The 72,089-nt window shown below is 41.0% G+C and overlaps 1 protein-coding gene across 3 annotated transcripts; it reads right to left on the bottom strand.

Annotated features, from left to right (window-relative positions):
* Positions 1–72: 72 nt before the first annotated feature.
* LOC148013594 (uncharacterized) lies at positions 73–2,095 on the bottom strand. Of its 3 annotated transcripts, none has more exons than XM_087668188.1 (4): positions 1,829–2,095; positions 1,589–1,716; positions 1,137–1,341; positions 73–716 (listed from the first exon to the last, which is right to left on the bottom strand). In XM_087668188.1, the coding sequence occupies exons 1-4, from the start codon at positions 1,944–1,946 to the stop codon at positions 118–120; spliced, it is 1,050 nt and encodes a 349-aa protein (XP_087524314.1). In that variant the 5' UTR covers positions 1,947–2,095; the 3' UTR covers positions 73–117. The 3 variants fall into 3 exon arrangements, with proteins under 3 accessions (XP_087524314.1, XP_087524315.1, XP_087524316.1); XM_087668190.1 differs by having other exon boundaries at positions 641–716; positions 1,137–1,196; XM_087668189.1 differs by lacking the exon at positions 1,589–1,716 and having other exon boundaries at positions 1,137–1,196.
* Positions 2,096–72,089: the final 69,994 nt, after the last annotated feature.

The raw sequence follows: 72,089 nt of genomic DNA, 5'->3' as shown, positions 1-72,089 counted from the left end.
CAACATTAAAGCATATATTCCTTCAACTATAGCTATGGTAGAAGAGGCCATAGATGAGTTTCCAATCATTAAAATTGAATTCTTTTCAATTGCAACTCAAAGAATACACTCCCTCAATCATAGGCCTGGTGGAAGGAGCCATGGATTAGTTCTCAATCTATGAAAAATACTTGGTGGCCGTGGTCTAAAATATGGTGGTGGTGGCGGCGGCAGTGATGGAGGAGGTGGTGGTGGTGGTGATGGTGGCGGTGGTGGTGGTGGTGGAGGAGGGGGTTGTGGATTTGGTGGCAATATTGGTGGTTGTATTGGTAGCAATAATGATGGTGACGGTGATGGTGATGACAATGGTAGTGTTAATGATGGTGATGTGGATGGTGGGACCAATGGTGAGAATGTTGGTCCTTGTAGAGGTGGTGCTATTGGGGGTATGCTTGGTTCTCCAAATGGATTTTTTGTATAAGATGCAGATGGTCCTTTTGATGGTGGGTAAGAACTAGTTTTTGGAGGGCCCTCAATAACAAGAGAAGGTTTTGCTTTGGGAGATTGCAATGGAGCATTATGTGGTGATGTTGATGGGGATAAATGTGGTGGCAATGGTGATAGGGATGGGGCAACTATTGGTGACAATGCATTAATCTTCATCTCAATTCTTGTGGGTAAAGTTAAAGCTTGAGAGTGTGATTTGAGCACATTACATAAACTTGGAAGATGAATACCTGCAGACATAAGTTGTAGTGTTATGTTTCTACATTTTACATATGTGTGATTATGCATGCATAAATATGTACACGCTTAGATATGTGTCTGAGAAATGGTAGTTCATGCATGTCCTTTGGGGACACAACACGGCCACATAACCCCCCCTTGCCCCCTCGCCCACACACACGCACACACAAGACATGCATGCATACTACAAATGTTAGTTTTGTTAAATACAACTTAAGTTGCATCTTACTTTTTGGGTAAACACGTGATGAGCTTAAGCATCATCTTATCATGTGCAACATTATTACATTTTTTCTAAGATTTTTAATTCATGCATCAATATATGTATCACATTGACTTGTCATTTATTAACACTACTTATTTTTAAAATTCAAATTAGTATCCTAAAACATTGGCTTTATGACAAGTACCTTCTCCTTCAGCTAACTTGGTGTAGATATCCTTGATATTGGGGCATTTGGCTCTACAATCTGACATGCACAAATTTTTAATGAAGTCAGGTTGTAAAAGTTCATCACTTGACAATCCTACGGAGACTCGTTGTAGCCCGCAAGATGTGATGCAATCTTCAGACTCAATCCATGGGGAAGGTTGTTCGGCCATGATTAATGAGGTCTACAAAAGACAATTCATGTAATTTCTACTCATAATCATGACCTTACAAAATGAGAAAGGAGGTGTTAGAAGAGGCTATAATGGCACAATCCCTTGGCAATACTTGCTTAGCCTTGATGCATGTAACTTTATGCATGTAAATTCTAGAATATGTTCTCAACTACATGAAAATTCAAGTGTCTTGTATATATGTATGTAGAGAGAGAGAGAGAGAGAGAGAGAGAGAGAGAGAGAGAGAGAGAGAGACTTGGCATTGATAATGCAAGGATCCATCCTGATGAATATCTTTCTCAAGAATACAGCGAGCCCCGGAAGATGAAACTGCGAATGCACAAGCCTCCATTGGAAGCTCTTCACAATGTATGATAACGTCGCCTGGGATATGAGAGACCATGGCAAACCCGCAACGTCACGAAAATTCAAAAGCCTACTCCATGAATGCTTCGGAGAGAAGCGATTAGAAACAGTAGTACAGAGGAATTAGTACCTGCTTGTTTCTTACTGAGGGCGGAGATCCATGGCTGCCTGTCTTCTGCTGCCGCAAGGATGAAAAGCGCCGCTGCGGCGAGGAGGGAGGAGGCCAAGAGAGAGGAGGGGGGCGCCATCCTCTCTCTCTCTCTCTCTCTCTCTCTCTCTGTGTCTATCTCTGTATAGCGTATGACTACAGTTACACTATAGCATCAGACTGAACCAATACGACCAGACATCTCTCTCTCTCTCTCTCTCGCCGCCCCCCCGCAGAATCAAAGCGTTGTCCGCTGCCACCTCAGAAATTTCTGCGACTGATGATGGTATTGTTAGTGGCCATTGCGATCACTCTCAATTCCCGTTTCCTTAAAAAAAATAAATAAATAAAATAAAATAAAATCCCAACTTTCATAATTTTGCCACTTGGCCTACCCGGGCCCATCTTTACACTACGTTAAATAATCAGAAATTGAATGAATGAATTCATTTGGCCTCCTATGAAGTGTTTTAAAAATAGCATTTTACCACTCTTTACAGCGACGATTCGCATGGTTTCTGAGTCTCTTGCTTTGAAATAAAACTAGGAGCTTCGCACCTAGACTTGCCCCGGCAGGCACGATATTTGCGGGGGGGCGGGTGCTGGACGCGTGGCACCCGCCCCCAGCTGGACGCGTGGCACCCGCCCCCACGTTCTTTTTTTTTTTGTGGGGGAGGTGGGGGGTTGCCACGTGGCACCCACCCCCCACCTCTCCTTAACTAATAGTATAGATTATTATTGGTAAGGAAACATGTGATTTCAAATAACATCTTAGAATGCCCCAATTGCATTAAATATAATGTACACATAAGTTACATGAAGACACTTTCTCCTTTTTGTGATAGATGCATCAAGGATGCCCTTTGGCCCCGCTTCTATTCTCAAAATTTTTTTAATCCTCTTCTCCATAATCTAGATTCAGAGGTTGATACAAAACAGGTCAAAGGACTCCCATTGCCAAATGGAACTTTCTTCGCAAGTTAATTGTTTGCAAATGATCATGTGAATATCATATAAGAAGATGAAGCAAGTATTAAAGCCCTATTTAAGATTTATGATTCATTTGTTGAATGGGTCAAGCTTGAGAGAAAGAGAAGATAGAAATGCTAAGAATATCCTATAATGATGGCCCTAGGATTCTCAAGTCCTCATCGGTTGGGGCAACATCATTAGGTATTTAGATTGCCCTATTGGTTTAGGTATTTCAGAGAGGCAATGCTTCCTTTGGTTGCTTCAAAAGATAGTTTAGAAATTAGCGTATTGGGAGAAGTTGCTACTTGCAACCTTAGGGAAGGCTTGTGGTATTGAAGCATATTCTTTAGTCCTACACTTTGTTTGTAGCTATGGTGTTTGCTTTTTCTCAAATAGTCTGGAACCAAGTGGAAAAGATTTTCAAAAAGTTTCTATGGAAAATGATGGACAATCAAACCTAGCATTTTGTCTCTTGGAAAAAACTTTCAGTTAGGAAGGAGGATGGAGGTTTTGGGATTATGCCTCTTCATGATAGGGCAATAAAATTCAGCCTAAAATGGTTGCAAAAAATTCAAAATCTTCTCAACCTTGGGTGGTGATTCTTTGATATTAGATTGGATCAGCCCCAATTAAGAATGAGGCGTGGCCATGTTTACCTTGGTCTCAAAGACTTTGTTAGTGGAAGAGAAAACTAAGATTAAACAGTGGACAACATAGTTGATCATTGAGGCATGGAGGAAACCACCATCTCTTTTGAAGTGGTCTCTCCACCTGATCATGGAGGCTCCTCACTTGTGATGTCAGTATGGTTCTTTCTTGTTGCTATGTGTGAAGGAAGCTCCCCGTTTTACTTAAGTCTTAAAAAGAAATTCACCCTTTATTGCAAATGGATTGTTTCGTGGGTTAATTTATAGAATTGGATGACCATGGATTGGATTCTTACTGAAGAAATGGCTTCCAAGTTTCAACTTTCAACAAAATAAAAGGATTAATTGATTAGGATGTATTCAAAAATAAAATGCAATTGTCAATCCATGGGAGAAGTGTTGATTTCTCTAGTCCAATTTTAGGATCAATGAAGTCTCCATATCCAAGTGAGATCATTCATAGGTGAGACATTTGAAGAATGTTTTTTTAGAGCTCATAGTTATTGGCTCAAGCAACATCATCAGACCTTGCCCTTGGGAAAATTCAAGACTTTGGTGAAAGAAAATCTTGGAAGACTGCACCATTTCAATGGTTCAATCTAATTTTATGGAGGTATTTAATGAATAAATTCCCCATCCAAGAAAAGATTGGTAGATAAAAACAAGTGAATATGTTCCATTAGGGCCAAAAACACTTCAAAAAAGCACTTTTATTAATCACGAGATTAAGAAAAGGGCCAAAGAGATTTTACCATGTGTGTAAGAATATGGTATTCTTGTCTCCTCCTTTTTGGAGATAGTAGAGTCCACTTCATGATTCTCTCCTCCTTTTTAGCCAAAATCTCCAAAGTCTGACATGTTTTGGTAGTCCCAAAGTCGTTATTTACTTATAAAATATGACAAAGGACATGATAAAGATATTATGAAGTTAATAATGACTTTTTTGAAAATTAAGAGCTTTTTGGCGCCCAATATATTTTCATTAGTCTTCTTAATATTCCTTTTTAGTTCATTTGCCTTTCTTAGTGCGCTTCTTTCTCTGTGAATTCAATCTAAGTATGGCATCCAGAAGCTGCCTTTCTTGTTTAGTAAACTCCTACAACATCTATACCCAAGGAACTGTCAGAAATTGGGAGTCCAAAACCTTTTGCAACATGTTTACATGGCCAATGATATGCACTTGCCTCCAAACAAATGTGTTTACCAGTAGACACATTGTAAGTCTTGAGTTGATAACGTATGTGATATTTTTTTCATTTAAGTAAGTACTAATATCGAATTCTTGGTTGTAGATATATTTCCGTCAACAAGTACTAAATGGCAACCTACAAAAAGCTGAAGTGGAACCTTCCATGTGATTCATAAGGCGTTTTCAGACATTATCTATGCTGATGAGAACATGGGTCTATTAGTGAGAGAAGGGTTTTTCAATATTATGCATAGTATGTGGTTCCCTCTAGAGAAAGTACATATGGACATATCGAGGATTTGCCATTGCCAAGTCTTTTATCTCTAAATTGGGAGATTCTTGATAAAACAATTGGAAAAATAATTGAACGCTCTTTCTCATGTATGAGTTGCTTGTCTCCCACAATTGTAAGTTTTGAGCCATAAATATAAGAACATTGATTACATTTACACGAGCATTTACATAGGATAAAAATATTTTCATTGAATCAAGAGTTGCAAAATTGAAGTGAGAATATACAAGGATGCAAAATAACAATGGAGATTCTTCATAGTTACTGTTTAAATCTATTTGTCTTCTTTTGGCTTTGTAACTTCTTTGTTGCTTTCTACAAAGATATCTAGTCTCCTTACAATAACTTTTTTCTTTGGTTGCTAGAAGAATTTCACTTGGACAGGGTCTCTTCTCTTCCAGCTGACAAGGAGATCGATGAGACTGACTCCATAGGAGAAAGTGTTGGCATTTTTTTCTTTTTGGAGTTCACCTTACTAGTCTTTCCAAATGACTTGCCCTTGCCCTTACCCTTACTCTTAATTGAGGATTTTTGTGCAGGGGAGTTAGGGTCAACCCTTATCCACCACAAGTATGAAGCAGGGTAATCTTGACAATATGAGAAAAATTGTAATAAGTTGAAAAACTCAAAGAGGGGTTCCTTAAATAACAAACAATGTGAAAAATACTTACATTAACCCCATCTATCTTGAGTATCTTTGAATCTATTATCCTGCAAACATTTGAAATCACTCTCCATCCACAAGAATGTACATCACTTTGCAAGGGTACTACGTGTTGGAGAAAGCTATATGGTTTTTGAGGATCAGCAATATCCTCATATGTGGTGTCCAAAAAGTTAGCCACAAGCCTGCCAGCAGCACTGCAAATGGAAACATGTTACTAAAATAGAAAATCAAATAAAATAAACAATAAACCAAAAAACAAGTGGTATTCTATTCAACATACATTTTTGCTTGGCTGTGGATGCCACTAAGAGAGTTTATGAGGATAATTTCTCTAGTGAGTATATCAATATAGATGAGACTCCAATATCCTCTACAAAGTGAAATGTTAGTAAGAAATGAATACAATAAAGAAGTATACATTAACATTACCCTTTGTAAAATTGCATACCTTTCGACATAAGGAAAAAAAAAGATAGTTTGTGATTGAATTAAATATTTTAAAAAATATTTCTATGTTTGAACTAGATCTTGAAAATAATTCCAATAAAAATAATGGATCAACAATAAATATAATTTTAGAGATTTCTTGGTTGAGAGAAGCAATCAATACTCTAAAACCAATAGCAAAAACAAAGGAGTGTTATTTGCAATGAACAACACCATCATTCCATATACTAAAAATTTTGAGAGTCAAAATGCCTTACCTTATGCAACAAAAGAATACAGAATCAAACAATTGAATATCTTTTTTAACAAGCATGGACTTGTCCTCAAGAGATGTATTAAGATAGTCCTCTTTCTCAGAAGTACAAGAAACATTAACAACCATTTGCCCATATATCTCCCTCATTCTCTTCAGATTAATAAGGCCAAGGACAACAATTTTCCTCTTGCAAACTTCATCCTCAGACTCTATAACCTCTTGTGGTTTTTCTTGTTGGACAGTCTTTGTTGGGTATACATGTGTCAGCTCCTTGATCTTTTGCATTTTTGCTCTCCTAGAAAATTTTGGCAGAACATTAAGGATCTCAAAGGCTTTTTTATTAGTAGTGGACAAGGGTCTCAATACATTTTTGAACCTATACCTGATTCTGCTAACCATACTAAAGTCTATGTTCCTCAACCCTATGAGCATGAGAAGCAACAATACAAGCATAATTCATAAAGTCAATAACAAAGTCTTTAGCTCTGCCTCTTGAGGACAAAGAATGGATGCAAGCTGCCATTTCTTTTACATGCCAACTTCAGTGATAATCTATTAGAAATGTCCTTGACAACTCTGATAAAAGTTGTCTTTGGAATAACATGTTGTGTAGCTCTCTATGCTTTCCTTATCTCACTAAAACACTTGAACATAATAAAATCTAGACCTTCTCTTTCTCTTAGGCTTGGAAAGCTCTCCTCCATGAGGAGAAGGGGGTTTAGGTTGCTCTGCTTGTTGAAAAGTGCTCTAGGTGAGGTTGGAAACTTGGCAGTTGTAGGAGAGGACTATCTAGTAAGGTCACAGGGTTAGTTGTCAACAAAATGGAGCTTGCCATGGTGGGAAGGGGGAGAATACACAGTCTTTGCATTTGATTGCTTTGATTGCATGGCAGGAGATTGAGGGAAACCAGGGGTAGGAGGGATCTTAGGAGGGAAAGCTTAAGGAAGCACTAATGGCCTTGGACTCTTCCTCACTATCCTTATTGTCTATATACACCTTCCTTGCAGTTTGCTTTGTCCTTGCCATCACCTACTAGAAAATGACAGGTAGACTAATCAAAAGTTAAAAACAACAGAGGGTGACATACGGTGCGAGAGGAGACATATGTGATATTTCAATAGACCTATTCTTGCCGTATCTATGACTTCACAGTGTTGTATAAGCGATTGCAGATACAACGTGAAAGAAGTGAACTGCGAGATCGCACATGATATAGTCTCATCGTATTTGTGAAGGCACAATGGTGAAAAGAAATTGTAGTATACACAAGGGAAAGTAACGAACTACAAATATGGCGCGAAGGAGCAAAGCATGAGATCGCACATGATGTCATTGCACCATATCTGCGGTACAAGGGTGAAAAGAAACTGCAAAAACATACAAGGGCAAACAACGAACTGCAGATACAGTGCGAAAGGAGCGAACTGTGAGATCGCACATGACATAATCATGCTATATTTGTGACTGCACAAATGCGAAAAAGGAACTACAAATATGCACAAGGATGAATAATGAACTGCAGATGTGGTGCAAAAAGAGCAAACCGTGAGATCATAGATGACCTTTTCACACCATATTGTGCACTGTAGATACGTCGTGAAAGAAGGAAACTGAGATTCTGAAAACAACCTATTTGTACCGTATTGTTCTGATTGCCTTTGGCTTGGATCCTCTTGCACGATATCCTGGAAAGATGAGCAGTAAGCATTGCTGAAGGTTGATCCTAGAAAGCCGAGCGGTATAAGCCTTTTAATCGGGCTAACCGATACGGCGCGATGGTGGAAGAGCATTGGCGTGCCAAAGGTCCCTCGCTCATTGTAAAGAAAGCAAGCAAGCACAAAAGTAAAGCAGATACAGAGCAAAAGATAAGAGAGTCAATCTGGGGACGGATTGTTGTTCGTGTGATACTGTGGATGTAAAAAATGAGTCATGTAAGCCATCATCAATCTTTTACACTTGTGTGGCAAGTGACATGTGGCACTGTATAATTGGCTAGGGTTTTTCATGGGCATCCACGTGGCAAATCCCCCTCATTGTCTATAAATACGTGTTACCAAGCAATTTTAGCTTTTTTAGCAAATTGTGTACTCAAATTGTCTTAGTCCAGCTAAGCTATTTTTGAGCTCCTCGTGTTGTTTTGGGTGCAATCTCATCAGTTGTGTGAATCATAATTTAAAGCAAGGGCTAGTGTTCGGACTTTGTTTTTGCATCGTATTAGCATTCAACGATACAGAAGCGAGAAGACATTTCCCATCTGGTCGGCTCTGTCTGTTATCGCTGTATTATGCATCCTATGATACGAAGCGAGCATGCATTCTCCTTGTGATCGAGTTTATCTTTTTGTACCGTATTGCACATCCTACGATATGAAGAAGCAAGTAGGCATTCTCCTTATGATCGGGTTGTCTTTTCGTGTCTTGTCGTGCATCTTATGATACGAAGCGAGCAAGCATTTGCCGAGTGGTCGGGTTCGTCTTTTCGCGCCATATCATGCATCTTTTGATGTCTGAACCAAAATATTTTGTAGGCTCCCAAGATGTGGTCACCCCAAAGAGAAAAAGAAGAAGATTGTCTTCAGGGTCAAGGGCCTTTGGTTGTCCCGCCTTTTCTCCTGAAATTCCCACTACTTCTTCCCCTTGCTAAGAGCAAGTGTGGGAATGCCTAGGAGGTCTCCAATCAAAGGAAAGTCACCATTGAGGGTTCCTGGATTGTCTCAGATCACAAAGGTTTCTCCCTCAGAAAGGCTCCTAGACTTTCTTCTTCAGAATGGCATGGAGTTATCTTACTATGGAACTGCAAATGATATTTTCAACCATGACTGGAATATTGACCATGTCTTGAATTCTTGCAAAAATCTTTTTGTGGAGGAGTTTGCTGAGTTTGGAATTCTTGCATTTCCTGTGGTTGAAAAGAATGAAAAGGAATATGTTCATATACTTATTGGGAGATCACCTTTAGAGAAGGCTTTGTTCACAAGGAAGTGTACAACTCATTCTCTTGACACGTTTTGTGCACCAGATTTGTTTTGCTCTACTCATTCTAGGAAATGCAGGCTTATGTCAAAAGCAACTGCATTCATTGCATATACTCTTGTTAAATATCCTATCAAATATGATTAACAACAATTTGAGGAACCAAAATGTTCCAGGTTCTACCTTTTGGATGAGGTGGCAAATGACAAGGATGCAAAGGAATGTTTGGACTCCGAGCAAGAAGCATATATTATTGGCAAACTAGATGTTGCCCAATTCAAAGCTGAGACCATAATTGAAGAAAACCATGTAAATGTAGATATTGTATGTGACTCGTCTTCTTTCTATAATGTTCATTCCCTTCCAACTTTCCCTATCAAGGACAATGAATACATACTACTATTAGACATCTAAAGGCTCTTTAATCTCAGGGAGGATTATTGTTTAGCAATCATTGTAGAGGCTTTTGATGCTGCAAATGGAATTATTGATGTAAAAAATGAATTGAAAGAAGAGTTACTTAAACTGGATACTAAAATTACAAATGACAAGTTTATTGATACAGGGGATGCCCTTTCTCTTTGTTTTAACAAGGCAAAGGATGTTGAGGAAGACTATGGGATTACTAATGAGGAGTTCAACCATCTTCAAGACGGACTTGGAATTTCCAATTTTGGAAGAGAGGAGTTAGAGTATGTTAAAGAATTGGAAGATACCAATGAGACACAATCATCAATTAATATATGGAATCCAACTAAGCTAGAGAATGATGAAAATCAATTGGTACTATTATCTCCAATTTTGTAAGGTACATTAATATGTTTGATTTCAACATTCATTTGAAATTAATCTTTTCTACAGTTGGAGATTCAAGATTTTGATGACTTCTTGGGATGGGGGAAAAGGTCAAGAGCTGGTATTAGTTTACTAAAAGATGTTGCACTTGGCCATTACTTAGCAAGGATTGATCCCCATGTTTTCTTGGTATTTCATAACATCTTCTCAAAGGAAGCAACATGGTCTATATTACTATGTATCAAGGCACTTACAAGGCTACTTGGTTTCTCTGGGTTATAATACAATGCAGACAAAGTGATGTTTTTGGAGAAGATAGCAACAGTTAGAATTTTTTGTTATGGTCCTGGTTTCTCTACTTCTAGAGTAGGATACTTTTTGGCCCTCTCATCTTATGCTTTGGCAGCAAATCGAAATGATATAAAATCAATAGTTGGCTACAAGAGAAGAAAATTTTTACATTATAGAGGAAAGATCCCTCGGGGGGAGGAAGATGTAAAGGCTCTTGAGAGCTAGCTTTGTACTTTTTTTTCTTGAAAAATACAATGAATTCTCAAGTTTCATTGTCATCTTCAGTATTCATTCTTTGAAGTTGTTGTCGAAAAAACTAATTGAATAGCTCCTCAAGAGCATTGCTTTTTGTAACTCCTCCTCTATGTCTTGTGCTTCAAAAAAAACTTGTACATGCTTGATAGTGATATTTTTCCATGCCTTGGCCACTATAAGTTGCTAGGGGGCCTTGCTCCTCCACAAAGTAAGGCCCATGGATATGAAGGATATGCTGAAGATTCAAAAGAGTAACAATCATTTTATGCCGTTGGAAATTTTATCAAATAAATCTTGGATTAAATATTCTCTCTTACCAAATAAAATGTGATATCCTTTTCTTCCCATGCCTCCCTTATTGCTTAAACAAGATTTGTGATCGAACATTTGAACTCTTCTGGATATGTGTAGGTTGTCTTTTGTTGCTTGAGGAGCTCTAGAAAGACATCGAGGTGTCTCCAAACCTCCATCCTTAGAAATGCAAGTTGTGGTGTGCTTGCAACGTTTGTCGTTATCCCACATAGCTCTCTCCAATGCTCCCAAGTAATGCTCACTTGTTTTCCTATATCATTTTCTTGGCTTTTGAGCCTCCCATTGAGACATCAGCCAAGACATCTCTTGTTTTCTCTAAAAGTGTTGGATTTTTTCTTAAGTGAACTTGACCTCCATGAAAACCTATTTTGGAGAGTAATGCATCACACTTGTCAATACACTCATCCAAATAAAGACAAGGGCTTAATTGAGTATGCATAGTTGAGATGCAACTTGAGAAGTTTGTCAATTATTCTAATCTTTGCATACAAAGTACATATATGAACATTTGTAAGAGGAATTGAAAGAATGGAATCCCATATATCTTCTTTGTTTTTATATTTACTCAAATCTATAGAGTCTCTAGTTAGGGCTCTTCTTGCAAGGTGCAAGGTGCTCCAATCTTTAGGCCTAACACTTTCCATGCAATAAATACAAGGATATTTTACATTTGCCCCATTACATATTCCAAGCTTACATTTGATAGTTTTTAAGTTAGTGCTCATGTGCCATTCCATATTAAAATTACCAACCCCATTAGCCACCACCGATATTTCTCCTTCACTTTGAGACTTAATAATGTTTGGAATACCTGTATGAGTGAACAACCATTTCAATGTTTAATGATTCTCAATTGGTACTTGAGTTGCACCAACCCACCAAATCTCCATCTCAGACTGGAACTTCTGTACTAGTGCTTAACCCCCACCATTACTGTAGTCCAATACCTTGTTCATGATGGAAATGCTGACTCTTTCCATCTTTTTTCCTTTTTGAATTTGTGCTTCATCTAACTTTAAGGAAAACTTTAAAACACCGTGACATTCCTCTAACGCGAGTCTATACATGTAAACATTGCAATCTATACTCTTCTTAGATCAACCCATATATTGTTAAATGCATTGTATTCAAAACTAGATTTTCTTTTTGTCTTTCTATATGCCATAGATGCTTCAATATGAATGTATTCCCCAAAAACATGTGGAATCTTACAATTCATGGCAGTCCTTGCAACCGATATTGCAAGGGCTCGAGGCAACCCAAATGCAATTATGCTATTACATTTAAGATTTTTAAACCATAATCTAAAGATAGCACAATAATCTTTTTGACTAATACCCACACTATCACATGTCTCTACAATTTAGTTTGGTTTCACTCTCTTATTTAAGTCCTTTACCAAATCTTTGAGAGTTGGGCCTCTCAAATCCATGTTATGAGGTGACCTAAGAATCCTCAAAATATCATTCTTATTCATGGTCTCTTTTAAAAGACTAATTCTCTCCTCACTCTCTTGAATATTGATGCCCGACATATTTCTTTGCAAGATTCAATATTCTTTTCTTTACTCTCTCACACAAGTTAGTTATATTTTATAATGGTCTCTTTCTTTCTCTGAATCCTATTGAAGTTTTCTTTAAGTGTGCTAGCTTATCTTGTAATGACTTATTAGCATTTTCCAGAACATCAATCTGATTTGTAGCTTAAAAATGCTTGTTTGTGCAATTAATAATGATTTTTTCATTTCATTCATTTGAGCCATGTATGTGTAAGATGCAAAGTATAACCTTGTACAATAGCCAAGCATCCCATTATAACCCTCCCCAACATATCTCACATAGTCATGAATATTTAAGAAATTAGGAGGCTTATTTGTGGAAGAATCCTTGGGATAAATATTTCCATCCACCCACAAATCTATATGTTTATTTCCTTGAGTTCTTAATCTGTTAGCCTCCATCTCATATGCTAGTACTCAACGATGTATACTTCTCCAAGATGAATAAATTGGATCTAGTTGGATTGTAAGTTTATACTTGCATGTGCTCGTGTCAGTATTAATTGTAGAGGTATCGCTAAACATTTTAGCAGATCAACGACAAATGAATCTCACCGTGATAAGAAAAATAGCACAAAGAAGAGAATAACGAAAGAGTGGTTGGTGTATGAAAAGAAGATGCAGGAGTAGACAAACATGATTTTGGTGGACATATCTTAAAAATACAAATCCTCCCAATTTTCAAGACAAAAATTGCCAAAAAGGTAACCCCAACATAAATTAAAGATGAGGGGCAATTATAATGGCTAACCTCTTCAATGAATTAAATATTCTCTCATTAATCACATCTAAGCAACCAAATTTGGTAGTTTCATTTTTCCAAAATCTCAACTAATTAGCAACTTAATCATTTTCTTACAAGTGCCTTTTTTGAAGCGTTTTTGACTTTAATGCTCCATTTGTAAGGGTTTTGAAGCATTTTTGACTTTAATGCTCCATTTGTAAGGGTTTTGAAGGGGGTATCTTGCACTTGCTTTAGGCATGCAAGGGTACTCATAAAATCTAGAAAAAGATACAATACTAGTTCTCTAGGGCACAACTACATGATGTGGTGAATTGGAAAATGACCTTGCTTGGAAAAAAGGGTAGGATGTCACCTTTGGTTTTTGAGGTTTGGCAACTAGTTATGGGAGTTGCCATTAGTAAAATTTTGGAAGGGCCAAAAGTTTTTAGTATTTAAGAGTAAGCCATGGATTTACTCTAATCTTGTGGATCACTTTGAGAAATTTGGTAATTGGATTATCTTCTTGTTGAAGCTGAAATACAAGGAACATAATTGGAAGATAATCATCAATAAGCTTCATAGCCATATAAGAGCTTGAACTTCTTCCTTATCTTGTGAATACTTGTAGTGTATGCAATGAAGATGATGGTTCATCATTGAATGCTTGGAGCCATCATTGTGAGAACACATGAATACTAATAATAGAGATTGCAAAATAAGAGTTGGTTGCACCTTGCACTAATGGGGTAGTGGTGTTTCTCATTCCTTCTTCTAGCCCTATGGTTGCACCCATGGCCCATGCATTTGTGCATGTAGCAAAAGACAATATGATTGTGTACGATATGCTAGATTCAAGGACTAGGATTGTTGATGGAGTGAACCTGTGCTAAACTAATCAATCAAAATCATCCTTGCTCCTTAACCCTATCCATGCATTAAAACACCACTTTTTGCAAGCATGTGCGATTGTGTGGTTGTGGGGGTTTCCGTCCCCCCACAACCACCAAGATCAATTAGACCTTAAGATAGCTTATGCAAAATGTTGAGGGTGCCAATATATTGTAGCCCAAGTGGTTTGAGTTTGTGGGTGTATACATGGGTGTGAGTTCAAACCTTTGATATAATCTTGAGGCATCTTGCATCTTTCAAAATTCAAGCCTTTTTTTAAAAGGTTGAGGGTGGGTAAATAGAATCATGTTAAAGTGTGGAACGATCGCATGAAACCATACATTTTTTGGTCATTTGACATACACCTTCATAGCCCACAAACGTGATGTTCCAAATTAGCTACTTATGGTACACACAAATCTCTTATAATGATAGCTTTGACCTTGATTCTAGCACATATTATCCAAACTTGAAATCCGATGCTTAATGCTTAATTTAAAAAAAGGGTACTAATATCATAGCCTGGTGGATGTGGATACTAATATTGGTTCTGCCTAGGGTGACAACCAAGAAGGTAACCCTAGGAAAGCCATGTTAGACAAGATTTATGTGTCTTGATGGTTGTTCTTTCCATATTTGTCTATAACAATGAAGTGCCAAAGTACCTCACTTGTGCAAATAGTTCTTTCTAATAATGATGACATTTATAAGGGCTAGTTGATTCCATGCTAAAACATTCTTTTTTTATATTAAAGAATGTTTTAGATAAAGTGGGAAAAGTCTTATTCCCAACATGGCCATTTTTTCTATGGTTAGGTTATTTCTTATAAGAATACCCTAATAATTTATCCACTTTTTAGATCTTGTAATTTACTTTTGACACTTTGTGAGGTTTTTGGTACATCATGGAAATATTTTGTTATTTATCATTCTAAATGCATGGCATTAGCTTGACCATGGGACCAACCTACTATTGGGCCATGTATCAAGACTGCTATAAGATGCACCTCAACATTGTCCCTTCTCAACACTATACGATGCAAGAGAATATTGATATAAGATGTTCCTCAATGTCGGCCATACCATACTAAAGCATATTGACAATGTGTATTTAGTTTAAGAATCTTTGGTATTCATAAGATCATGCATTATGCTCTTGTAAGATAACACTTAAATTTTTTTCTTCCAACCTTGTCAAGCTAAAGGAGTAACCTCAATGTTCTCTCTTCTCAACACTAGAGGATGCACCTCAATGTTAATACAAGATGCTTAGTGTTGCTCTTCTCAACACTATAAGATGCAATTTATAAATAATTGACCTCAATGTTCTCTCATGTGGAATAAAATATTGATATGAGATGCACCTCAATGTTGGCCATGCTGTACTCAAGCATATTGACAATGTGTATTCAGTTTAAGAATCTTTAGGATTCACAAGATCATGCATTGTGCTTTCGTAAGATAATGGTTAAATTTTGTTCTTCTAGCCTTGTCAAGCTAAAGGAGTGACCTCAATGTTCTCTCTTCTCAACACTAGAGGATGTACCTCAATGTTGATACAAGATGCACCTCAGTGTTCCTCTTCTCAATATTATAAGATGCAATTTGATAATTGATCTCAGTGTTCTCTCTTCTCAACATAAGAGGATGCACCTCAATGTTTTTTTTCTCAACAATGTCGGATGCAATTTAAGATCCAGAGTGTATGTAAGTATTTTTACATCTAAAAGTGGAGAATGTGATTTTAGCCGATGATACTAATCAAATCTTTAGGACCATTAATCTAACAAAAACTTCGATTCAATAACTAAATTCAAGTCAACTATCCTTACTACATTGATGTGCACTATGACTAGTACTTTGACATCAAAGTAGTTTGATGCCATAGCTTAGTTAAACAATCTTTGAGTAGCTTTTGTCATCATTTTTCACTTTGACATTGACAAATTACATTGACATTGTACATAGATTTCCATCATGTTACACACTTAGAAATCGATGATAGTTTTTTCCATTCCACTTCAACATTGACAGAAAATTTCTTTAACATTGTTCTTGGATTTCTGCTAGGTTACACACTTAGAAATCGATGATACTTAGACGCAAATGTACTTTGTCAACATAATTCATATCATTTTTTCACTTCAAAATTGGAATGAAAATTATTTTAACATTGTTAAGTTATATACTTAGAAATCGATATACTTTGAGCTATTTCATGTCAAGCCCCTTAGAATAGGGTACACATTTACACCTAATGAAAGCTTACCAAGTCCCCTTAGAATAGGATACCCTTTGGCATCTTGACTCAACTTCAAGTTCCAATATGGATAATCAAATCGTATGGATTATCAATCATGCTATTATCATTCTTTACATAAAAATTGGCATGAAAATTACTTCAACATTGTACTTAGATTTTTGATGATATAGTTTGACATGTTTCATGTCAAGCCCCCTTAGAATAGGGTACACATTGACACACCTAACAAAAGCTTGGCAAGTTGCCCCCTTAGAATAGGTGCATTTTGAATCTTGACTCAAATTCAAGATTCAACATGGATAATCAAATCATATGGATGATTTAAAATTGATAAAATGTTGTGTTCAATACGATACACGTACCTATCATAAGAGATAGGTAGGGAGCTACAAACTAGATCACAACCATTAATAATGTATTATTATACTAGAAATTTTTTACCATCTCTTGTAAGACTTCTATACATGGTCTTCATTGTGCCAGCTTAGAGGAGTGTTGATGACTTCTTGCTCATGGTAGACTATCTTGTGGCCACAAGATAGTCTATCATGGTACTTCATTATTGAAGAGTTCAACTCATTTACAATTCCTACTCGAATTAACATCTTCATAATCATGCACTTCTTGTAGTCCCTTAAGAAGTCATTGGTATATGTTATCTAAATGGTCACAACACTATGTACATGATTACAATGTGAAGAAAAATCAATAGAAAATCCTTGTTTGTGATTATAATATAGCTTTGCATATCAAAGGATTTCAAAGGCATTGTAAAGCTCTTCTAAGTGTTGAGTAAAAGTGACTTAACATTAGCTTTGCATTGCATAATGTTCATTGAGTAAAAGTGACTTAACATTAGCTTTGCATTGCATAATGCTCTCTAACCACATGAGTAACCATCAATTTATTGAGGAACTTGTAATATGTCTAGTGATAGTTTAGAGTTTTAGTGTCAAACTTTGTTTACTTTTGATGTGGATGCATGTAATGTATTTTATCTTCTAATGACTACATACTTGTATGTCAAGGTAAGATAGTTTCCCATTTATATCCAAGTCATTTAGCATTGTCTTCACATAAGTCTATTACAATGTAAAATACTGGTTATGCATTTTTTGGTTAGCATTTGTTTCGTAAAATCAATGATAATATGTAATAAGCCGGTTAAAAACTTTATACCCTTTAAGTTCAGTATGTGTGTTTGATAGTGAGTTGAGCATATAAACTTGTTTCTCATAGAAATCCACTAAAACAAGACTCAAATGATTGCTACATCATGCACATAAAAATTTTTAATTCAATAACTTTTTTAATTATATAGATTCACTAAAATAGTAGTAATTTAATCGATGCAATCATACACATCAAAATTGTGAATCAACATTTAATAATCTTTAAGCTATATATATTATATTTTAAAGGTAAAATGAAAGTATATGTCATTATAAGGCAAAAACTATTTTATCAAAGTTCTTAATACTATAATGTTAAAAATCTATCAACTCCAAGACATGGTCACAAAGACAAAAACACAAATGGGTCTATAACTAATAGACTATTTTGTTGCTTAAACTTAACTTTGACCTCAAAATCCTATAGCCCATCACAATGTAGAGGTTTGATTTATATAACAAGCATGTGAGATTTAGAAGGTAAAATGTTTATATCATTACCTCAAAGATGCAAACATTATAGGGTCTGAGACATGTGTTCTCAAATTACAATATATGTACATTGACCTCCTGCAACTCTACTTTGGTAAGTCCATCTATGTCACATATCTCTATTGTTATGGTACCAGAAAGTTGATCTAGAGTCCCTATAATACTTTTTAATAGCAATATAAAGAAAAAGACTTTTGTTTAGTGGCTAAATCATAACTTCAAACTTTGGGCCCCTAGAAAACAAGCATATCAAATTTAGTGTTGTATTTATGCACATTAAAATATCAATCTTGAAATATCAACCCTCTCTCTTTGAGATCTTTTTAAAATAGAGCTTCAACCCTTGGGCTAGAGAGTTTTCAACCTAACCTTGTGGGGATGAGATCTCTCACTCTCTCTTCGATCAGCCATGTGTTCAAGCTTATGTCAACCCTCTCTCATTGAGATATCATTGAGGTAGAGCTTGGCCATATACTCAAATCCTCTCTCATTGAGATACCTTGGCTATATGCCTTTAAAGTTTTGGTTGACACAAAGGTTTGTCGTGTCTTTAGGTAGATCTTAGCCATGTTTCTCTTTGGGACAAAGCTTGGCCATATAATAATGATTATCTCAACTCTCCCTTTGAGATACAAGCAAATACGTCACACACACATGGATGATGTAGATAAATAAATAGCTCCTTAGTGAAGGAATACTTTACTCCACTAATATACAATACAAGCCACAAAAAAATACAAGATGAACCAATATTGTGGGCATTTGTATTATCATCAATAATAATATGACAAGCGGTTATTCATTCATGATATAATGCTTGATGGCATGTAAGCACTAAAAGTTATTGCTAGTATATAAATAAATTACAACAAGTGTCTACTTAAAGATGCTCAATTCCATTAGTGCCTTTGTAGCATGAGTATTCTTGTCATAATATTGCAACGTGTTAGCTAAAAACACAACCAAAATATGATATAGTTAATACTAATTTGAAAAGTCATGGAGTTGTTACAATGACATTAACTTGCTATATGCATATACTTACATAACTATCTATGATTAGCTTCTAAATCCATATTGGTGTAGCAGTCTTTCCAAGAAGTTCTTTGCGACCTCTGCATTCATCCCACTTCTTTGTTTGTAATCCAACCTTTTTGTTAGTTGAATCAATTGGACAAGTCTCATTCTAGGAATTTTATCAACTTCTTTTCAAAGAATCTATAGAATGTCTTGATCAATTATAGCTAGGCTTACAATACTACCTTCCACAAGATTACAAGAGACAACCTCTTTATGTGAAAAGTTTCATTATACCATATAATGTTCATACTATCCCACTCACCCACAACTTCTCTAACCTAGTTGTACCAAGTTTTCCCTCTTCATATAGACGTATCTGTCCATATTGGTTTTTTGTGATAGCAGTTCATACATGAGAGACATCATTCAACACAAGTAGGTAGGGAAGTAAATGCATTCTAAGCATGTTATCTTCCTCTTCTTCGATATCAAAAGTGGATGGAAAGATGTAGTTTGCACTTAGTGTCACAAAACCCTTGTAAGGATTATCATCAATAAGGATGGTTCATTTAGCATCACATCCAAATTGCATAGCCAATTTTGCTAGGGGATTGAACCTTGCTTCAACACCTAGCTTCCTTGGTCTATAAATTGTCATTTTCTCAAATATGTAGCAGTGCTTCTCACTCCAAATGACAAAGAAACCTAGATCATGCCCTACTTTTTGTTGTAGACTTGTAACCATTGCCACGACATTATGCTCTTGTGCGGTTGACCAAATTCCAATATTACATCTTTCTAGAAAAATATTTGAGAATTCCATACAATCTAGGTCAGCGCACTAGATACTTGTTAGGGCAATACATTATAGATTCATGAAGTGGGCGGTGATGGTTGGATACAACGCTTGAATAATAAACCATTCAAATCTAGTACTATCATTAATATTGATTTCTTTGTTGTGCTCAGTGTTGTAGGAACATCAAGATTGATACCAAATGATTCCTCCATCACTTCGTCTTGCATTTGCCTCTCAGGAATGATAATATTTGGTGATGCTATCTTATATCCTACTCAATTAAAAGAATTATAAAGATTACAATGGGTTTGAAAGATGAACTCATATCAACAGTTATACTATGCACAACATAAGACTTCAGTATTCTAGAATTGATTTAATCTCTTCCTATTTTGAAACAATATTTTTAGGTTTTAATATAGAAGTAGCACATATAAGTTCCAACTCTTTTTTTGAGATCCCCTTGAGGTTGAACCTAGCCCTACAAGCAAGATAATTTCAACTCTCTCTTCATTATCTCTTTTAAGGGTATAATTTGGCCATGTGCTTAATTGTAGCCCCAGGGCCAATATAGTTTCAACTTTCTCTTAGAGAACTTGAGGTCAAGCGTGGTCCTCAGGGAAAGATAGTCTCAACTCTCTCTTCAACATCTCTATGGGGGCAGAGCTTGGCAAGCATGACCTTGATGGTAAAATAGTTTTGACTATATCTTGGAGTTTGCCTTGAGGTAGACCTTTTCCATGTGCTCAAGCATGGCAAATGGGCTAGAGGGTTAAATCTCCTTGAGGTAGAGCTTGGTCGTGTGCTCAAGCCTAGCCACTAGGCAATATAGTTTCAACTTTCTCTTCAAGATCCCCTTGAGGTAGAACATGGCCTTGTGCTCAAGATTGGCCCTGAGAGAAAGATAGTTTCAACTCGGTGTATCCCCTTGAGGTTGAGCTTGGCCGCCCTACATTCCAAATAATTTTAATCTAAGACTATGCCTAAAGACTATGTTGAGAGTCAATATCAAATTTTCTTCACATCAATTTCATGTGCATCACAAGTTTTAAGCTAGAAAAAATATTAATAGCTACATAAGGGATAATTTCTAATGAATCACAAGTCAAAATTAATTTTTCTTTATATCACTTTCATGTGCATCATAAGTTTTAAGCTAGAAAATTTATTAATAGTTTCATAAGGGATCATTTCTAATGCACAAGAACAATCTACACAATTTCTAATAGGGAAAAAAACTAATTGATTGAGAGTGAAAATGAAAAACATACCAAAAGAAGACAAAAATCACTTTTTTTGGATTGCTCTATACAAAATTTTGCATTATCATAGCAAAAGTATAGATTTACAGTATATCTATGTCATCCTCTTTGGATACAAGATCTATTGCACCTTCTAGGTCTTCTACAAGTTTTGGTTCTTGAAATTGTTTATTGTTTTTACTTATATATTCTTCACTACTAGTAGCATGGTATTCTACTTGCACTGCCTCTGGTATGTTTGTCCAAACTCTAACATTTGCATGAGATTTTGGCCACATCATTAATGTCCCATGGCTCTCCTATTGGAATATCAAAGTTACACCATGAAAAGATGTGCACAAGAGGGAGAAGAGAGCTCAAAGTATAAAAACAAGATCTTGCTTATTAAGTTGCTCAAAGTACAACTAGGGGACTCTCTCATTTACTGAGGGTGACCCTTAGGGTTGTTTATATAGCCTCTAAATGGCTAGGATTAGGGTTTTGCCTACCCTCTAGTCCATTCACACTCATCTACCCTTATCCACCCTTAGATACAATGGGTTCACATGCCTATCTCTCAACATCCCCCCTCCATGCCAAAGTGGTATTGGAAGACATGGCATAGAATTGTCCCCCCTAAAGGAAATTCCTTTATAATTCAAGCTACAAGAGTGCTTATAGGTAAAGAATTCATGGACTTAGATTTTTGATCATAAGGTGTATTGGAGACATAGTTGCCCTCCAATTCTGTTGGTGCTTAAGTGGAGTTAGGACATTTACTAGTGATGTGTCCTATTTGTTTACATTTGTTGCACTTCATCTTGTTGGGATATTTTTTCCAACAATTGCTTACAATATGTCCTTTAATATTGCAAAAGGAACATTTAGTGGAAATGGTATAAACAAGGATTTGGTCACGGGAGGCTGAGGTAGATGCTTCACTGAAACCATTGGTTCTTTTCTCCTCATCCAGATAAGAGTGAATGAAACTTTCAAGTATAGGATTTGGTACATTTGTTAGAGTAGTTACAAGAGTTGGGAAGACATTCCTTACAGCTTTTAAAAGTATTACAACAGCATCTTCTGCAACAACTAAAGCTTGTATTGAAGCTAGTTGGGCCATTAGCCCCTTCATGTGGGAAATGAACTTCCCCAAGTCTCCTCCTTTCTTGTAAGCGAAGCTACAGAACTCTATTTTGAGGAAGATTTTGGAGTTCTTCCCTTTTGCACCATACAATTTCTCCAACTCATCCTATTTCTCTTTTGTTGTTGAAAGTTTGTCAACATGGTGGATTAAGGATTCAGCATTTAATACCTACCATGAATGGAAACCTTGCCCATGAAAATTTCGAATTTGAGGTCTTACGTTGGCATAGGCCATGATAAGAAGGTCTTGCCGATTGCACAAGGCAATTGTAGTGCCTATTCCTTTACAAAGTAGGCAATAAGAGTGCAAGTAGATAAAATGATGCAAAGTATACAACCGACTGAAAGTGATTTAGAATTGAAAAAAAAAGGCAAGATAACATTTGGAGAGGATCAATAAAAAGGTCTATGCATTTATAGGTTTACACATAGCATTCTAGTGTCACTTAATGAGATAAGCACTTAATGATTGTGCTAAAATGTTGAATGGCATGCATATCTTAGGTGAAACATTTAGATTTCTTATAAACATCAGCAAGCAATGGTTGAGAAATGTAAGATTAGTGCTTACAAATACTCATCTCATAGTTTATGCCACACTTGAGATGTAAAATGTGGAACTTAATGATATCCACTAAGTGTGTCCAGTCTTGAGATGGAGCGTCAAAACCTACAATGAAATCCAAATAAGGTTAACTAGTGATTAGAATCAATAATAGTTTCAACTAGGATGATTAATATTAAAAGAAGAAAGCTTGAAGCTTTTTGGCTATGGCTACCAGTTAGACAAAGCTTTTTGGCTATGGCTACTGGCTAGGCACACAATTGGGGTTTTGATTAGTATAGCCAATAGAGAATGAATTTTTCGAAGCCCTCTTAAGTGGGGATAGCTCACTTGGGGGCTATCTAAGCCCCATGGTAGTTTCCACCATTGTACCCTTTGTGATGAGCATTATATCAAGTTGAATTTACTCAAAAAAAATCTATGACTTTTTCTACATATTTTAGCAATGCTGATTCTTGGAGCAGAAAATGTTCGATGTTTAGATGATGAGAAACTATGCCTTGAGGTGGAGAAGAGATCCACATAAGAAATTGTGAGTTGATATGCCCTCCTTGGCCACACCAACTCATCCAAGGTCTGCATGTCCAAAACTAGCTATGGAGGTTGATAGGATAAGATAAAAAATGGAGCTTTTCTTGTGCACTTAGACTAAGATGAAGTTGGGGAAAGCTCAATGGATTAGAGATGGATGTGATATCATGTCGAAATACAGATTTGCAACATGAAAATATGTGCACAAGAGGGGGAAAAGAGCTCAAAGTACAAGAATAAGATCTTGCTTATTAAGTTGCTTAAAGTACAATTGGGGTACTCTCTCATCTAATAAGAGTGACCCTTAGGGTTGTTTATATAGCCTTTGGGTGGCTAAGTTTAGGTTTCCCCTACCCTCTAGTCCATTCACACTCATCTACCCTTATCCACCCTTGGATATAATGGGTTCACATGCCTATCTCTCAACATCTCCTCATGGAGTTTTGGAATTTCAAAAAAACATATGATACTTCTATGAATCTCTAGGTCTATTTTGGCAATAGATCCATTAAAAAAATCATCCATGATGTAGTCCTTAGCATTGCCAAATTTATTGATGTATGCATGAATCAATTATATCTTCTTTTGTTGAAGATCACCTTCCACAATATTGTAAATGTTAAGATCCAGCTTCTCATCATTGGGAACACTCAAATGTGCATCAAACTGCTGATAATCATATTCATTTCTAATAAAGAAAAAAGCTAACATTATCTCAAGAACATGCTTGAAGGGTGTATCATCTCTTGTGCTTGTCATCATGAAGAAGATCCGATGCTTCCAATTTTCCCATTTCAAGTTCCATTGCATAACGACAAAGATTTCTATTTTCATAAATTCAAAAATAAGGGTTTGCTATGTAAGATGCATTAGTGCTTGAAAGAACTTGAAATACAACTGGAAATCCCACGACATCCTTGATGCTTGCCCCAAGGTTTCATCAATTATACACATAACCAATTGTAGACTCTCTACTTTGAAACATGTATCCAAGAAAAAGTCACCCTCCATTTTGATACTTGCCATTTGAGGTCTTGTTCTAGATCTTTAATTGCATCTACTTAATCTACCAACCATTTTACATATGCTTTTGCATGTGAAGGAAACTTGACATTTGATCTTTTGACTTGAATATTTGATTTAATCCAATTAATGCATATTTCTTGCAATCGATTATATACATTGTCTTGAATCATAAATTTTTTGCATAACTCTTTCCAACTATTATATTTTGCATTAGCAAATGTATTGAATATAGGAAGTAGTTCCACTTGCACGACTCGATCTTGCTTTATCTTTTTCACCATGTCAGCTATATCAATTATATATGCATCTTTGATACTCTTTGCAAGCAATATCTTTCTATGTAGAATCTCTGTTTATAGCATTTTTATGTCTTTATTTGCTCATCCAATCAAGCAATGAAAAGTACTATCAATTGGTTTTTTTCCATCCGATTTCCCTTTTGTTGCATATTCTAGAATTTTGAGCCATGTCTTATAGATGCCTTCGGCACACATAACCATGTGGAAAAGCTTTTGTTGAAAGCTTGGGCCAACACTCATCTCAACAATACTCACAAATTTCTACATAAGAAAAGTGAAAAAATAAGCAACTATTTTCTTGAAAAAGTTACACAAACAAAAAACAATAGCTCTAATACAGTAATTAAGAGGATAATTGATTTGAAGTACTTACATCCCATTGTTGGAGACTTTTAGTAGATGTGGTCACACGAAGTGCATGTTTTGAATGTCTTTCATAGGTTGTTCCTTGGGATCTCAAGTGCTCCAGGGTGCTCTTCTATGGTTGTTTCTCTAAGTGCTCCTGCATTTCTTCATTAGATAAGATAGATATAGCAATCAATACCTCTAGAGGGGCACCCACACAATACGTGCGATTTTCCTAGTGTAATGTTGCTTAATACTCTCATTTTCATGTAAATTAGTTTTAATGAGTATTCTTGGAGCATAAATTGAGTGTTGGCCTCCTAAATGTAGTTGGAAATAATTGGCCAATTCCTCTTCTTTCGCTAACTCTCTTGGTCTAGGAATGACCCATGAGAATTCTTATATTTTGGCATTAGATATGCACAAAAGGAGGTTGGCATGGGCTCTTATTGAAACTTGCTCAATAGATAATTTACATACACCCTCATTTCACCTAAAAACATATTGGGATGGATCTTCCTTGCATTTTACTACTGGAATGGAGTATTGTTTGTCAAGGCCAAATGGAAATTAATGAGCATATGCATTAAGTCGTGGGGCCCTTGACTTTTTTTTAAGTTTTGCAACCTGTTGCTCATCAACTTTTGGTATCAATAAAGGCTCTTGGTCCTTAGTTGGATCTAGTGGATCCGTTGGAGAAATGTTCACAAGTGCTAGCTTCCTTGCTTGTGATGATTGTCCTTTTGGTGGTGCTAGATCTCTTGCTTATGATGATTGTCCTTTTAGTGTTGTCTTGGTCTTCCATGGGGTTTTATTCTTCAGTGGCATACGAGTTCTCATCCCTTAGTAAACATATTATCATCACTATCCTACCACATTTTTTTCACATTGTATACTTTAGGGAGGATTTGATAATTGAATTTTCCAATGGTGATATTAAGGAAAGATAATTGCTCTTGATTGGTGATCCTTCTGAAAGAAAATTTCTTTATTTGGCCCATATCATCCTAGTTTAGCTTATTGTCCTCGTCATTTAGGACAAACACGTGAGGCTTGTTGAGGAATTTACTAAAAGAGGTGAATATATCAATGTAACAAGACTTCACATCAAAAGACACAAATTTCACTGTAGTGGACTCTTCCATAATTGATGCCTTTCTTTACAAATGCATCTATTTAAACACATTACAAAAAAATTTCGTATAAAATGTGGACTAAGAAACTCCAAAAATAATGGTTTCAATGTAGACAACTCATAACTTCATAAAGACATAACCAAATAAAACATAAAGTTGAAATTAGCCATACGTGCAACAAATTTAGGCCATATCCCCTAGGATGCTGAGCTTTGCTTAAAAATTATGTATACAATGTAAACTAAGATACTCCAAAAATAATGGCTTCAAAATAGACACAATCAGAACTTCAAGCAACAAATTTAAGCCATATCTCTTGGAATGCAGAGCTTTGCTTAGTCCCCTTTACTGTCAAACTTTATCATTTGATTTGCATGCTTTTTTAAATTCTCATATTAAGTTTATCAATTCAAGTTAAGGTTTCTTACTTTATCCTTTTCTGTGCTTGACCTTATAATCTCTTTGGTATAGGGGGTACAATCCTAATATATAAACTCTATCTTGGAGATCTCTCTAGGTGCAAGGCTTGGCCATGTGCTCAAGGCTAGCATAAGAGTGTATAATCCTCTTCCAATGGGACATATCATGGTTGGGATGTTTAGAGAATATTGATACAAATTTAGGACATGGGAGTTCTCCTTGTGCAAGATAGTTGTCTCTCTCTTGGAGAACTCCTTAGTGTAGAGCTTGGTCATGCACTCACGCTTGGACTTGAGGGTGAGATTGTTTCCTCTTTTTGATGCACTCAAGACTTGCACAAGGGGCAAGATGTTCTAGATCTTGTTGGATATCTCCAGCCTTGCACATTGAGTGCAACATAATTAAGAGAACAGTGATACAAGATCAGGACATGGGAGTTCTTCTTGTCCAAGATAGTTAACTTGCTCTTGGACATCTCCTTGGTATAGAACTTGGCCATACGCTCATGCTTGGACCCGAGGGGTGAGATTTATTTCTCTCTTTGATGCACTCAAGCATGGCACTAGAGATAACATTTTCCAGATGTCGTTGGATATGTCTAGCTTGGCACTAAGTGCAAGACAGTTTAGTAGATACCAATACAAATTCAGGACATGAGGTGAGATTGTTTCCTCTCTTTCATCCAAAATCAAGTGTGGAACTAGGGGCAAGATGTGGAAAGTCTTGTTGGATATCTCTAGCCTGGCACTTAGTGCATGATAGTTTAGAGAACAATGATACAAATTCAAGACATGGGAGTTTCCCTTCTACAAGATAGTTATCTCTCTCTCTCTCTCTCTTGGAGATCTTCTTGGTGCAGAGCTTGGCCATGCGCTCATGCGTGGATATGAGGGTGAGATTGTTTCATCTCTTTGATGCACTCAAGCTTGGCACTAGGGAAAATTTGTTGCAAGTTTTGTTGTTGGATATCTCTAGCCTTGACTGAGTGTTATTTAGTTTAGAGAATATCAATACAAATTCAAGGCATGGGAGTCCTTATGCAAGATAGTCATCTATCTCTTGGAGATCTCCTTAGTGCAGAGGTTGGCCTTGCACTCATGCCTAAGCCTGAGGGTGAGATTATTTCCTCTCCTTGATGCACTTAATAATGGCACTAGGGGCAAGATGTTCCAAGTCTTTTTGGATATCTCTAGCCTGGCAGTGAGTGCATGATAATTTAGAGAACACGAATACAAATTAAGGACATGATTTCTCATTGTGCAATACAGTTATCTCTCTCTTTGAGATCTCCTTTTGGTGTAGAGCTTGGCCCTACACTCATGCAAGGACTATTAACCTCAATTTGAGATGGCGGAAATATGAAGCAAAGAGTAGAAAAAAGACAGAAAAAGAGCAAAGGCGCAGAGGCGGCCCCTAAAGCTAAGCCGAGGCAAAAAGTGAAATTTTAAATGGAAGGCGCCTCAAAAAGCTCTAGAAACTCTTGTAAAAGAGTGCCAGGCTCCCTGCTGTGCCATTTGTAAAAGAATAGACGGGTGTAGGCTTAAGGCATGAGGCAAGGAGCGGGAAATAGAAAAAAGGACCTTGCCACAACAATCGGTCATGTAAAATGGGGTGGGTGCCCATGGGATTTTAGGGCTTGTGTATAAAGTTCAAAAAGTGAATGGAAGCTCATTCTTTGTTGTGTGTCTAACAAGAGTCCGCTCTTCTTCTCTTCTTCTCTTCACCTTGCTTGTGTGTGTGCTCTTGAGAGAGGGAGTGTGAGAGTATGAGGGAGTATGTGTGTGGGAGTGAGGGATCAAGAGGGTGAAGCTCTTTACCATCTCATTTTCTCTTCTTCTCTTTTCTTGTGTGCACGCGGCTATGGTGGATGGAGCTCGATGGAGGAGACTTGAGGATGCTTGAGCTCAATGGAGGAGGCTTGAGGATGCTTGAGCTAGCATCTAGGATCGTGGAGCTACTAGTGTGTGTGAGGGAGGAGGCTACTCATTTTGGCATCGAGGTAAGCTCACTACACTCGTAGGTTCGAAGGTGCATCGGCTAGGTGAGAGATAGCCATTAGAGCTCACTTGAAACACTTGAAACAATAAGCGATCCATGGGTCTTGGCTGTTAAAATATGCGAGATCTAGAGTATGGCAGATGCGGAAGCTATGGAGGTTGAAAGAGGAAAAAGAAACTCATGAAGACATTGACCCTGACAAGGACAAATTGTTACACAAGTGAATTAGGTTCCAAGATTGAGACTTGGACTCATAAACACAATTTTGTGTATTGACAGTGACATGATACTTTCCTGGAAAGAAAAGAGTACTATCATTGCATTAGAAAAAGAGTGCAAGTACAATGCTTTATAGGAATTGAGTGATGGTACTTTCTCCTTCTGTGCATATGGGATTCTCATCTTGAGCCCTCACTACTCCTCGCAAAGGGACTAAAGTAGATGTGATTGCAAATATTTCAATACCCCTCCTCAATCACAACCAAAAGTACAAAACGTATAGAGGCTTTAGTGAAAGTAATACTTGCAAAGTGTGGGCACACCATAAACATGGCAAAACTCCAAAGGCTGTCGCAGAAAGGCTAAGTGTGGGTACCACAAACATGATGGACATCCAGAGCCTGTAGCAAGGGCCTCACAAAGTGTATAGAGGTTGTAGTACAAGGCTAACTGAGGAGTGTACAAGCTTATGTCTAAGGCATTAGGGCTAGAAAATGCGAAGCTAAAAAAGTCTATCTGAATAGAAGGACTGATGAGGTTTGTCCTTCTCCTGGTGGTCTTCTTCTTCTTCCTTTGTTCCGTTTTCTTCTTCTTCTTTGACTGCAATTAGATAGGCCTTTTGGGACCTTTTTCTAGCGTGGCAAAACTTCTCGGTGTGTCTGGTCCTTTTGCAGAAGTCACAGAAGAGCTGATCCCTCTTGCCTTTGTACCTGCTACCAACATGTAATGCATGTTCATCTCTAGAGATACTTGGTTCTTCCTTAGTTTTTAGCTTCTTTTCCTCCTCTAACAATGATGCCTGGATATCAACAAGTTCAGGGTTTGACATGTTGATTAAAGTTGTTGATACATTATTATATTCAGGAGGCAAACTCAAGTAGAACACCGATGCAAACATCTTCTTCCATTTTAATGTTGATTGCTGTGAGGTCTCATAGCTATCCACATGGTGGATATAGCTATCATCTAGCTCCAATTTGATAATGGCCTGAGTCTTATCATCGTTCTTTTGCCAAGTGACAGCAAGATTCGCATCACGAGGCTTCTTTTCTTTTCTAGTGTTAATGGCCCAGAGGGCCTTCTTCATCATGATGAGTTTGGATTTAAAAGAACTTGAAGGATTTTACAGATTTGGAAGACTCAAGGAAGAAACACAATGTCCATTAACACTCATTTAGTGCTCTTATCACTTATGTCTTTTGACATATCTCAACCAACTCTTCTACTGCTCAAATCTGATAAGTCTCAACTTGATTTGCTGTTGTTCCCTCAAGTCTAACATGGGCAAAGACTCTCCAACTGCTCGCTTCAAAGGAGTCAAGTTTCACACCTGGCAGACCCGCATCAAACTCATCCTAATGAAGAAGGGCCTCTGGGCCATTACCACTAGAAAAGAAAAGAAGCCTCGTGATGTGGATCTTACTGTCACTTGGCAAAAGAACGATGATAAGGCTCATGCCATTATCAAAGTGGAGCTAGACGACAGCTATATCCACCATGTGGTTAACTGTGAGACCTCACAACAATCAACATTAAAATGGAAGAAGATGTTTGCATCGGTGTTCTACTTAAGAGTTTGCCTCCTAAATATAATAATGTATCAACAACTTTAATCAATATGCCAAATCCTGAACTTGTTGATATCCAGGCATCACTGTTAGAGGAGGAAAAGAAGCTAAAAACTAAGGAAGAACCAAGCACCTATAGAGATGAACACGCATTATATGTTGGCAATAGGTACAAAGGCAAGAGGGATCAACTCTTCTGTGACTTTTTCCCTAGCATCAAATCAAGTTCAGACTTATTCCCCTTCTTAATTTGATGCTGGGATAGTAGATCGGAGTGGCAATGTGTTGTTCCAGTGGCAGAAGAGAGAAAATGATGAGATTTTTGAGCTTCAGTGAAGTTTGGCTATGGCTTCCTGGATTAGGGTTTTGACCTAGCCCTGGTTTTTTACTGATTGTGGGAGCTAAAATGGATCATTTTTAAATTTTTTAAATCAAAATGAAGCTTGAATGATGGGCTATCAATGCCCTATGGTGGTCGTCAACATCTCGACCTGTAGCGATGGCAACTGCAGTATGAACGACAGTAGGCGCATTCTAGATAGCGACCACGAATTTCATCAATGCTAGGCTCTGGAGTGGCCAATGTCAAGGTGTCAAATGATAGGAATATTCTCCCTGAGCAAAGGCACAATTCTCTAGAAGGAAGCTTTCAAGATATGAGCTCTATGATGAGATATGAAAGTTCCAAGTGCAGTAGGTCCTGTCTGGCTATGGAGGCCATAGAATAGAACTTGAGAAATTTGACAATGCTGAGTAGTGGATGAGGCAATCTCAAGTTTTGAGATGATATAGAGAAGCAATAGTAGAGGGAAAAACTTCTCCAAAAGGAAACTCGATAAGATTTGGCCTGTGGAGTGAGATACAAGAGCTTCAATCTGATAGGGTGCTGTTGGCTATGGCAACCATGAAGGCAAGCTTGAAGGTGGAGATGGAAAGTGAGTTCATAGACTGAGACTAAGCTGAGTAGAGATGGACCAGAGGTGAAGATCTAATAAAACGAGCTAAGCCATACTCAGATGTGCTCTGATACCATGTTAAAATACGCGGGATCTAGAGCATGGCAGATGCGGAAGCTATGCGGGTTGAAAGAGGAAAAAGAAACTCATGAAGACATTGACCTTGACAAGGACAAATTGTTACACAAGTGAATTAGGTTCCAAGATTGAGACTTGGACTCATAAACTCAATCTTGTGTATTGACAATGACATGACACTTTACTGTAAAGAAAAGAGTGCTATTATTGCATTAGAAAAAGAGTGCAAGTACAATGCTTTATAGGAATTGAGTGGTGGTACTTTCTCCTACTGTGTATATGGGATTCTCGTCCTGAGCCCTCACTGCTCCTCACAAAGGGACTAAAGTAGGTGTGATTGCAAATATTTCAACATTGGCAGTTGAGTGTGAGCCCACTTCACATTTTGGTTCTGTTGCTAGGACCAATGGATTCAAGCTTGAGCATTTGTGCGCCTCATATAGAGCATCGAAGTAAGGGATTCATCCCCGAAACGGAGCTTGAGATAGGTAGGAATTTTAGGTTTTTTAATCTTCGATACAAGTAAGTATTTTGATTATTTTGGTTGTTTGATGATTGGAAAATAAGGGGAAATCATTTCGGTTATTTGATTTTGATTTTTATTGCATTTAGTGTAGGTTAGGATTAAGAAATCGGATTGGAAAAGTGTAGGGTTTACTGCTATAAAATAGGGTAAAATAGGGTAAAATAGGGCACAAATCGTGGTAAATGGGAAAAAAAGAGTGTTTGAAATGATTAATGGTGGCAAGTGAGTGATTGGGGATAGCAAGACCTTGCTCGAGAAGGGATTTAAGGGCCTGGAGACCATAGAAGAGCTCATTTTTCACCCTAGCATTGAGAGAGAGAGAGAGAGAGAGAGAGAGAGAGAGAGAGAGAGAGAGAGAGAGAGAGAGAGAGAGAGAGAGAGAGAGAGAGAGAGAGAGAGAGAGAGAGAGAGAGAGAGAGAGAGAGAGAGAGAGAGAGAGAGAGAGAGAGAGCTTCCATTGGTTATTTGATTTGATTTTACCATCGGGGAGTTCTTCGCACATGTCAGGTATATCAAACCCTTCCTCCTATGTCCTTGTTGGGATCTAGAAATTTGTGTGCCTTGCGATTGCTTGGATCGCTGGATTTAACAAAATCATCCTCAGCACTACCATTGTCGCATGCAACATGGCCCATCCGAGTGGCTTGGTTATGGGCCGAGTCCTAGAATCGGCCCTCGGCCCTCTTGCATTTGGCCAATTCAGCCCGTTCGAACGAACAACTCGGCCAACTTGATTCAGCCCAAACGAACTTAGCCATTTCCACTCAGCCCTTTTTGACTTAGCCTACCATCCGAACGATCGACTCGGCCCACTAACTTGACTCGATCCTCGGCCACGTCCATTCAGCTGTGCTACAAATTCGGCCACTATTCTTATTCGGCCCTCGGCCCTTGTCAGAATCCACCACTAGGCCCTTGCAATTCGGACGAGTTGGATCGAGTCAAATTTTTGCAAATTTTTTGGAAAATTGTACCAAACCTAGCTAGATTTCAACCATGCAAACCTTTGTGAGCCATCCCGACACTCAAACCTTGATTCTGGTGCAAGGAATAGGTGAATTCGCAAACACAACTGCTTATTAGTAGCTTGAGTAGGTTGTTGAGAGAGTTAGTGCCTTAACGGCAGCTAGTGGAGTCATAGACCTCGAAACAAACCTAAAACGAGTAAGACAACATAGTAAGAAACCCTAAAACCTATCAAGATGACCAGAAATTGATCGAACAAGCCTATCAGGCCTAAGACAAAACGAGAGTGCGTAAGCCGCTTAGACACTTGTTTTTCACACTCACCTTGATTTCTAGCACTTGAAGTACACCTAAGAACAACCAAAAGCCTGATTGAGCACAAGTGCACGGAAAAGAACACACACACACACACACACTGAGTAGATGTAATTTGAGGATTGTATGCAATAATTAAGGAGCTCACTCAGATAAAAGAACTTGAAGGAACCCACCAATAGGAGAAGATCCCAAGACATAGACAGGCAATCGGAGCCCAGCATAGGACCAAGCGAACAACGACAAAGATATGGATCTACCCGACCTGCTTAACCTTATTGACAGCTTGGTGGAGCATGAGAAAGCAACCATGTCAGAAGAAATCTCAGACCATAGGCAGAATGAGGAACTCAACTTGGGAGTTTTCCTAGAAGACATCTACTAGCAGTTGGTGGACAACTATGATTCTCACGCTCTGTATGAGCACCGTGGTAGAACGGCAGAAGCCATCATAGCTGACCTAGAGGAGGAAAGGAAACTAGCCCACAAAGCACTGCAAGGCATAATGGAATACAATTGAGATTAGCATACTAGGAGCTTGATGCAGAACATAGAGATGCGAGAGATACAGTGAGTGATAAACCTAGCAGGTAGGAATCGAACTGACCATGAGAGAGTACTAGAAGGAGACTTGACACTGAGTGAGCTTCTCATGAAGTGATTGCTAGAAAACACATCAACAGAGCAGAGCGCTGCAGCGTTAGGGATGTCACTACTAGTAGGGTTAGGAATAAACCAAGGCTCCGAGAGCCAGTCTAAGATACCAGTTGTCGCTAAGCAGCTCGATAAGTACCAACCCCACGACGATCCATAAAGCTTCATAGAGTAGTTCGAGTAGGTCTATGAGGCCAATGGTCTCACCAACTTGACTTAGCGCTCTTAAGCATTTGAGCTTTGCTTAGGCGACAAGGGTCGGACTTGGTATACTAGTCTAGATGCCGTAGAGCAAGTGAACTTCAATGGCCTCAAAAACCTCTTCATTAAGAGATTTTTTGAGCCTGGATACTCTAACAACCTACTAGTATGACTTATGAATGTCAAGCAGAAAGAAAAAGAGAACATCCGCGACTCTGTGTCCCACGTGAGGAGTCTCTTCAAGAGAATCCCGATGGGCGAACAATCGAAAGAGCACTGTCGACAATATTCATCAATGGAATATGAAATGAGGAGCTTTATAAAGCTTTGGCAGGTAACTCGAGCTTGTAGCTAGATGTGCTAGTTAGGGTGCTCAAAGAAGCATTCGAGTAGACGACTAGCTAAAGGAGAGGAGCTCCAGGAACTTGAACCAAGAAGAGACCAATTCTAGAAGTTTGAAGAGAGCTTCAACATCCAGCGAGCGATCAGGCATAAGTACCCAAGATAAGGGAAAGGCCACGGAGACCAACTAGGAATTGGCTGACATGAAAATGGAAATAGCCAAGATGCAGGAGATGCTAAGACAACCAATGCGCCCACACGTCCAATGCATGTACTGTGTCAAAAATCACTTGCCAACCAAGTGTCAAGACCCCAGGTCACGACCTTGTGCTAATTGCGGTAGGTTTAGCCACGATGTTGCATTGTAGATTGCCTAGAAGAATTCGGTACTCACAACCATACGGCCAACCTTACCTAGAGAATAGGCCACAATAATTCTTTGGAAGGGGAGCCTCATTGGCCCTTCCCACACCAAACGACGTTAAACTGATTGTTCCTAGAATGGACATAAATCCTATTGGAATACCTAGACCGCCTGATCCCTATGTGACCCACTCACTGAGCAACGCTCCAATCCATTGCGTGGAAGAGCCAAATGAGGAAGAGACTTACGTATACCCTCACGTCTTGCACAATGATGAGGGCAACGTAGTCCTTATGGACTACTGACCAACATCAGTGATGGCGTTAGGTAGAGAATGAGGTAGAGGCCTAGGAGGGCAAACCCAAGAACCAATCATATGTTGGACTTGCAGTCACCTAGAACATGTCTCATCATGCTGTCCTGAAGGGGAGCAACAAAATAGAGACAAGGTTGACCTAAGGTGCCTTGATTGCAGAATCACTCATCTCTTTCACTGACTGTCCAAAGTGAAAACCATCCTTGAGTTCGACTAACATGCCATCTGTCCCATTGGGGTTGTTTGGTGTTGAGAATCTCGATGGGGAGGCTACACCTATCTTGTTGCATGTCATGACTTGTGCACAATGAAGCAGGTCGGCATATCTTGCCAGGTCCTAGCAATCTTGATGCAGCCTCGATAGGAAAGAAGAGACCCGAAGCTAAAGTCACGCTCAAAACTAAGAGTGCCACAATGCTACCTGTTGGAAAGAAAGTCACTAATAACGACGCCGAGGCAGAGACATCAGCCCCCCAAAGACAGCTGAAAAGGGAAGTGCTAAGGTCGGGGAGTACCCCAACCCAAAGCACCAACTAGAGGCCATCGAGAAGGTGAAGGAGTGGGTAAATGAGGCCCAAGAACACCTGAAAAATGCTGAGTCCGTCTTAGAGGACGAGATCGAGGATCTCTCCACCATAAGCATGCTAGTCTCACCCCCTTGACCAAAATCAGAGATGCAACTATGCCACAAGAAATACCGCTTAGGCAAAGCTTTAACACTACGGGCCAGCAAATCAATCATGGCCATTGGCCAAGACAATCTGGAATAGGAGAAAAATGAGCAGCCAATGACCTCCTTACTCTAGTGACCACCCCTATGACGCTAAGCCTAGGATATCTGCTTAGGTAGCATCCGACCCTATGGCAAGACTTGAAGTAGTGGGTTGAAGGATCACGAGAGCAAGCTGCTGTAGACCTACAAGAACATGATGCAGAGACGTAGATACCAAGTTTGACGTTGCACTCCATGCATAAGTCCTTGCACATTAATAATTTTTGGGAAGGCACCAAGATGCATGCGATCTTATCGATCTTAGACCTAGGCAACACAACAAGGAAAGGGATTGTAGACATAGGGGTGGGAGTTAGTGTATTGAGCCATACAGTGCTCTAGACTTGGGGCAACCCGCCTGTCGAGACTGCTAGGTTCAATGTTACATTATCTAACATAATAAAAGTGAATCCATTCGGAGTGCTAAAAAATTGGCTAGTGAAAATCGCAGGAGTCCAATTCTCAATTGACTTTATAGTCATGAAGGGAGTGGACTACGATATTCTATTGGGCTGACCCTGGATGCGCAATGCCAAAGTGATCGAAGATTGGGGGAATGGTCTCATCTTTCTAGGTGATAGAATAGAATCCATAATGGTAGAAATGGGCTCCTAGAAGACTAGACCAATCGACCTCGATGCCATTTCCGCAATGCTTAAGGGTGATGCTCAGATTAAGAAATCCTACAGGCCTGTGACTAAGTATATCCCATTTCTTGAAGAAGAGCGAGATTGGATGCATGTCCTTGCTACCATCGACCTACCATTCTCGGACAATGAGGAGTACGAATAGGCCATTAAAATGATCGGCAAGCCCAAGGGTACACCCTCGGGTACTAGTCTATATGATGGCAGGAAATCTTCGTAGAAGACCCAATCCTGTCACTTTCCAAGTGCCAAACAACAAGAGGGAACTCCAAGAGATTTTAGAGTATTTGACTGGCAAGCTAGCTGGCAATCCAACAGCAAATTTTAAGCCACTCCAAGATCTCTTAGATGAACCAAGGTGGCAATGGACTAGGGTGCATGACCTAAGCCTCATGTACAATTGGGCCCTAGTCCCCGATCAAAGACATGAGACATACCAAAACCTAGGAGACAACGAGTAGTTGGATGGAGATACTTCCGATGATGAATATGAAGACTTCCACTCCTTTGATGACAAGAGTGAGGGTGAGATAGATACCATAGAATACAACACTAAAGGACGAGAGATGGAACAGATACGAGCAGACTCCATGCCACAGAGAAAGAACGCCTTCAGGATAGAGCAAGGGTTCATGCACGTCGATTGTGACCGTACTTGGTTGGAACATATGGGAGCCATAGACTTTGAACAAGCAGGCCTAACCCAACCAAATGCCATGCCAGTGCTTAGAACAGAGTCACCCTCTGAGCTGCGACCACCAGGAGAGACTACCTCTTCTAGCGAAAATGAGGAGTTTGATTTTGAGCCATAAGTGAGTTCAAAGAGAGACCCAGAAATACCTAGGCCTTCCAAGACTAGACGTACCAAGGGGGACCTACCCGTCCACCTGAGGCATAGATGGTTAAAGAAAGAAAGAGCAAAATACCCTAAGGATACACGAGCAGATGAACAATGAAAACCACATGACCTCCTTAAGAGATTTATGAAGTTCAAGAAGGGTGATAGGGTAGTGATCCTACTGGGTGCCAAACATCAAGGGCAAGCAAGTGAACCATCGAGGGACTTGCCAAAGTCGATGACTTGATGGAAAAAGAGGAAACAAGTCTTGTTGCTCTCTTGTGAGAGTATATAGACGTATTCGCTTGGTCCTTAGAAGAGCTTACGGGGGTAGATCCGAGTGTAGTGACTCATAACATACCCATGACGCTAGACGTAATGCCGGTCAAGCAGTGACCATGCCCTATGCATCCAAAACATGCTCATGCAGTCAAGGAAGAGATTGACAAGCTGATGAGAGTAGGATTCATCTATACAATTGAGCACACAAACTGCGTGTCACCCATAGTCATTGTAATGAAGAAAAATAAAAAGATTAGTGTGCATTAATTACAAGAAGATGAACACTGCCACTAAGAGGGAAAATTACCCATTCTCATACACCGAGCACATGCTTGAGAGAGTGGCGAGCAAAGAGGCCTATAGTTTTCTAGACTGCTTCTCTAGATACAATCAAGTGCAGGTGCATCCTAACGATAGGCATTAGACTGCATTCGCCACTGAGTGGGGTGTCTTTGCCTATATAGTCATGCCCTTCGGGTTGACTAATGCTCCAGCCACCGTTCAATGCCTTATGTGCACTATATTTAAAAACATGCTCAAGAAAGAGTTAGAAGTCTTCGTAGACGACTTGTGTGTTCACTCAACCTGGAGAGAACACTTAGACAAACTCTAAGTAGTCTTTGAATGGTGTCGCCTATATTGTCTCTCTCTAAATCCCTTAAAGTGCCAATTCTAGGTAAAGCACGGATGCATCCTAGGGCACATGGTGTTGAAGAATGGCATTGCCACGGACTTTTCAAAAGTCAGGGTCATTGTTGATCTTCCACCCCCAACTAGCCATAAGGGAGTTCAATGCTTCTTAGGTCATACAGGGTATTATCAATGGTTTGTGCTGAATTATGCATTGATTGCTAGACCTCTATACAAATTGTTGATTATATTCGAATGGACTGAAGAATGCCAATGCACATATGAAGATTTGAAAAAGGCTCTGACCACAACACTGGTTCTACGAGTCCCAAATTGGACCATTACCTTCACATGCATATTGATGCTTCGAAATTCACTATGGGGGCAAAGTTGTGCCAACCTGGGAAACGCAATCTTGACTATCTAGTGAGCTTTGCTAGCAGACAACTCATTGAGAGACCGAGACAAACTACTCAATGACAGAAAAAGAAGTTTTGGCCATGGTGTTTGCTAAGAAGAAATTTCAGCATTATTTATTAGCCACGCCTTTCACTTTCTTTGTGGACCATCAAGCCTTTCTATATTTAGTAAACAAACCTTGTGCTACAGGAGGGCACATAGCTCAATGGCTCCTTCTACTTTTAGAATTGGACTTCTCCGTGGTTGTACAAAAGGGAAAGCAGCACTACATGGCCGACCACATGTCACACATCCCCACGGGAGAGGCCGCTGGACAAGGCATAGTCGATGAGTTGCCAGACACGCACTTGTTTAGCTTATCCAATGAGAGAGATTTATTTCAAGCTGACTTGATTCCATATTGGGCAGATGACATAGTCCAAGTGCTTGAGCATGGACTGCCTGAACGGCCAATGGAGAAAGCCCGCCAACTTAGGTGACTTATCCTCAAGATCCAACCCAATCAGTTGATAGCATGCTAGCTATATAGGCTAGGGTAAGATGGATTGTTGTGTAGATGCATATGCAAGCATGAGATGCACGATGCACTCTAAGAGGGGCACAACGGAATTGTTGGAGGACACTTTAGCAGAGATATGATAGCTCACAAGGTGATGCAATCTCAATTGTGGTGGCCCACGCTTTTTTGCGATGCAGCATGATTCGTTAAGCACTATGACAAGTGTCAGAGAGAACAAAGCTCCTGATTCGCAAGGATTAGATGGAGCTAACCCTAATAATTGCACAATAACCCTTCGAAAAATGAAAAATTGACTTCATAGGACCCATTAGTCTTGCAACTGGATCCCCAAGAGGAACACCAAGAAAAAGGAAATTCTCTTGCAAGAAAATCTATCTTGTAACATCAACAAGCTTTTATTTCATTCTTTTGATCATCAAAACAAAGAAAACAATAATTCTTCATGCAGCATCATAGTAGATATCTTCCACGGATTTGATAGAATCAACCATAATCTTCAACATCTTCATAAAATTATTCAATAGAACAATGAACACAAAGGAATACACCATCTTTGAATGGAAATCAATCACATAATATTCATCTTCAATGTCTTCATAGTTCTCTCTCTCAATCTCTCATATACAGTTACAATGTTTTGATAGAATTGACTATCTCTGGCTCTCTCTCTCTCTCTCTCCATCAATAGTACATCATATCCTCACTACAATACTCTCATAATAACTCTCAATAATCCTTCTTAGGTTGTGGATGCACCTCCCAAGAGGTATGTCTGATATGAAGAGTCACCAGAGCCACTACAGTGTCTTTTCACAGCTCACTACTGTCACTGTCACTTAGTCTTCTCTTCAGTCTTTAGCAGCTGCTTCTTCCACTTGTTTTAGCTCTTTTGAACTTAGATTCATCCTTTCCAAAGGTTAGAAAACTTTCCCAAAGTCACACATACTTTCTACAGAACACTTACAGAAGGTCTACAAAATAGTTACAGTATAGTACCAGAATAGCTACAGTACAATTACAATACAGAGACAAAGCAGAGACAGAGGCTCTACAGAAGGTCTACAGAGGGTCATCAGAACCTCATAACTCATACTCAAACCATTCCAAACTATCAAAAACTATTCAATAAGCCTCCAAAAGATCTCAATCTTCATTAATCTCATCAATCCATGCTTCATACAGAAGACAATCAGAACAAAACAAAAGCTATACAGAAGGTATACAAAACTAATCAGAAGCTCAATAGAACCTACCAAAACATCACAGAGCTTCATATCTCCACTAAAAATCATCACGAACTTCTAGAACATAATCAATATCATCCAAAACACTCTCAAATAATTCCATTAACAACCATACATCACTCTAAATCCATCAAAAATCAATCATTCAAACCTCAAAATCAACAAAAATCAGTCTAAAATGCAATCTTTTTCCACTCTCAACATATCCCCACACTTAGAAAGGAAGCGTCCTCGCGACCTAAGGAAAATGATAATATAAGTTCACCAAAGAGATCAATTTTATATTCCGTCAGATATTCAATAGTCTCTCCAAATCACAACCCCAACTTATCACCTGTATCTCTAGAAAAGAATACTACTAAAGGAAAACTTTCGTTATTTATTAACTATTCTAATTAATCATTTAAAAATGATAACAAATTTGTAAAGGATATGAGAGGTTCTTTTCAACTTTCCGCCATAGGCTTTCCATCCACCATTAATCTTTTGAAAAGAGCTCTCGAACAAGTTATTCTCAATCAGCACGAACTCATCACATACAATTATTACAACACATACACAAACACTAACACAACCATCTGAATGACACCTCCAAAAAGAGATATATATCATTAAGAATCATCCAAAATACATTGCAAAGGCATCAATGAAGATGATCCCTTTTGAAGGGTTGGTGGTTTCGAAAGCGATCCATGGAGAAAGATTCATCTACAAATGTCTTTGGAGGATTTTGAAAGAACTGCAAGCAACACATCCTTTCTAGCAAGACAAGGTATCTGTTAGAGAGACATAGGGCATGAAAATATAGGACATCCAACTGGTGGGAGTCAATGTTCACATTGACATTCATACAAAGTTTTAAAATGGCCTTTTGATCATTATGGGAATCCCTATGCATGTAAGCTAGATACCAAGAAAAATGAGCTGTCAATCTCACTGAAGGATCTAGAGATTGTGAATGTTGGTGAGTAAAATGAAGGTAGTTCTGGTATGCTTGACTGGCAGTTGTCCAATCTCCTGGAATTATTGGCCAGTTTATCTGAGGTCCTATAAGAGAATCAGTCGAGCCCCATCCTCGTCTTCTGGGAATCTGCTGATCAAACCCTTCATATTCATTAACCAACTGAGGGGGTTGAGAGATAGAAGTGGCAGGAGATGGAAGTGGAATAAGTAAAAGAGGATGAAGAGATGGGTAGGTAAAATCATAAAAGGAGGAATAGGTTAAAGAAGGAGTGGCTAAAAATTTTAGGGAATCAATTAGGAAGGGTGTCAATTGATAAATAGGAAAGGTAGAAGGTACATGGATAGATGGAGAAGGGCATGGTGGAGAAGGGGAAACTACTCTATCTTCAATAAAAGAGTAATATGTAAATATTGAAATTTGAGGAAAAGATTGAGGTTGGAAAAGAAGGGGTAAGATTGCTGTTAAATTTCTTTGATAGAGGGAAATGTAGGTATCATAACGGTGTGCCATTTGTTGATAATACAGTAGGCTAGGAACAGAGGAACCTAAGATAGATCTTCTCTGATAGGCATAAAAAAAGGTTGAATCAAATGGATGGTTTTTGGAAAGGTGAGCTAAGAGATCCACCCTCAATTGGTTAGTGCTCTGGACATAGGTAGAAGCTGTGTTCTGATGTTGATTCAGGACCACAAAATCAATCATTGAGTGCCAGGAATTATCAGGGCAAGTAGCCACTTTTGAGGAGTAACTCTGGAACATGTCATCTATCTGTAACTCCAAATAGTTGACATATAAAACAGCTTGCAAAACCACATCTCCCACACAAACCATGCCATATCTACGTTATCTGGAATCAACAGATCACCTCGTAGATACATGTATGACATCAACATGGTATCCGTCGTCACAGAATCTTCAAACACCATATGGACCACTTTTGTCAGTAACTCAGGAGACCAAGCCCCACTCCAACCATCCTCTAGAAGAGGAAGATCCATCGTTGAAAGCTTCATGTAAAAGGCCAACTTTTGCAATTGATAGTGGACAAAGAAAGAATGGTCCGGAGGAACATATTCCTGGAAGTGCTCAAATGTAGACCATAGCAGATCCATCCTAGACTGCAATTGTTCCACCTTATCTTGGAATAGAGGACACAAGGTAGCCTGTCTCTGGAGAACTGCCAAGTCCTGCTATGAGAGAGAAGGGATCAGTGGAACATTAGGGCTTGGAGGAACAGACCGTGACTGTGCTAGTTGGTCTTGCAACTGCTTGATTTGGGAAGCTTGTGATTCCACTGTGTCTTTAGCAGTCTATAAGGCTGAGAGTTTTACATCTAAAAGAGTTTGAAACTCTTGTGCTTCTTTGGATATTCTCTCCTCCTCTGAGATTTTAGTGACTTCGGACTGAGCCTCTGTTAAACTGAATCTTTAAAGAAGATATCTCCTCTCTTTGGGTCTCAATCATTTGGGTTTGTTGCTCCATCTGCTTAAACAGATTTGCTAGTGTGTCTTTGGCAGAGGCTAACTCTGATGTTGCCTTATGCAATTGGTCTTTGGACTACATCAGTTCTTCATAAAAGGAAGCATATAGCTATTGAACACAAGATTTCACTGAAAGTTCAATCGAACTCTGAATGTCTTTACATAGGAATGGAATGGCATCTCCTGACACTAGACTATTCAGTGAAGGGACTGATATGTCCAATGAACCCTCTCTATGTGCCCTGAACAGGTTGTTACATGTGAGATAAGCAGGGAGGTCACTGCCAGATGTAGCAGGAAGTGTAATTGAAGGAAGAACTGAAGGAGCTTTATCTACTACGCACTTCAAGAACTTTGGCTGAATGACCAGGGGAGGAGGAGAATCCAGATCCTCTATATCAATAGGTTCTGACTCTTCTAAAGGTGGAGGAGGAGGTACTGGATCAGATGGAGGAGGTGAAAGCACACCCTTCTTTAAACTTGAGTATGTCAAGAAAGCATACAGGTAGAATCCATAGGTGACGTTTGTGACATTGCTCCTAGTTACTTTGACGAAATGTTGATCCATCTTTGTAAGTAGGTAAGTGCTCCAGTCAATAGCTACTCCTTTTAACACCATCCTGGAAGCTGTAAAAAGCTCTTTCGACAAGTAATGGGATGGTGTTTTGGCAGGCATAAACCTGTCTTGGAGGAACTAGCAGACGAACTTCCAAACAGGATCAGTGATCATGGAAAAGGAAACTCCTGAAGTGTTGATCACTTTTTTAACATCCAGAATTTCCTTGGTCTGTTTCTGTAATAGCTTCAAAATCTCATAGTTAGAGAATAGCTCTCTAGCTGTAACAAAGGGCTCTCCTTTGTAGGGAAGAGACAGAGCCTTCCCTAACCCTCGGGGTGTTAGTGTCATGGAAGTACCATGGACCAATCCTGACTTCTTGTTGTATGAAGCAAGGAACTCATCACACATGGATGGATCTTCTGGAATCAAGGGGAAGGAGGCAGCCACGAAGGTCGCGAGTCCTACCTTCGCTATAGGCTCAAAAGTGAGTAAGGAAGAGTAATCCCTACTAATCAGTGGGACATACTGGATAGGGGGAGGAGCGTGAGGCGCCATTCAGGTGGTAAACACACACACCACAACACAGACAGTCACAAAGAATGCCTGCAAAACAACCAAAGGGCTATAAAAAATGAATTAATCCAAAAGAAGGACACACATACATACATAGACGTAACTAACCCATTTACCACCCCATACAATACACAACCTAGAAAAAATTCGGCATGACCTCTACACATATGCGACCGAAAGCTTCATGCGATGCAACAAACAAGCACCCAAATCCCTGTATCAGGCAAGAAAGAAAGAACTACACACCGCACCCGTAATTGTAACATATAGACAAATCAGACTACCATAAAAATGTACATCAAGACTTGACCATAACCTGGAGCATCAGTGTCAACTAAAAGACTTTAATGCGCCCATCCCACGAAGCGTGTTTATTAAAAAGGGAAAAAAAGAAGTGCAGTGAGGGAGAATTATTTTAATGAAGGGTTCATTTTAAGAAATTATTAACAATGGGTGACATTTTATTAGGTGATAAACCTTAATAAGAAAACGGTGGTTCCTTCTTAAAAGTTTAATTACAAATTATTATGGTAAAACGGTGCTTTAGCGCAACCCGGACTACGATTCCCAGACTAGATCTCTAAATATAAATTCCTTAATTAAAAATTAATAGTGACGTGGAGCGTTTTTTTTGCCAGCGCGTGCTCTTGTGACGGCTGGTTCATTTTTATTACAAATTAAAGTGTCTCTTAAGCGCACGTAGCGTGTGCAAAGTGAACGGCTAGTTGATTTTAAATTATTAAATTGTGTGTTTAGCGTGAATGCGCGTGGAAAAAGTGGGTGAATAAATAGTTCATTTTAGCAATTAATTGTGATTAAGGGGGAATGAAAATAAATAAAGCTCACAAAATAAATACCTAGTAGAGGTGTGTATGCAATGGCCTGTAGGCGCATGGAAGAGTCCCCCAAAAGCAATGAATCCAGTCAAACAAAATCAAAGACCAATGACTGAACAAAAAAGAAAACACCTTAGTGGGTTTGTTGATTTTTAATGTATTTTTATTTTTTTTAAAAAATTATCTTGTTTTTTTTTGTACTGATTATTTGGTTTGGTTTAGTGGTTTTATGTGTTTGGTTTTTTTTTTAAAATAGTTTTTTTATTATTTGTGGTTGGTATTTGTTGTGGTATTTGTTTGGTTGTTCGTTTTTTTAATTAATAATAATAATGAAATCAAGATATATAGCATATGGATATGTGATGAAGGAAAAAAAAGAAAATTCAGCCATGGAGAAAATATCCACAATTTAGGTTAATAAAATTAGGATTTTATTTTGTTTTTTTAAAAGACTATTTGAGCCTTGTCTGAAAATATTTTAAATTGAAAAATTAATGGAAAAAGGTCAAGGGGATAGGTGGAATTTTCTAGAAATTTTCTAAATTTTTTGGTATGTTTTACTAATTTTAAATGAATTTTATGCACTTTTTAGGTAAATTTGAATGAATTTTCAAATGTTTAATTTTTTGTAAATTTTTTACTAAAAATTTTCACCTGTCAAATATTCCAAAAAACTACAAAAATATGGGGAAATTTTTTTTTAAAAAAAATTGTAACTTTTTTGAACTTAAATGAATTTTTTAAATTAACTAAATCAATTAAATGATGTAAATCAGGTTAGTTGGGTAAGTAAGGTCAAGTTAAGTCAACTAAATCAAATCAGTCTAGATAAGTCGAGTAAGTCAGGCTAAGTCAAGTCTGAGCTAGTTAGGTTAGTCAGGGTTGATTAGGTTAGTCTGAGTTAGTCTAGGGTTAGTCTAGGGTCAGTTAGGTCAAGTTAAGTTAGTCTAGGCAAGTATTAACTAACCTAGGTGAGACTAACTAACCTAGGGTTAGTTAGTGGGGGTGGAACTAACCTGAGTTAGGTTAGTCAGACTAACTATAATTAGGTTTAGTGGAAACCTAACCCTAGTTAGGTTAGTGGAAGCCTAACCCTAGTTAGGTTAGGTTAACTCTAATGGGGTTAGGGTAACTAAAGGGGGTTTGGTTAGGTTAGTTTTTAACTTGAGTTAACTTAGAGGTTAACTGAAGTTTAGTTGTCAACCTAACCTAGGTTAGTTTTAACTTAACTTAGGTTAGTGGCTAACTTAACTTAGGTTAGGGTTAACTTAGGTTAGTGTTAAGTTAACTGAGGTTAGTGGCTAACCTGGGTGTGGTTAGAGGGTGGGAGGAGGAGGAAGAGGAGGAGTAGGAGTAGGTGGAGGTGGTGGGGAAGGAGGGGGAGGAGGAGGAGGGGGAGGGGGAAAAGGTGGGTGAAGGAGGAAGTGGAGGAGTAGGTGGGCGGACGGCGGGTGGAGGAGGCCACTCCGGCCGGACGGCGTCAGTGGAGGAGGAGGTGGAGGTGCAGGCGGTGAGAGGGGGACGAGGAGAGGCGCCGGCGGCATGGAGAAGAGGTCCAGGAGGCGGTCGATGAGGAGGCGCAGTGGCTGAAGGAGGCTAGTTCAGCGGTTGGAGGAGGCCCGCAGACGAGGGCACGTGGAGGAACCACAGGCAGGGATGGCGGGGGAAGAAGGAGGAGATGAGGGGAGCGGCAGCAGGTAGGCGAGGCAGCGGGTGGAGGAGAAAGCCCCGAGAGGAGAGGGCGGCAGGCAGCAGGTGGCCGCCGCTACAGGTGGAGAAGGAGGCCCCAAGAGGAGAGGGCGGTGGTGGTTTGAAGAAGAAGCACCGAGGAGGGAGAGGAGATGGAGGAGCAGGCTGGAGGAAGGAGAGGGCATAGAGAAGGAGGTTTGTGGGATCGCAACGGCAGGTATGTGTGCTTTTTTTTTCTTTTCTTGTTTGTTTTCTTTTCTTTTTCTATTTCTGGTCTTTTGTTTGTTCATTTGTGATGTTAGTGTGTTTGTTTTTTTTCCTTCTTTTTTTTCTTAGTTTTTTTTAAATTTTTTAAAATTGTGTGTATATATTTTTTTTCTCTTTTTATATTAAATAATGAAAAAAAAGAAATAATAAAATAAAAGAACATGTCCCCAGCCCGTGCACATTCGCAGGCAGGGGTAAAAAAATTTGCAATGACAGGGTCAAACGGGTAGGGATGGGCATGCACGAGCCACGGACGCCACAGGGTGTCCCGAGGCGCATAAAACAAAAAACAGACGCATTCACGAGCGAGGCGAAAAAAGTAGTTAACGAGAAAATTGAAGAAAAATTAATAAAATCCAAAACGTTCTTTAGAATAAAAATCCATTAAAAGGAAAAATGGGCCGAGAGATAATAATGAAAAAAAGAAATAATAAAATAAAAGAACATGTCCCCAGCCCGTGCACATGCGCAGGCAGGGGTAAAAAAATTTGCAATGATAGGGTCAAACGGGTAGGGATGGGCATGCACGAGCCACGGACGCCACAGGGTGTCCCGAGGCGCATAAAACCAAAAACAGACGCATTCACGAGCGAGGCGAAAAAAGTAGTTAACGAGAAAATTGAAGAAAAATTAATAAAATCCAAAACGTTCTTTAGAATAAAAATCCATTAAAAGGAAAAATGGACCGAGAGATAATAATGAAAAAAAAGAAATAATAAAATAAAAGAACATGTCCCCAGCCCGTGCACATGCGCAGGCAGGGGTAAAAAAATTTGCAATGACAGGGTCAAACGGGTAGGGATGGGCATGCACGAGCCACGAACGCCACAGGGTGTCCCGAGGCGCATAAAACCAAAAACAGACGCATTCACGAGCGAGGCGAAAAAAGTAGTTAATGAGAAAATTGAAGAAAAATTAATAAAATCCAAAACGTTCTTTAGAATAAAAATCCATTAAAAGGAAAAATGGGCCGAGAGATGAGGGGAAAATGTTGAAAACATGCGACACAGGTTCACATCAAAGCTCAATTTAGGGAAAATGAGGAAGGGTTCACATGGGAAAAACACGAAAAATGCATTAAAAACTCTCGAAAAAATTAATAACTAAAAATCAGGCGGGCGAAAAAGGGGGGAGGAAAAAGGAGAAAGTGGGGGAAAGGATGGCAAGACACGGTTTTCCAATCAAATTGGAATTCCGATGAAAATAGGGCAGGTTCACATGGAAAAATGTGAAAAATAGGCACGAAAAAGACTTGAAAACCCGCAAAAATTAATAATGGATGAACCGTGCATCAAAAGGACATGGAGTAAAAAGGAAAAATATCAGCGGAAAGGAGTAGGATAGAGTTGACTCATCAGATCAGGGTTCCGAAGCAATAAAGATGCGTTCACATGGAAAATTATCCAATTTACGGGAACTGCTTCAAAAATTAATAACTTGAGACCCGTCTGTCGGAACAGGGGTTGGTAAAAAGGAAAAATAGGCAATTCCAAGGGACAAATAGGGCTGTAAGGTTGGATTGAGTTTTCGGTGAACATAGGATACGTTCGTATGAAAGAAGCGCAAAACCAAGAATAAGGGCAAACAGTCAAGGAACAACCCCTAGGACAGGGTGAAATAGAACGAAAGGGTGGGAAAGGAACCCCATCAAGGTAAAATGAAATCACGGCATAGATGCATGATTAGAACATGGTGTATATATGGGGGTATACATCATGGACACGCAGGGACGTGTCCCCACACCTAAGACCTTAATAGGAAGGGTAAACCAAACTTTACAGACTTGGTACATCACATCAGACCAACCACGACGTCCCCACACTTAAGACATAACCGGTAGTAAGAAACAGAAGTTGTGTAGTTAGAAAAACTTGGCCCATATTGCCGAGAAGGAATGTCAACTATTGAGGTTGCGTCTGGAGGCGTCGTCTACTGCAGGAGGTAACAAAGTATCTTCACAGCACTCATCCCACGTCCTTTTTGACAAGGACCAAGCAGCAGCACCCAGGGAGGTAGCTGGCTGAAGGAATCACAGAAAATTCGTCGATAGCGAGGGATATTGCACTCAACTCACGATTACTCAAATGGATTGAAAGAGCAGTCACTCACCCCATTACTAATATCACTTGAGGAAATCAAGATAAAACCCATAGCTCACACCTGATCTACAAATCGACAAAGGAACGGTGCAGGGGGAGTATGCCAGGGTGCACAATTGATGGTGCATCAGTGCGTTCAACCCCGTCTGGCATAGGTGCAAGGAGAAAGGCCAGGGAGCCTTGTAGTGCAGTGTATAGAATAGAGTGAAGTGTCCTGTACTGATGGTAGAAACCCAGCCCGTGGGTGCATAGGGAAACGGAAACATACCTGACTCCAAAGGTCGTAATGTCCCTCAATTCTCACCTCTCGATAATTGATTGAAGAAACTCCAGACACACTCAGCCCACCCTCTGTCTCGCGCTCTGTTGAAAGATACAGAGGGCAGCCCTTTCCTGAAACCCATTGATGTAATCCTCACAATCGCTTGTGCAGAGGTTGTATGCCTTGTGCGCATTTGATGGTGCAACTGTGCATCCCACCCTGTGCCGGCATACATTGCAAGAAGGAAGGCCAGGGAGCCTTATAGTATAGTGCACAGTAACAAATTGTGCTTTGTGCATCGAGAGGCCCATCCCGTGTGTGCAACATTTCATTCACACATCTCACCTCTCATTCGATTTGAAGGGAAAGACTGGTCACTCACCCCACCCTCTGTCTCACTCTTTGTTAGATACAGAGGGCAGCCCATACTCACGTCCCCATCCTGTTAGGATGAAAGCTCACATCACTCATGGAGTTAGTGATGAAGATCATGTCGGCTGTTTTTGTTATAAGGATCTTGAGGACAAGGCGTACCCAGGGAGGCAGCCAACAAATCTCGTACTTCAATGACTTGTAAGAAGGGTCGTCTGTTAAGAAGGGCAGACCGAGTGATATTGCAAAGACATCACACCAAGGGAGGTGGCTTCAAATTACTTGCTAGAAAGATTTTGCTATAGTGAGTCAGCCATCCTGAACTGCGGGGTGTTACCACCTTTTCCACAGTCAGCTTCTCGCCCAAGGGTGTTTCCACCTTTCCTTGGAATGAGGCCTGTTATGACACAGAATTTCTTCCTTTTCTCCCATAACAGTTTGTTTGCTTTTTCTTTTTCCCATTAAGAAAGAGAATGGTAGAAATACCATATGTCAGGACCAACCTCGCCACCTTTGTTGGATCAGACGAGATGAGAACAATGTCGGATTGAGATGTTTCTGCGAGGGGGTAGCAGAACGAGACCGCCTCATGAGGAGAATCATAATGGCTATCAGAAGCATGACAAGAAGGACAGTGCAATGCCCAAAAGGGAGAGGGTAGGTTGACTATGATTGTCAAGATCCCTAGGGAGGGAAGTACTTCTTCAGGCGATAGCCATTGATGAGGAAAGGATCATCAGAGGCATCAACAGTTTGTACCTGAACAGAGCCGTTAGGATTGATGGCTAATACCTTGTACGGGTCCATCCATCGTTGGTGAAGCTTGCCAGGAAACTTGCCAAATCTCGAATCATAGGCTAGGACAAGATCACCTTCTTTGAACTCCTTGTGCTTGATGAAACTGTCATAATAGGCCTTGCGTCACGCTTGAGTGGTTTCCATGCACTGTAGGGCCATACGTCGTATCTCGTCCAAGCATTCCACGTGCAGGAGACAGCGTTGCAGTGACTCACTATCTCCCAAGCGTTCTTTAACTGCCACTTGCAAAGAGGGCAATTCTAGCTCAACAGGAAAGACAGCTTCTGTACCATACACTAGCTAGAAAGGGGTCTGTCTTGTTGCTGCCTTATGAGAGGTTTTATATGCCCAGAGGGCCTCTGTAAGTCAATCGTCCCAGTCGCGATGATGTGTGGCAATCGTTCTTGTCAGAATCGAGCAAAGGATGCAATTGGTGACTTCAACTTGGCCATTGGCTCTAGGGTAATAAGGAGTGGACTTGTGATAGCGGATCTTATACAGTTCCGTCAACTCCTCCATGATTTTGGTAAGGAAATGAGTACCTCTGTCACTTACCAGCTCTAGGGGACTGCCAAAACGGGTGATAATATTCTCATATATGAACAGGGCTATGCTATTACCATCATCCCGCTTCAGGGCTTTAGCTTCACACCACTTTGTGACATAATCTGTACATACTAAGATGTATCTATTCTACTTCCGTCTGGTGGGTGGATCAATGGGACCCACAAAATCAATCCCCCACTTCTCGAACGGCTTTAGGGGAAGAATGGGTTGTAGTGGCATGGCACTTGTTTTGGTGGGTTTTCCCATTCACTGACAAACATCACATCTCTTGCAGTAGTCATATGTGTCCTTGTGGAGGGTCGGCCACCAATATCCTGCTAACAGAGCCTCCCTGGCTGTTGCTTCTCCTGCGAAGTGTCCACCACATGGTTTATCATGGCATGCTTTCAATACTATGCCGATTTCATCTCCTGCAACACATCTTCGCAGCACTTCATCTTTGCCTCTCATATGCAGTGCACCGCTTAACAAAGTGTAGGGGGCTGATTCTAACAGAAGCTTCTCTTCTCATGGCTTGAGATGCCAAGAGGATACTGTTGAGTTGCCAGGAGATTGGCTATGTCTGCATACCAAGGAAGCATCAGGAAGGTCTGGATCATCATGTTCCTCTTCTTTTGTTTGAGGGATTCGTGATAGATGATCGGCAAAGACATGGAAACGGCCAGACTTAGTTACCACTTCGAAGTGGAACTCCTGGAATAGGAGCAACCATCTCATCAGTCGTCCTTTAACGTTTGCTTTGTTCATCAGGAATGACAAGGCCTCATGATCCATGTAGAACTTGAAATGCGTTGACAATAGGTACTGTCGAAACTTCTCCAGTGCAAACACCATTGCCAAGCACTCAAGCTCTGTCACTGTTTAGTTCTGTTCCCTATTAGTGACCTTTCGGCTTGCATAATATATTAGTTGATCTAATTTAGAGGGGCCCTTTTGACATAGGACAACACCTAGCCCTTCAACTGATGCATCCATGTGCACATGGAACTCCTTCGTCTAATCAGGAGGTTGTAAAATAGGTGCTTGGATCAGGCACTGTTTTAGGATATTAAAGGCTTCTTCAAAGTCATCAGTCCAAAGGAAATCAGCTTCTTTCCTTAGGAGCTTGTGCAGAGGGGCTGCCTTGGTTGCAAAATGTGTAATAAATCTTTTGTAGTAGCCCGCATGTCCAAGAAATCCTCTTAATTGCTTGAGGTTTGTTGGTGTTGTTAAGGCCGCAATCTTCTCAATCTTCGTAGGGTCTGTTGCAATCCCTTGTGCAGAGACAATATGGCCCAAAAGAACTCTCGAGGAGACACCAAAGACACATTTGTCGGGGTTGAGAGAAACCACATACTCTCGACATCTGTCAAAACATTGCTCTGCGTGTCCCTAGTGCTCACGGATCAAACTATAGACACAGAAGTCATCAATATACACCTCAATGAAATCATGCAAATGATTCTGGAAGGCCACCATCATTACTCGTTGGAAGGTGGCAGGAGTATTACAAAGCCCAAATGGCATCACTCTATAGGCATAGGTCCCCCATTTTGTGGTGAAGGTTGTTTTGGATTGGTCCTCTTCTACAATTTGGACTTGGTTATATCCGTTGAATCCATCCAAGAGGGAATAAAGCTCATGGCACGCCACTATGTCCAACAGTTGGTCTGTAAAAGGGATAGGGAAATGATCCTTCTTCGTCTTCAAATTGAGCTTTCAAAAGGCGACACATATACGAAGTTTCCCGTTATTCTTGGGTACTACCACAATGGGCGAAACCCATTCATTGTTAGCCACGGGATAAATGAACTCTGCTTCAAGAAGTTTCAATAATTCGGCCTTCACCAGAACAGAGTAATTAGGATTCATTCGCATTTGTCTTTGCCTTACAGGTTTGGCATCAAGCTCTAGGTCAATGTGATGTTGACATACTGTGGGATCAATCCCCTTTAGGTCTTTGTATGACCAAGCAAACACGTCTAAGTTCTCTTTGAGTAGGTCTCGCAGGACCACTAGTTCTTCTTCTGGAAGATTGAGACCCACTTTCAGGTGACGTTCAGTACCGTCAATATCCAGGAACGTTACTTGTCTTTCACCTTCCACTTCACGGATAAATGTCCCACGGATTGCTTCTGGATAGAGAACTCTTTCAAGAGAGTAGTATCCTCATCTGATGTTCCACTAGAACCAGTGTCCTCCTTCTGAACAGATGACTCATTTATTGATTGACGTTGCTAGAAGGGTATCAAAGCTTTGCCTGCTTCTATGTGAGTAGTGATTTCTTCAGGACTCAAGGATTCATCTTCCGAGGATGCGTCCAGGAATGTCACATAGCTCATACCTTCTAGAGGCCGTGGCTCTGAGGGCTTTGGCTTCTGTTGGCAGGGGGCATCATCATCATCTTTTCTTTGGACTGAATAGTTAGGGCGACATGAGCTATTGGTGAACTTAATTTTTATGCCTTTATGGAGCCCCAAGAGGAACACCAAGGAAAAAGGAATTCTCTTGAAAGAAAATCTATCTTGTAACATCAACAAGCTTTTTTATTAGTTTTATATGATCACAATGAAGAAAAGAACACCAGGCACAACAAATCTTCATGCAGCATCATGTAGATCTCCCACGGATTTGATAGAATCAACCATATTCTTCAACATCTTCACAAAATCCATCAATAGAAAAAAGAAAGCAAAGGAATACACAATCTTTGAATGGAAATACATCACATAGTATTCATTTTCAATGTCTTCATAGTTTTCTCTCTCAATCTCTCACATACAATCACTCTATTTTAGTAGAATTGGCTATCTCTGACTCTCTCTCTCTCCCTCCATCAATAATACATCATATCCTCACTACAATCTCTCATAATCACTCTCAATAATCCTTCTTAGGTCGTGGATACCCCTCCCAAGAGGTATGTCTAATATGAAGAGGCACCAGAGCCACTAGAGTGTCCGTTTGTAGCTCACCACTGTCACTTCACTCTAGTCTTTACTTGAGTCTTCAGCAGCTACTTCTTTTACTTCTTTTAGCTCTTTTGCACTTGTATTCACCTCTTTCCAAGACTAGAAAACTTTCCCAAGCTACACTCTCATCCAACAGAACACATACAAAAGCATACAGAAGGTCTACAGAGGCTCATCAGAAGCTCATCAGAGAGTTACAGAAGGTCAACAGAAAGCATCAAAACCACATAACTCATACCAAAACCATTCCAAACCATCAAAAATCACTCAATAAGATTTCAAACAATCTCAAACCCTTTCAATCAATACTCCATCTCTCCTTACAGAGAGAAAACAGAACAAAACAGAACAAAACAGAAGCTCAACAGAACCAATCAGGACCAATCAGAACATCATCAGAACTTCACATCTCTACTAATAAACATCATGAGCTTAATAAAACCATTCTAACCTATCCAAAACACTCTCAAAACACTTCCAAACCAATCAATCATCTCATAAAATCAACCATTCAGCTCTCAAAAACAACAAAAATTAGCCAAAAAATAGGTCATTTCAACACTCAACATATCCCCACACTTAATAAGGAAGCGTCCTCGTGACCCAGGAAAAAGGGAATACAAGTTCATTCAAGAGCTCAAGTTTGATCTTCAAAAACAGTCCATCCAACCACAACCCCAACTTATAACCTGTATCTGATATAAAAATACAACGAAAGGAAAACCCTTTATACATTAACACTTCTTATCAAACTGGAAATCACAACAAACTTGTAAAGGATATAAGAGGTTTCTTCTTCTTCTACTACATCAACATCTTCAACTATCCAACCAGCAACACCATCACCACAATTCTCCAAAAATGCAGCTCGCACGAAAGCAAATCGAATAGGCAACCACCACGATTTTATCACATAAATTAACCTACAACACAAACACTACACACAACACAACACAACCATCTAAATGACTCCTCCAAAAAGAGAGATTTATCATTAAAAATCATCCACAATACATGGCAAAGGTATCAATGAAGATGATCCCTCTTGAAAGATTGGTGATTTCGGAAATGATCCATAGACAAGGATTCATCTACAAATGTCTTGGGAGGATTCTGAAAAAACTGAAGGCAGCACATCCTTTCCAACAGGACAAGGTATCTACTAGGCAAACAGAGGGCATGAAAGTATAATACATCCAGTTGCTGGGAATCAATGCTCACATTGACATTCATGCACAACTTTGGAATAGGCTTTGAATCATTATGAGAATGCCTATACATATACGCCAGGTACCAAGTAAAATGAGCAGTTAAGTGCACAGAAGGATCTGCAGACTGAGAATACTATTGAGCAAAATGCAGATAATTCTGATAAGCCTGACTAGCACTTATCCATTCTCCTGGGATCAATGGCCAATTGATTTGAGGTCCAGTAAGGGAATCAGTTGAACTCCAGCCTCTTCGTCGAAGAATCTTCTGATCAAATCCTGGATACCCACTAACCAACTGAGAAGGATTAGGAATAGAAGTGTTAGGAGATGGAAGGGGGACTAATGAAAGAGGATGAAGTGATGGATAGGCAAAATCATAAAATGAAGAATGGATTAAAGATGGATTGGCTGAAAATTAAGGAGATTCTGTTAAGAAAGGCGTTAAAAGATAAGGAGGAAAAGTTGATAGAATGTTAGGGGATGGGGAAGGACAAGGATCAGGAGGTAGAAAAACTCGATCTTCAATAAAAGAACAATGGGTAAAAATAGGAATTTGAGGAGATCCTTGAGGTTGGAAAAGAAGGGGTAAAATGACTTTTGGGTTAGATTGAAAAAGGGAAATATAAGCATCATACCTATGAGTCATTTGTTGATAATGAGTTAAGCATGGTAAGGATGGACCTAAAGCTGATCTACAATGATAGGCTTCAAAGAAAGAAGTATCAAATGGAGGTTGATTGGAAAGATAGGCTAAAAGATCTACCCTCAGTTGGTTAGTGTTCTGAGCATGAGCTAAAGCTTTGACCTGACGGTGATTCAAAATGACAGAATCAACCATAGGGTGCCATGAAAACTCAGGACACTCAGCCACCTTTGAAAAATATCCCTAGAACATCTCATCAATCCTCAACTCCAAATGTCGGACATACAAAGAAGTTTGCAATACCACATCTCCAACATACCAAGCTAGATCTTCCTCATCTGGAATCAGTAAATCACCCCTCAAATAGATGTAGGATAGAAGCATCGTATCTGGAGTGACAGAGTCGTTAAAAACCATCCTCACTACGTCTATCAGTAAATCAGATGACCAGGCCCCACTCCATCCATCCTCTGGAATAGGTAAATCCATCATGGAAAGCGTGATATAGAAGGCCAACTTCTGTTGTTGATAATGGACAAAAAAGGAATGATTTGGTGGAACATAGTCTTGATACTGCTCAAAAGAAAACCATAACAAATCCATGCGAGATTGCAATCTTTCCACCTTGGCCTGGAATAAGGGACATAAGGTAGCCTGTCGTCGCTGAAGAGCTGCCAAGTCTGCAGGGGATAAAAGAGAAACTAGCTGCACAGGACTCTGTGTATTAGACCGAGACTAAGCCAACTGATCTTTGAGTTGTTGGATTTGGGCATTGCTCTGGTCTAAAATAGCTGTGGTGGATTTCAACTTCTCTGCTTGGGCAGCTATCTCCTCCTTCATCTCTTGACTCTCCTTCTGTAACTTATCCCTCTCCTTTGTCACAGCAACCACTTGAGACCTAGCTTCTGCCAACTCAGCTTTCAACTTAGAGATTTCAGCTTTCTGAGTATCCACGAGCTTAGTCTGCTGCTCCATTTGCGTACAAAGGTCAGAGAATTTCGCATGAGTAGAGGCTAACTCAGTATTGGTCTTATTCAGTTCCTCCTTAGACTGCTGAACTTCATCACAAAATGAAGAATATAATTGCTGGATACAGGCAGTCATCGAAAGTTCAATAGAACTCTGGATATCCTTGCACAGGAACGGAATAGCGTCTCCTGTTACCAGGCGGTGAACAGAAGGAATAGTAAGGTCGAGCATCCCATCTCTATGGGCTCTGAAAAGATTTGGCGTTTGAAGGAATGTAGGCAAGCTGCTGCAAGACTGGGCAATAATTATCACTGGAACTGGAGGAATAGGCATTGAATTAGCCACCCTCTTGAGGCGTTTTCTCTGAATGACCAGGGGAGGAGGAGAATCATCATCCTCAATTATCACTTCATCATCTTCATTATGAGGCAGAGGAGGAACTTCTGGAGGATCAAATGGAGGTAAAGGAACTTCCTTTGCTGGGGTAGCATGTGGCAAGAAAACATGGAGGAAGGACCCAAATGTAACATTAGTCACATTTCCTCGAGTAGCTCGAATAAAATGGTGATCCATCTTGGAGAGGAGGTAGGTACTCTAATCAATGGTTATGCCTTTCAAAATCATTCGTGAAGCTGTAAACAACTCCTTGGAAAGATAATGAGATGGGGATTTTGCAGACATGAACCTGTCCTGAAGGAATTGGCATATCTGTTTCCATAGGGGATTGGAAATCATGGAGACACCCACTCCTGACATGGTAATGAACTTCTTTGGATCAAGAACATCTTGAGTCTGCTTCTGCAATAGCTTCAAAATATCATCATTAGTAAACAACTGTCTGCAACAGGGACAGATTCCCCACGATATGGCAGACCAAGAGCCTTGCCTAGACTCTTCGGTGTCAGAAGAACAGTAGTACCATGAACTGGACCAGACCTCTTACTGTAAGAGGTTAGAAACTCGTCACAAAGGGAAGGATCATCTGGAACCAGTGGGAAAGAAAGGTTGACGAACTTGGACAAGCCCGCTTTAGCAACAACGTCCAAATCCAGTAACAAAGAATAATCATGGACAGCCAAAGGAACATACTGAATCGGGGGAGGAGTACGAGAGGGCACCATTCAGATGGTTACACACACACCACAAACACAGACAAACCAAGAGAATGCCTACAAAGCAACAGACAAAAACTAAGGATAAGATATCAACCAAAGTGGTAAAACGTGACTCGACCAACTATCCCTAAGCAAACCACAGCCTAGAAAAAATTCGACATGACCTCTAGACATATGCGACCGAAAGCTTCATGCTATGCAACATGCAAACACCCAAATCCCCGTATCAGGCAATAAAGAAAAAAACTACACACCGTACCCTTAACCGTAACAAAGAAACTGAACCAAAACATAACAACAACCCACACATATCAGGACGACAACTTTGATAATCAGTTTTGACCATGGAGACAACTCCGAAGACTTCGCATACCCATCCCACGAAATGAGTTCATTAAAAAGGGAAAATAAGTGCAGTGAGGGGGAATTAATTTAAATGAAATGTTCATTGTAATAAATTATTAAGAAATGGGTAAATTTTTATTAAGTGATAAACCTTATCAAGAAAACGGCGGTTCCTTCTTAAAATTTTAATTACCAATTATTAGGTTAGAGCGGTGCTTTAATCCGAATCCCGGACTTCGATACCCAGACTGGGTCTCTAAATGCAAATTCATTTATTGAAAATTAAGGTGATGTGAAGCGTTTTTTTGCCAGCGCGTGCTCTTGTGATGACTGGTTCATTTTAATTAAAAATATTAAAGTGCCTCTTAGGCGCACTTAGCGCGTGCTAAGTGAACAGCGGGTTTATTTTTATTTTTTAAAAAATGGTGTGTTTGGCGCGAGCGCGCGTGCCATGGTGGTGTTTAGGGTTCATGTTAAAAATTAAACGTGGATTTTGGGGTAGCGGAAAAAAATAAAAATAAAAAAGAAAAAAGACCTAAAAGTGGGTGTATGTGTATACAATGAATGCGCACTTCTCAATCCCAAAATATAGGTCAGCAATCCAAAAAGAACCAAGGTATCTGGATTTTTCTAGAATTTTTAGTTTGTATTTGGAATGAAAGAGGTTTTTTAATGAATTTAGCATTTAATGAAGTATTTTTACCATAAAATAATCAAGGAATAAAATGACACATCATTTTCAGCTTAGAAAATCTTTCAAAAATAAGCAAAAAAGTTAATGGAATTTTTAGGATTTTTTTTGCAATCAAATGAGAATTTTTACCAATTTTAATGAATTTTTGCTCATATGTGGGTATTTGGAAAAGAATTTTTAATTTTAAAATGGTTTGAATTTTTTTTCTGAAATGTTCAGTTTAGAAAAATATGGCAATTTGCTGCAGAAAGATTGGGAATTTGTCAAGATTTTTTTGTAATTTTTTTAATTTAAGTGTTAAAAAAAAAATCAATGTATTTTGAAGGTTTTCGGGTTTTTGGAATTAAAAATCTGAGAATATACCCAGAAATAGACTGCGTGTCAGCTGCGTGTGAACACACGGCTGCACACCACCTCATGGACCAGCTAACGCGCGTCCCCGCGCGTGAACAGCCACTAACGGACTCTCGCACACGAACACGAACAATCACAATCACACGAACAGCCACGCGCGCGTGTGTCAAAGGGCGGAGAATAGGGGCTGCAAAAAGAGAGCTGCAGGTTCTGCGGGGTTTGGTGGGGTGTGGCTGGGTGGCGTCCGGTGGTTTCTGCAAGTGTCTGTGGGGTGTGACAGTGGGCTTGGGTGGGGTTCTGCGGGTCTGCGGGGGGGGGGGGGGGGGGGACAGGGCTTAAAAAGAGGGTGGGGGATTGTGTGTGATAGTGGGGGAACGAGGGCTTGCAGGGGGGTTGTGTGTGTGTTTGGGCCTTGGGGGGGAAGGGGGGCTTGCAGAGGGGTGGGGGGTGGGATATTGTGGACAGGGCACGTGGAGGACAGGAGTCGGCAGCGGGCGCGTGGTGGGGCACCAACGAAGGGACAAAGGCGGGCAGGGCAAAGGGCCACAGATGGCGGCCAGGCCACAGGGAGCAGACGGCGGGCATGCGGTGAAACGTCAGGCGAGGGCGGGGCACCACGTGACGTCGGCGGCGGCCAGGGCCAGAGGGGCGGCCACAGACAGGACAGGGCGGCGCTCGACAACTACAGGGCCAGAGGGGCGGCGTCAGCGGGGCCGTCGGCGTACACAGGGAGGGCGCTGCACGACAGAGGTGAAGGGGGAGGGGGCAGATGGCGGCGTGAGGGAGGGCGTGGCAGGCAGGGCATGGAGGAGAGAAGGAGGAGAAGAGGAGGAGGAGGGGAAGGAAAGGAGGAGGAGGGGAGGGTGAAGAAGAAGGAGATGGAGGTGGAGATGGAGGGAGCGGGAAGGAGATACGCAGGGGGAGGGAGATGGAGAGAGGGAGGGAGGTGGTTGGGGGGGCAAGGGTCGGGGAGAGAGAAGGGTGGGGGTAGGGGGGGATGAAAGGGTGTGGGGGGTGCCCATGGGGTGTGGATGGGGGCCATGGATGGGGGAGGGTTGGGGAGGGGATAGGGTGACCTTTGGGTGCCCATGGGAGGAAATGGGTGGGGTGCCCATGGGGGAAGGGTGGGGGTAGGGAAAAGGGTGTAGGGGGGTTGCACATGGGGGTGCCCATGGGAGAGAATGGGCGGGGTACGCCCATGGGAGGGAATGGGCGGGAGGGCCATAAAAGAAAGGTGTACCCCTGTCCCGCGCGTGTGCGCGGGGCGGGGTAAAAAAAATTTGCAGTGACGGGATCGAAATAGAGCCAAGTTTGCGGTATGGGCACATGGACGCGATGGGGCGCGTGGAGATGCGTGAAATCGAAAACGGGCACGTTCACGCGCGGGACAAGTCGCACGAAAACACAAAAAAATAAAGAAAAATGAAAATCTCCCAATCCGGGCATCAAAACGAAATGTCATAAAAACAAAAAGTGGGTAGGACGGCAGGGGGAAGACAGGGAAAAAATGCAACGGGGGTTCCGGGGGAAAGATAGACCGTTGCTGAACTTCATCACAAAATGAAGAATATAATTGCTGGATACAGGCAGTCATCGAAAGTTCAATAGAACTCTGGATATCCTTGCACAGGAACGGAATAGCGTCTCCTGTTACCAGGCGGTGAACAGAAGGAATAGTAAGGTCGAGCATCCCATCTCTATGGGCTCTGAAAAGATTTGGCGTTTGAAGGAATGTAGGCAAGCTGCTGCAAGACTGGGCAATAATTATCACTGGAACTGGAGGAATAGGCATTGAATTAGCCACCCTCTTGAGGCGTTTTCTCTGAATGACCAGGGGAGGAGGAGAATCATCATCCTCAATTATCACTTCATCATCTTCATTATGAGGCAGAGGAGGAACTTCTGGAGGATCAAATGGAGGTAAAGGAACTTCCTTTGCTGGGGTAGCATGTGGCAAGAAAACATGGAGGAAGGACCCAAATGTAACATTAGTCACATTTCCTCGAGTAGCTCGAATAAAATGGTGATCCATCTTGGAGAGGAGGTAGGTACTCTAATCAATGGTTATGCCTTTCAAAATCATTCGTGAAGCTGTAAACAACTCCTTGGAAAGATAATGAGATGGGGATTTTGCAGACATGAACCTGTCCTGAAGGAATTGGCATATCTGTTTCCATAGGGGATTGGAAATCATGGAGACACCCACTCCTGACATGGTAATGAACTTCTTTGGATCAAGAACATCTTGAGTCTGCTTCTGCAATAGCTTCAAAATATCATCATTAGTAAACAACTGTCTGCAACAGGGACAGATTCCCCACGATATGGCAGACCAAGAGCCTTGCCTAGACTCTTCGGTGTCAGAAGAACAGTAGTACCATGAACTGGACCAGACCTCTTACTGTAAGAGGTTAGAAACTCGTCACAAAGGGAAGGATCATCTGGAACCAGTGGGAAAGAAAGGTTGACGAACTTGGACAAGCCCGCTTTAGCAACAACGTCCAAATCCAGTAACAAAGAATAATCATGGACAGCCAAAGGAACATACTGAATCGGGGGAGGAGTACGAGAGGGCACCATTCAGATGGTTACACACACACCACAAACACAGACAAACCAAGAGAATGCCTACAAAGCAACAGACAAAAACTAAGGATAAGATATCAACCAAAGTGGTAAAACGTGACTCGACCAACTATCCCTAAGCAAACCACAGCCTAGAAAAAATTCGACATGACCTCTAGACATATGCGACCGAAAGCTTCATGCTATGCAACATGCAAACACCCAAATCCCCGTATCAGGCAATAAAGAAAAAAACTACACACCGTACCCTTAACCGTAACAAAGAAACTGAACCAAAACATAACAACAACCCACACATATCAGGACGACAACTTTGATAATCAGTTTTGACCATGGAGACAACTCCGAAGACTTCGCATACCCATCCCACGAAATGAGTTCATTAAAAAGGGAAAATAAGTGCAGTGAGGGGGAATTAATTTAAATGAAATGTTCATTGTAATAAATTATTAAGAAATGGGTAAATTTTTATTAAGTGATAAACCTTATCAAGAAAACGGCGGTTCCTTCTTAAAATTTTAATTACCAATTATTAGGTTAGAGCGGTGCTTTAATCCGAATCCCGGACTTCGATACCCAGACTGGGTCTCTAAATGCAAATTCATTTATTGAAAATTAAGGTGATGTGAAGCGTTTTTTTGCCAGCGCGTGCTCTTGTGATGACTGGTTCATTTTAATTAAAAATATTAAAGTGCCTCTTAGGCGCACTTAGCGCGTGCTAAGTGAACAGCGGGTTTATTTTTATTTTTTAAAAAATGGTGTGTTTGGCGCGAGCGCGCGTGCCATGGTGGTGTTTAGGGTTCATGTTAAAAATTAAACGTGGATTTTGGGGTAGCGGAAAAAAATAAAAATAAAAAAGAAAAAAGACCTAAAAGTGGGTGTATGTGTATACAATGAATGCGCACTTCTCAATCCCAAAATATAGGTCAGCAATCCAAAAAGAACCAAGGTATCTGGATTTTTCTAGAATTTTTAGTTTGTATTTGGAATGAAAGAGGTTTTTTAATGAATTTAGCATTTAATGAAGTATTTTTACCATAAAATAATCAAGGAATAAAATGACACATCATTTTCAGCTTAGAAAATCTTTCAAAAATAAGCAAAAAAGTTAATGGAATTTTTAGGATTTTTTTTGCAATCAAATGAGAATTTTTACCAATTTTAATGAATTTTTGCTCATATGTGGGTATTTGGAAAAGAATTTTTAATTTTAAAATGGTTTGAATTTTTTTTCTGAAATGTTCAGTTTAGAAAAATATGGCAATTTGCTGCAGAAAGATTGGGAATTTGTCAAGATTTTTTTGTAATTTTTTTAATTTAAGTGTTTAAAAAAAAAATCAATGTATTTTGAAGGTTTTCGGGTTTTTGGAATTAAAAATCTGAGAATATACCCAGAAATAGACTGCGTGTCAGCTGCGTGTGAACACACGGCTGCACACCACCTCATGGACCAGCTAACGCGCGTCCCCGCGCGTGAACAGCCACTAACGGACTCTCGCACACGAACACGAACAATCACAATCACACGAACAGCCACGCGCGCGTGTGTCAAAGGGCGGAGAATAGGGGCTGCAAAAAGAGAGCTGCAGGTTCTGCGGGGTTTGGTGGGGTGTGGCTGGGTGGCGTCCGGTGGTTTCTGCAAGTGTCTGTGGGGTGTGACAGTGGGCTTGGGTGGGGTTCTGCGGGTCTGCGGGGGGGGGGGACAGGGCTTAAAAAGAGGGTGGGGGATTGTGTGTGATAGTGGGGGAACGAGGGCTTGCAGGGGGGTTGTGTGTGTGTTTGGGCCTTGGGGGGGAAGGGGGGCTTGCAGAGGGGTGGGGGGTGGGATATTGTGGACAGGGCACGTGGAGGACAGGAGTCGGCAGCGGGCGCGTGGTGGGGCACCAACGAAGGGACAAAGGCGGGCAGGGCAAAGGGCCACAGATGGCGGCCAGGCCACAGGGAGCAGACGGCGGGCATGCGGTGAAACGTCAGGCGAGGGCGGGGCACCACGTGACGTCGGCGGCGGCCAGGGCCAGAGGGGCGGCCACAGACAGGACAGGGCGGCGCTCGACAACTACAGGGCCAGAGGGGCGGCGTCAGCGGGGCCGTCGGCGTACACAGGGAGGGCGCTGCACGACAGAGGTGAAGGGGGAGGGGGCAGATGGCGGCGTGAGGGAGGGCGTGGCAGGCAGGGCATGGAGGAGAGAAGGAGGAGAAGAGGAGGAGGAGGGGAAGGAAAGGAGGAGGAGGGGAGGGTGAAGAAGAAGGAGATGGAGGTGGAGATGGAGGGAGCGGGAAGGAGATACGCAGGGGGAGGGAGATGGAGAGAGGGAGGGAGGTGGTTGGGGGGGCAAGGGTCGGGGAGAGAGAAGGGTGGGGGTAGGGGGGGATGAAAGGGTGTGGGGGGTGCCCATGGGGTGTGGATGGGGGCCATGGATGGGGGAGGGTTGGGGAGGGGATAGGGTGACCTTTGGGTGCCCATGGGAGGAAATGGGTGGGGTGCCCATGGGGGAAGGGTGGGGGTAGGGAAAAGGGTGTAGGGGGGTTGCACATGGGGGTGCCCATGGGAGAGAATGGGCGGGGTACGCCCATGGGAGGGAATGGGCGGGAGGGCCATAAAAGAAAGGTGTACCCCTGTCCCGCGCGTGTGCGCGGGGCGGGGTAAAAAAAATTTGCAGTGACGGGATCGAAATAGAGCCAAGTTTGCGGTATGGGCACATGGACGCGATGGGGCGCGTGGAGATGCGTGAAATCGAAAACGGGCACGTTCACGCGCGGGACAAGTCGCACGAAAACACAAAAAAATAAAGAAAAATGAAAATCTCCCAATCCGGGCATCAAAACGAAATGTCATAAAAACAAAAAGTGGGTAGGACGGCAGGGGGAAGACAGGGAAAAAATGCAACGGGGGTTCCGGGGGAAAGATAGACCGTTGCTGAACTTCATCACAAAATGAAGAATATAATTGCTGGATACAGGCAGTCATCGAAAGTTCAATAGAACTCTGGATATCCTTGCACAGGAACGGAATAGCGTCTCCTGTTACCAGGCGGTGAACAGAAGGAATAGTAAGGTCGAGCATCCCATCTCTATGGGCTCTGAAAAGATTTGGCGTTTGAAGGAATGTAGGCAAGCTGCTGCAAGACTGGGCAATAATTATCACTGGAACTGGAGGAATAGGCATTGAATTAGCCACCCTCTTGAGGCGTTTTCTCTGAATGACCAGGGGAGGAGGAGAATCATCATCCTCAATTATCACTTCATCATCTTCATTATGAGGCAGAGGAGGAACTTCTGGAGGATCAAATGGAGGTAAAGGAACTTCCTTTGCTGGGGTAGCATGTGGCAAGAAAACATGGAGGAAGGACCCAAATGTAACATTAGTCACATTTCCTCGAGTAGCTCGAATAAAATGGTGATCCATCTTGGAGAGGAGGTAGGTACTCTAATCAATGGTTATGCCTTTCAAAATCATTCGTGAAGCTGTAAACAACTCCTTGGAAAGATAATGAGATGGGGATTTTGCAGACATGAACCTGTCCTGAAGGAATTGGCATATCTGTTTCCATAGGGGATTGGAAATCATGGAGACACCCACTCCTGACATGGTAATGAACTTCTTTGGATCAAGAACATCTTGAGTCTGCTTCTGCAATAGCTTCAAAATATCATCATTAGTAAACAACTGTCTGCAACAGGGACAGATTCCCCACGATATGGCAGACCAAGAGCCTTGCCTAGACTCTTCGGTGTCAGAAGAACAGTAGTACCATGAACTGGACCAGACCTCTTACTGTAAGAGGTTAGAAACTCGTCACAAAGGGAAGGATCATCTGGAACCAGTGGGAAAGAAAGGCTGACGAACTTGGACAAGCCCGCTTTAGCAACAACGTCCAAATCCAGTAACAAAGAATAATCATGGACAGCCAAAGGAACATACTGAATCGGGGGAGGAGTACGAGAGGGCACCATTCAGATGGTTACACACACACCACAAACACAGACAAACCAAGAGAATGCCTACAAAGCAACAGACAAAAACTAAGGATAAGATATCAACCAAAGTGGTAAAACGTGACTCGACCAACTATCCCTAAGCAAACCACAGCCTAGAAAAAATTCGACATGACCTCTAGACATATGCGACCGAAAGCTTCATGCTATGCAACATGCAAACACCCAAATCCCCGTATCAGGCAATAAAGAAAAAAACTACACACCGTACCCTTAACCGTAACAAAGAAACTGAACCAAAACATAACAACAACCCACACATATCAGGACGACAACTTTGATAATCAGTTTTGACCATGGAGACAACTCCGAAGACTTCGCGTACCCATCCCACGAAATGAGTTCATTAAAAAGGGAAAATAAGTGCAGTGAGGGGGAATTAATTTAAATGAAATGTTCATTGTAATAAATTATTAAGAAATGGGTAAATTTTTATTAAGTGATAAACCTTATCAAGAAAACGGCGGTTCCTTCTTAAAATTTTAATTACCAATTATTAGGTTAGAGCGGTGCTTTAATCCGAATCCCGGACTTCGATACCCAGACTGGGTCTCTAAATGCAAATTCATTTATTGAAAATTAAGGTGATGTGAAGCGTTTTTTTGCCAGCGCGTGCTCTTGTGATGACTGGTTCATTTTAATTAAAAATATTAAAGTGCCTCTTAGGCGCACTTAGCGCGTGCTAAGTGAACAGCGGGTTTATTTTTATTTTTTAAAAAATGGTGTGTTTGGCGCGAGCGCGCGTGCCATGGTGGTGTTTAGGGTTCATGTTAAAAATTAAACGTGGATTTTGGGGTAGCGGAAAAAAATAAAAATAAAAAAGAAAAAAGACCTAAAAGTGGGTGTATGTGTATACAATGAATGCGCACTTCTCAATCCCAAAATATAGGTCAGCAATCCAAAAAGAACCAAGGTATCTGGATTTTTCTAGAATTTTTAGTTTGTATTTGGAATGAAAGAGGTTTTTTAATGAATTTAGCATTTAATGAAGTATTTTTACCATAAAATAATCAAGGAATAAAATGACACATCATTTTCAGCTTAGAAAATCTTTCAAAAATAAGCAAAAAAGTTAATGGAATTTTTAGGATTTTTTTTGCGATCAAATGAGAATTTTTACCAATTTTAATGAATTTTTGCTCATATGTGGGTATTTGGAAAAGAATTTTTAATTTTAAAATGGTTTGAATTTTTTTTCTGAAATGTTCAGTTTAGAAAAATATGGCAATTTGCTGCAGAAAGATTGGGAATTTGTCAAGATTTTTTTGTAATTTTTTTAATTTAAGTGTTTAAAAAAAAAATCAATGTATTTTGAAGGTTTTCGGGTTTTTGGAATTAAAAATCTGAGAATATACCCAGAAATAGACTGCGTGTCAGCTGCGTGTGAACACACGGCTGCACACCACCTCATGGACCAGCTAACGCGCGTCCCCGCGCGTGAACAGCCACTAACGGACTCTCGCACACGAACACGAACAATCACAATCACACGAACAGCCACGCGCGCGTGTGTCAAAGGGCGGAGAATAGGGGCTGCAAAAAGAGAGCTGCAGGTTCTGCGGGGTTTGGTGGGGTGTGGCTGGGTGGCGTCCGGTGGTTTCTGCAAGTGTCTGTGGGGTGTGACAGTGGGCTTGGGTGGGGTTCTGCGGGTCTGCGGGGGGGGGGGGACAGGGCTTAAAAAGAGGGTGGGGGATTGTGTGTGATAGTGGGGGAACGAGGGCTTGCAGGGGGGTTGTGTGTGTGTTTGGGCCTTGGGGGGGAAGGGGGGCTTGCAGAGGGGTGGGGGGTGGGATATTGTGGACAGGGCACGTGGAGGACAGGAGTCGGCAGCGGGCGCGTGGTGGGGCACCAACGAAGGGACAAAGGCGGGCAGGGCAAAGGGCCACAGATGGCGGCCAGGCCACAGGGAGCAGACGGCGGGCATGCGGTGAAACGTCAGGCGAGGGCGGGGCACCACGTGACGTCGGCGGCGGCCAGGGCCAGAGGGGCGGCCACAGACAGGACAGGGCGGCGCTCGACAACTACAGGGCCAGAGGGGCGGCGTCAGCGGGGCCGTCGGCGTACACAGGGAGGGCGCTGCACGACAGAGGTGAAGGGGGAGGGGGCAGATGGCGGCGTGAGGGAGGGCGTGGCAGGCAGGGCATGGAGGAGAGAAGGAGGAGAAGAGGAGGAGGAGGGGAAGGAAAGGAGGAGGAGGGGAGGGTGAAGAAGAAGGAGATGGAGGTGGAGATGGAGGGAGCGGGAAGGAGATACGCAGGGGGAGGGAGATGGAGAGAGGGAGGGAGGTGGTTGGGGGGGCAAGGGTCGGGGAGAGAGAAGGGTGGGGGTAGGGGGGGATGAAAGGGTGTGGGGGGTGCCCATGGGGTGTGGATGGGGGCCATGGATGGGGGAGGGTTGGGGAGGGGATAGGGTGACCTTTGGGTGCCCATGGGAGGAAATGGGTGGGGTGCCCATGGGGGAAGGGTGGGGGTAGGGAAAAGGGTGTAGGGGGGTTGCACATGGGGGTGCCCATGGGAGAGAATGGGCGGGGTACGCCCATGGGAGGGAATGGGCGGGAGGGCCATAAAAGAAAGGTGTACCCCTGTCCCGCGCGTGTGCGCGGGGCGGGGTAAAAAAAATTTGCAGTGACGGGATCGAAATAGAGCCAAGTTTGCGGTATGGGCACATGGACGCGATGGGGCGCGTGGAGATGCGTGAAATCGAAAACGGGCACGTTCACGCGCGGGACAAGTCGCACGAAAACACAAAAAAATAAAGAAAAATGAAAATCTCCCAATCCGGGCATCAAAACGAAATGTCATAAAAACAAAAAGTGGGTAGGACGGCAGGGGGAAGACAGGGAAAAAATGCAACGGGGGTTCCGGGGGAAAGATAGACCATTGCTGAACTTCATCACAAAATGAAGAATATAATTGCTGGATACAGGCAGTCATCGAAAGTTCAATAGAACTCTGGATATCCTTGCACAGGAACGGAATAGCGTCTCCTGTTACCAGGCGGTGAACAGAAGGAATAGTAAGGTCGAGCATCCCATCTCTATGGGCTCTGAAAAGATTTGGCGTTTGAAGGAATGTAGGCAAGCTGCTGCAAGACTGGGCAATAATTATCACTGGAACTGGAGGAATAGGCATTGAATTAGCCACCCTCTTGAGGCGTTTTCTCTGAATGACCAGGGGAGGAGGAGAATCATCATCCTCAATTATCACTTCATCATCTTCATTATGAGGCAGAGGAGGAACTTCTGGAGGATCAAATGGAGGTAAAGGAACTTCCTTTGCTGGGGTAGCATGTGGCAAGAAAACATGGAGGAAGGACCCAAATGTAACATTAGTCACATTTCCTCGAGTAGCTCGAATAAAATGGTGATCCATCTTGGAGAGGAGGTAGGTACTCTAATCAATGGTTATGCCTTTCAAAATCATTCGTGAAGCTGTAAACAACTCCTTGGAAAGATAATGAGATGGGGATTTTGCAGACATGAACCTGTCCTGAAGGAATTGGCATATCTGTTTCCATAGGGGATTGGAAATCATGGAGACACCCACTCCTGACATAGTAATGAACTTCTTTGGATCAAGAACATCTTGAGTCTGCTTCTGCAATAGCTTCAAAATATCATCATTAGTAAACAACTGTCTGCAACAGGGACAGATTCCCCACGATATGGCAGACCAAGAGCCTTGCCTAGACTCTTCGGTGTCAGAAGAACAGTAGTACCATGAACTGGACCAGACCTCTTACTGTAAGAGGTTAGAAACTCGTCACAAAGGGAAGGATCATCTGGAACCAGTGGGAAAGAAAGGCTGACGAACTTGGACAAGCCCGCTTTAGCAACAACGTCCAAATCCAGTAACAAAGAATAATCATGGACAGCCAAAGGAACATACTGAATCGGGGGAGGAGTACGAGAGGGCACCATTCAGATGGTTACACACACACCACAAACACAGACAAACCAAGAGAATGCCTACAAAGCAACAGACAAAAACTAAGGATAAGATATCAACCAAAGTGGTAAAACGTGACTCGACCAACTATCCCTAAGCAAACCACAGCCTAGAAAAAATTCGACATGACCTCTAGACATATGCGACCGAAAGCTTCATGCTATGCAACATGCAAACACCCAAATCCCCGTATCAGGCAATAAAGAAAAAAACTACACACCGTACCCTTAACCGTAACAAAGAAACTGAACCAAAACATAACAACAACCCACACATATCAGGACGACAACTTTGATAATCAGTTTTGACCATGGAGACAACTCCGAAGACTTCGCGTACCCATCCCACGAAATGAGTTCATTAAAAAGGGAAAATAAGTGCAGTGAGGGGGAATTAATTTAAATGAAATGTTCATTGTAATAAATTATTAAGAAATGGGTAAATTTTTATTAAGTGATAAACCTTATCAAGAAAACGGCGGTTCCTTCTTAAAATTTTAATTACCAATTATTAGGTTAGAGCGGTGCTTTAATCCGAATCCCGGACTTCGATACCCAGACTGGGTCTCTAAATGCAAATTCATTTATTGAAAATTAAGGTGATGTGAAGCGTTTTTTTGCCAGCGCGTGCTCTTGTGATGACTGGTTCATTTTAATTAAAAATATTAAAGTGCCTCTTAGGCGCACTTAGCGCGTGCTAAGTGAACAGCGGGTTTATTTTTATTTTTTAAAAAATGGTGTGTTTGGCGCGAGCGCGCGTGCCATGGTGGTGTTTAGGGTTCATGTTAAAAATTAAACGTGGATTTTGGGGTAGCGGAAAAAAATAAAAATAAAAAAGAAAAAAGACCTAAAAGTGGGTGTATGTGTATACAATGAATGCGCACTTCTCAATCCCAAAATATAGGTCAGCAATCCAAAAAGAACCAAGGTATCTGGATTTTTCTAGAATTTTTAGTTTGTATTTGGAATGAAAGAGGTTTTTTAATGAATTTAGCATTTAATGAAGTATTTTTACCATAAAATAATCAAGGAATAAAATGACACATCATTTTCAGCTTAGAAAATCTTTCAAAAATAAGCAAAAAAGTTAATGGAATTTTTAGGATTTTTTTTGCAATCAAATGAGAATTTTTACCAATTTTAATGAATTTTTGCTCATATGTGGGTATTTGGAAAAGAATTTTTAATTTTAAAATGGTTTGAATTTTTTTTCTGAAATGTTCAGTTTAGAAAAATATGGCAATTTGCTGCAGAAAGATTGGGAATTTGTCAAGATTTTTTTGTAATTTTTTTAATTTAAGTGTTTAAAAAAAAAATCAATGTATTTTGAAGGTTTTCGGGTTTTTGGAATTAAAAATCTGAGAATATACCCAGAAATAGACTGCGTGTCAGCTGCGTGTGAACACACGGCTGCACACCACCTCATGGACCAGCTAACGCGCGTCCCCGCGCGTGAACAGCCACTAACGGACTCTCGCACACGAACACGAACAATCACAATCACACGAACAGCCACGCGCGCGTGTGTCAAAGGGCGGAGAATAGGGGCTGCAAAAAGAGAGCTGCAGGTTCTGCGGGGTTTGGTGGGGTGTGGCTGGGTGGCGTCCGGTGGTTTCTGCAAGTGTCTGTGGGGTGTGACAGTGGGCTTGGGTGGGGTTCTGCGGGTCTGCGGGGGGGGGGGACAGGGCTTAAAAAGAGGGTGGGGGATTGTGTGTGATAGTGGGGGAACGAGGGCTTGCAGGGGGGTTGTGTGTGTGTTTGGGCCTTGGGGGGGAAGGGGGGCTTGCAGAGGGGTGGGGGGTGGGATATTGTGGACAGGGCACGTGGAGGACAGGAGTCGGCAGCGGGCGCGTGGTGGGGCACCAACGAAGGGACAAAGGCGGGCAGGGCAAAGGGCCACAGATGGCGGCCAGGCCACAGGGAGCAGACGGCGGGCATGCGGTGAAACGTCAGGCGAGGGCGGGGCACCACGTGACGTCGGCGGCGGCCAGGGCCAGAGGGGCGGCCACAGACAGGACAGGGCGGCGCTCGACAACTACAGGGCCAGAGGGGCGGCGTCAGCGGGGCCGTCGGCGTACACAGGGAGGGCGCTGCACGACAGAGGTGAAGGGGGAGGGGGCAGATGGCGGCGTGAGGGAGGGCGTGGCAGGCAGGGCATGGAGGAGAGAAGGAGGAGAAGAGGAGGAGGAGGGGAAGGAAAGGAGGAGGAGGGGAGGGTGAAGAAGAAGGAGATGGAGGTGGAGATGGAGGGAGCGGGAAGGAGATACGCAGGGGGAGGGAGATGGAGAGAGGGAGGGAGGTGGTTGGGGGGGCAAGGGTCGGGGAGAGAGAAGGGTGGGGGTAGGGGGGGATGAAAGGGTGTGGGGGGTGCCCATGGGGTGTGGATGGGG

This window comes from Lygodium microphyllum, chromosome 26 (genome assembly GCF_053477565.2).
Source record: "Lygodium microphyllum isolate KBCC chromosome 26, Lygodium_microphyllum_v1.1.10, whole genome shotgun sequence".
Classification (NCBI taxonomy): Eukaryota; Viridiplantae; Streptophyta; class Polypodiopsida; order Schizaeales; family Lygodiaceae; genus Lygodium; species Lygodium microphyllum.
The sequence above is the reverse complement of the archived record's forward strand: the minus strand, read 5'-3'. Positions and strand labels throughout refer to the sequence as shown.

Coding starts and splice junctions, on each gene's coding strand:
- LOC148013594 (XM_087668188.1), bottom strand. CDS start 1,946: ATGGCGCCCCCCTCCTCTCTCTTGGCCTCCTCCCTCCTCGCCGCAGCG. Junction 1,342..1,588: donor CCTTGCATTATCAATGCCAA/GTCTCTCTCTCT, acceptor TGTCTTTTGTAG/ACCTCATTAATCATGGCCGA. Junction 717..1,136: donor CAAGTTAGCTGAAGGAGAAG/GTACTTGTCATA, acceptor TTATGTCTGCAG/GTATTCATCTTCCAAGTTTA.